A 60,948-nucleotide genomic window follows, 5' to 3' on the forward strand; every position below is an offset into this window, starting at 1 on the left:
AACAATGTTATTTATGAGTTGTCCAATGTTTACAAAAAGAACATTGAAATGTCATTGATCTAATTGCATGTGGCTTAACTTTGGACGATACATAACATTGGAGATGAAAAAGTTTTCATGTCATTGGCTTGGTGGTTGTAACAATGTTGTTGAGCGGTCTTAGTGAAATCCCTTAGCTCTATGTCCAGTCAAATTTTTCATCTAGATATTAAATATCCTTTTTGTTGGCAGGAAGGGTGTTGAGAAAAAGAGAAAGCAAACTCTTTCTCGCCTTCCTGATGGTTCTGGTTGGGGCGACCACATCCAACTGCTTCAAATTTATGAGCTCTGGGATCAAACTGACTATGACATCAATTGGTGTAAAGACAACAACTTGCAGGTATTTTCTATTCTCTCTGAAAGCACTTTCGAAATGCTTATGTGTAAGATGGAGAATTACTTATATCAAATGGTTAGGATATTTACAAAATATAAAAGAGAGAGGAGGAGATTACCTGCTTAATTTTGGAATGCTCTTCCTTTTCAAGTGTTGGCTGTATCTTTAAAGATATTTTTTATTATCAAACTTGCTGATTCTAGGTGCGGGGAATGATGTTTGTCAAGGATGTGAGAGCACAATTATCTGACATAATGCATAAGATAGCAAAAGGTAAGGGGGGAATGGCCTTTAATATATTTTGCTTCACTTTTTGTAGGACAGTCCTCAGAGAAAGATAACTTTCGAATCCCTGAAATAGTTTTGTTCTTCATAACAGGTAACCTCGATGTCAGATCAAGCAACAGAAGGAAAGAGGGCCAAGATTACCGAGCTTTAAGAAAAGCTCTATGTTCAGGATTTGCAAATCAGCTGGCTGAGCGCATGATGCGGCATAATGGCTATCGGACACTTGGTTTTAAGTCACAATTAGCTCAGGTAGATGATGATTTGGTGATCCAATAATTATGCTTTCTCTTGGTTTTGCAAATTTTAAAGAACTGAAGCTTCTGCTATCATTAAAGTGACTGACCTTGTAAATTAAAATGTTTAGTTTTCGAATAATTTATTCTTGAACTCAACTCATATCATGTATGTTTATGTAGGCACATCCAGCATCAGTTCTGAAATTAGATGAAGACGGAAAACTCCCGAATTATATTGTGTACCATGAGCTCATTGCTACGTCAAGGCCATTTATGCGGAATGTTTGTGCAATTGAGTCGCACTGGGTCGGGCCAATCTTGGCGAAACTTGATAAATTGGATATCATTAAGCTAAGGTACGATCTTATCATTTTACAAATATGAAACTTTGTCTCAGGACCTCGAGTCATACTCCATGAAGCCTGAGTCTTGATTGATCTTTGCAGTGGTGGAATTAAAAAAGTGTCTCATGAAAAACCTCTGGTGGAGAACTCAAACCAACCCAAAGATGGTGCTGATATTGCTCAACTTTCTGATGACCGTGATGCTAAAATAGCAGCAGCCCGTGAACGGTTTCTCGCTCGACAAGCCCATCGATAACTATGAAAAAAACAAGTCGGGGAATTTGAGAAGCCCTTTATGGTGCCAAGTTTGGAGTTTAAATAGAGTTGGACGTTATGTACATTGTACACTGAATTTTTTTATTTTTTTATTTTATCAATGGGATCGGATATATATGATCTGTGACGTCATGATTTTGGTTGTTCTGGTTGTTCGTGTCGCCAGTTAGATTATTATTAATTAAATTAGCTATAGAGAGATTTTTATTTGATGTGGCACAACTTTGAACTTCTATCATTGATTAGTTATATATTATATATCATTATTTAAACATACAAATATTATGGTTACATATCAAAAATAGTTTCATCGACAAAAAATTTAGTCAAACACGCGTCTCCCTATTGCCATATACCATGTTATCGCTTATGGTTTTACTGGAGGCGTTTTTCATGCAACGTCAGATATTTGGTCTTTATCCCCAGTCACGAAGTTCTAAGAACAGCATCTTATGCTTTCACGTCTTTCTTTTCAAAAAATTTCGAAGGTCTCAACATAAAAGATCATGGAGAATCTTCTTTCTTTTTAAAGATATTTTGGAGAGAAATTAGGGAAATGTGAGGTGATTAACCTTGATACTTTTCAGAAGAGGAATTTCAGAAGTTAAAAAGCTTTTTGGCTGAAGAAAGATGCATTCAAAGTGGAGAATAGACACAAAATGGTCTGTATACTGGAAAAGTACGTGAGCCTGACAAACACAACCTGAATATTTACATTTTGACAGGTAATTTCTGGCCTCCACGCCAATACAACCCTGCGTTTGAGGTTTCCCACGCTATTATCATTTAATTCAAGCTTTCATTGTCAGCCATCACACATTTGTTATGTAGCCTACAAAATTCAGACGCAACCTCAGTGCACTAAGAACGAGCAACGAGACCTCATTTCTCACCTTTATTTCATATCATTAAGTCCTAAAATTCCCTTCACAAACAAAGTTATGATGAGAAAACATACCCCAGTTAGCAAGCTTGTATTCAACTTATAATGCAGGCAAAACTTACCCCCGTAGCAATGTCAACATTACATTTCGTTAATGAGTTTTAAGCTGTCAGGCCGAAGAGACAGATGATTGCTCAACCACCGTTTCTAGCAAAAATGCTTCTGATATTTCATGAATTTGTAGACTTGGTTGAGAGTGAGTGAAGATCGGAAGACGAAGGCTTTGAAAGAGCTTCTGATATGTATAAATTAAAATAATGCACAATTGATTGGAAGAATGGAGCTTGAATAGTTGACATGATCAATAGTTTTGATCTTCATGGAGATGGTGTGCTTAGCTTTCAAGGATTTCATGTAACGATGCTCATGAACCAACAACCAGATGTCTATTATGTCCCCTATCTTAACATGAATAAGTTGCATGCATCTTCGAAACACATTCAAAACCTTTGACGCACAACCTACATACATACACTTATGTACATACAACCAGATATCTATTATGGCCACAATTTACTTTTATTTTTTCAAGGTAAGTGGCCATAGTTACATGTATTAAACAAGAATCGAACACAAATAGTGCAACGGATCTGAAATAGCCAAAACCACATTTGACAAAGGCATAAAAAAAATCCATTTTTCAACTGAGAATGAATTGTTATGATCCACTCGATCCCATGGTTTTAATTTTTCAAGTTGTACTATGTACCATGGGTGATGGATTTTATTGAATGAGATTCAACCAGAGAGGAAGTTTGAACTTTGCAATATATTTCACATTTTTCCTGCAATCTCCAAACCGACTCATAGAAATAGGAATCAGAAGTGCTAATCGCTAAGAAATCCATATGCAAAAGAAATACCTGCTTGTTGAAATAAAACTCTGCCTGCAAAACTCCGAGATAAGAGTACCTGTGCATCACTTGGTGCAGCAAATAGTTCCACTAATGTAAAAGTTATATCCGGTCTCTTTTTTAGAGTGCTCACATTTCGGGTAAAGAATTTCAATGGCTGCAAAATAGTTGAAAAGTAGATGCTAATCCATGAAGTATTCTGGTCATGATTCACATACTAATGGGAAGCCATATGGAGGTATGCTAGTGGGACACCATATGCATAAACATTAAATAACAAATGATAAGGAAAGCAAGGGCACTACCAGAGACAAGTACCGATAGGAATTTCAATTGCTGCAACTGGCATACATTTTTTTTATTTCGGACAGTGCTTTCAAAATAAAATGATTTGCGGTCCAGACGCTTCAATCCACTAATTGAAGTTTCAAGGGAGTCAATTAGCTGTTTGATAGATTTTCTATAAAAAATGAAAAGGTAAATTAAGATCATAACAAAGCAAACGTCAAACCTAGAAATGACGAAGAAGGGAAATGTAGAAGTCTACAGGGTAAAAGATTCGCACAGATTGCGACTTATTAAAGCCACAATGTTGCTTAGGGGCAAACAATAAAAAGCACCACAAAAGCACAAGAATTGTGACATATGAATCAATGACCAAGTCATGATGCAAATAGGCAAAATCATTTGGCATGGGCAGACAACTTTCAATTCTCAGTTTTCTCCAATAAATCAGAACCAATACTTACATTTAGAATGCAATGCTACCCGTCAAATCCTTCAGCGATGAAAGCGTAAGAATTTCCCCTCCACCTAACTCACCACCTCTTCCAAACATAATATAAGAATTAAATAACGACGAAATAAAAAAGTACAATAAAAAAACAATTACTTTAGCATTCAAACTGGATTTCAAGAAAATTGTCTGCTGTGACAAGTAAAAAATATGTTACATTAACCAGAAACTGTGTTACATGCACTAGATAGAATAACCAGAAACAGTTTCGTAACAGGAAGTGCCTTGTGGCATTCTTGGGTGAGGCATATTAAAAAACCATTCCTGAGAGCAACAGATCCAAGAAAATAACTGCACCGATTTTGATTCGGAGCAGAGGCCATAGATATGCTTATCCACCTAAATCATTGAAGTACCTGCTAAATACAGCGCAGATATTCATCACATAAACAATGCAGCACCTTCAATCCCATCCACAGCTCTCTCTCAATCATCCACCCCACATCCCAGAAACCATACAGGAGAAAGATTTTGGAACCTATTGACTAAATAAACCACCAGTGCCAAATTCTCCTTGTTGCAGCTCCTTCCTCCGTTGCTCTTCTAATGGATCAGGACTCTTCATAACTCTTCGCATACGCCTAAAAATAAATTAATTGCAATGTATTATGAATTGAAAATTGTAAAAATTTATGTTACATGTAGCTAATCTTGATGCGAAAAAGACCTGTCTTGTGCATGCTGAGCAGGAAAAGTAGGCATAAATTCCTTAGACTTGGGAAGCGGAACCTCATGGAACCACGGATGATTGAGGGCCTCTTCAGCAGTAATTCGCTGACAGTTCACACAAGTAAAATTACTTACTCGAAGTAAGGAGATAGCTTCATCTAAAAATTTGAAACAATTGGCAGATAATGGAATACCTTGTCAGGGTCATAGGTTAAAAGCTTGTTCAACAGGTCAAATCCAGCATCAGAAAGTACAGGTGACCCAGTGAAAGACGTTGCTGGAAATTTTCTGCGTAAGAGATTGTACCTGAAATGAATATGTCACTGGTTAGAAACAACAAGATGATAAGCCAAGTATCTGACACTGTCACCAATGGAGGCCAGAAAGCCAGACCAGAATCACCCAAAGCTGGAAGCCTGGGAAAACAGTGGCAAAAGGAAGAGAACATAAATTTTGAGACTAGATTTGGAATGAAATACAAATATATAATTTGACACTTACTTATGCTTCACAAAGTTCACCTTGACTCCAGGAAGTTTAGAAAACCCAGGCCAGATTGTCTCGTTCGGGGTGCCAAGGATTTTGAATATCTGCCCCATTACGCCAACCTTGTCAGACTAGATCAAACATTTAAAATGGCAAAAAAAAGCCTCAACGAAGATTTACCTTGTCAAGCTGCTCAACTTCTGTCTTCCCATTGAACAATGGTTCTTTGGACAATAGCTCGGACATAATACACCCAAGAGACCACATATCAATTGCAGTAGAATACTGTTTAGCTCCCAAAAGTAATTCTGGTGCCCTGAAAATAAATTGATGATTTAGATTTCCTTCAATGAATAAACCAAATGAATAAACCAAGAGAATGTCAGAATGCAAAATTATCATGAAGAGCTGGAAAGAATATTGACATAATAAACTTCATGACAGGACCACAAAGAAAATGGTAGGTTCATGGTCATTGTTATGTCAGCCTTAACTTTAGAAAAGTACAAGTACCAAGAAAATAATAGGTTCATGGAAATTATTGTCAACTTTGACTTCGAAAAAGCACTATAAACAGGTACAAATACAATGCCTGAAGGATATTGAAAATGGGGCAAGATAAAGATCAGATATTGATAGGATCTAAAGATAATCATCGAGAAACTAGTTATATGTCCTAGCTGTCAAACGCACCCTAAACACACTGAAACTCTGAGTTAAGCTAAAGAAGATGCCTTCATATGGTAAAGTGCAAGATTTATGTGTATAAGTTGAAACTTACCTGTACCACAGAGTAACCACCAAACTAGTATATGGTTTCAAAGGACTCCCGTATTGACGAGCCAGACCGAAGTCACATATCTTCAACTCACCGCGATTATTTAATAATAAGTTTGATGTTTTCAAATCCCTGTGAAGCACCCAATTATCATGAAGATACTTGACACCGCCTAAAAGCTGAAGCATGAGACATTTAACTTCACTTTGACTAAAAGGCTGTTTGATGGTCTCCATCAATCCCTTGAGATCATGTTCCATGTACTCCATGACCATAAATATGCTATCAAGATTGCTACCAACAACTACTTCTTTTACATCGACAATGAAGGGGTGATGAAAAGAAAGAAGAATGTTTATTTCCCGGAGAGAGGTCAAGGGAAAGCCTTCTCTCTCTTTCTCCATCTTGACCTTCTTCAAAGCAACAACTTCTCCGGTTTTCTTATCTCTGGCTCTAAAAATAACCCCATAAGTTCCTTCATCTATCTTGTTCAGTCTCTCAAAATCATCAACATTTCTGCATCCCTGAAGCATATTAAAACTCCTTTGAGGGGGGTGTGCTGGCTCTGGCGTACCACGAGAATCATGATCGCCCTCAGATTCCATGTCAGATTGGCTAACACTGGTAGCATCATAATTGCGACCATCATCCACCTCCATAAAGTCATTTTTCTCATCATTGTCATGGTTACTATCTCTGCTAGAAGACCTAACCAGTTCCTCAGACCCAAAGGACCTCCTCCTAGTTCCTTCAGAACCTTCTCTTTTCACCTCTCCAAGCTCTGGACTTTGTGATATCCGAATTCTCCTTTCAGATGACTCGAAAAAAGAATTCCTATTCAACTGCCGAACATCTCCATGATCAGAAATCTCACCTTCGTCAACAGGGGAATCAATATCATTTGCCCAACGAGAGGACTTTATAGTTCGTGTAGCAGGCACATCGTCATCGCCATCTACTGCCTCAGTTCCCTGGTTATTGAACAAGATTTCTTCAGGTTGCCGTTGATATATTCCAGCAGAGAAATCTGACAAACCAGGTAGTAATTCCATTGGGGATGCTGCTTCGGGGACATTACTCTCCTCCTCATCTTCAGTTTCAGTCCGTAAATTCACATCAAACATATGGTCAATAGCTGGCGATTGGTGCTCAGACTTTGATAAATACGGCGGCGGCGGCGGCGGCAAGTTAGCCGTCTCTGAAATATTCCTAGTTTTGATTGCCGTATCATCTCTGTCCCAAACGATTGGCGAAAACTTCCTTTTTTTATTCTGCAAAGGAGGCAACTGATTCCCATTTACCAGCTTCTTGATTTCGGTCTCTTTATTAGCTTGAATTTCTGAATCGATTGCCTCATCGGACCCATCACTTAACAGCTCCCCAGGTTCCCGATCTATGGTCTGAACCGCATATCCACATCTCCTAGGACCGCCACCACTTCCCGAGTCACTCCTACTGGATGTAGAGTGATATTCACCATTCGTCCCCTCCCTTTCTCTAATATCCTTCCGTCTGATCCTACCCCTGTTTTCAAGAATATCTCGACTCCGGACCTTACCCTTCTCAAACTCTCGACCCCCATTACCCTCATAGCCAGCTTCTGAAAATCCATTCTCTTTCCTCGATAACCCAAAATCACCCTCACGGTTTCTGAATTCATTGTCTCTGTAACCCCCATGCCTTCCAGCAGCCATAAATCTACAGGCGAGTGTCTGTCTATATAAAGCAAATGAAACCCTAACTCACGTACCCAACTCCCCTAAATTGGTTGCTCAGGTAAAAGCCCAAGCTCCAACCCTAAGCACTCAGACTCAAACAATTCCCAGGCAGCTAGATACCCTACAATTTTTTCAGATGAACACCACTAGTCTCATGAAACAGCCAATCAATATTTTTTATTATTTTTGGGTATTGAAAATTCAAACACAGATCTAATAAAGCACCTTATCCAAAAACACAACGAACGACGTGTAATAGCTGAATACCAACCCAATTTTCAAATTTCCCACAACCGATAAACAAAAATCAGGCGAACGAGATAAGAAACCCTAGAAAAGACGCAGCGTATAACCACTTCACTTCCGCCCACTTCCGTAAATGAGAATCAGAGGAGTCGAAGCGCTTACCGATTAGGCTAATCGCGAATACAACGCACGAAGGCGAGTGCTGAGGAGAAACAGCGAGGCGGCGACAGACGCTGTAGAGAGAGAAATAACAGCGAAAGAGAGCCTTCTAAAATGGAAGGAACGACTCTTTTAAATTAAAAATCCTAAAAAATCTTTGCTTTTTATATGTAATAAACGTATTGATAATTATAAATATATTCTATTTTATTAAAGTTTACGACATGACAATAATCATTTGAAAAAACGATAATTATTTTTCCCAACTTTACTTTTATATAATAATAAAATAATATTACACTTTTTTTTTTGTTTTTTTAAAATTTTAATACATATTTTTATTTTTATTTTTATTATTTCGACAATTCCAATATCAACTTAGTTCCTCCATAATTGGTTTGTCAAATTTAGTCCATCAATAATGATAAAAAAATTCATGTTAATTATGATGAATTTAATAAATATAAAACTATATTAGAAATTCATTTTCGATTATCCAATCAATAATTCGATACAAATCAGATCCTAATGTTGTTTCTCAAAGTGAGTAACTTTTCTGCTAGTTAAAGCTGGGGATTTGAAGAATCTGAGACACTGTTACATGCTTACATTTGTATAATCTCCATTTTTGAAGAGACGAGCTGTTATTTTTTCCTTTGTTTTTTCTTGTTCTTCAACTGTTCATGAATTCGTTTCTTCAAATTAGTTTTGTGTTTCTGCCCCTATGTTCATTGATTGTTTTACTGAATAAAAATAAAGACTTTCATAGTTTGATTTGATGTTCATGTCGGTAGTCGCTGTAACTGTGGATTTGAGGCTGGTTTTTTTTTTTTTTTTTGTAGGGGTTGGGGGGATTTTCCATTATTTTTCTTTAGTATCACTTGATTGTTTTTGCTCTTTTGTTCGTCATCCCAGTCAGAAAAAATTCAAGAAGAAATTCAAATGTTTTAATTGATTCTATGTAGTCTCTGCAATGGGGATTTTGAGGATCATTGGGAAGTTTCAGGGACTCCGTCATATCGAAGCAAGAAGCAATGCCATTGTTTGCGTTTCTTACCTTCAAAAAAGAGTTTTGTCAGACTGTTCTAGCAGAATCTATACTGAAGATCCAATCTTCTGGCCAGTCTTAATCGTGGGTGCCGGCCCTGTGGACCTTGTTCTCTCAGTTCTTCTTACAAAATTAGTATTCCTATGTCGATTGCACGAATTTCTTTGGTTTTATTTTCAATTCTGTTCCGAGGATTACAAAATTTGAATCTCATTTGCCATTTTCAATCAAATTAATGAGCTTTCTAAAAAGACTATTCGGCTTGTAGATAATGCCCAACAGGTTGAGAATTATTCTAACATATTTCTTCCTCTTTTACCAGCTCTACGATGTCCATGGCTCTAAATTGTTCTCTGGGTCAATTTTTTTTATCTATTTCTCATAAACGGAAAGATCGTGTTTAACTTTGGTCTAGCATGCATCAAATTTTGTTTTAAAGATGGAAATAACTATGACATTTCTTTGCCTAATGGTGTTCTTTAGAGGTAAAATGTGCGGTTCTGGAGAAAAGCAAGGTTTTCTCGAGACATCCTCAAGCTCATTTCATCAACAACATATCCATGGAGGTTTTCTCATATTTCTTTTATTTGTTTGACCTCGATGATGCAATTGTGAATTTCTTGAAACATGTCGAGGATTCCAAATGTAATGCAAAGCTTTTGTTTTGAGTAGATTGTTTATGCCAGGTGTTCCGAAAATTATATGGTCTGGCTGATGTAATTTTAAGGTCTCAACCTCCGGTGGATTCATGGAGAAAGTTCATATACTGCACTTCTTTAATTGGTCGAATTCTGGGTTCTGTTGATCATTTGCAACCGCAAGGTACAAGTTGAGTTTTTTTTTTTACAAGCCTTTATATGAAAAAACTGGAGTTTTCTAGATGAACGATTGTAAGAACATTTTGCATATGTGCAACATCTGGTTGGTTTTAGAAATTATTTTCAATTTAAAATTTTACAGATATTGTGAAATTACGGGAAGCAAAGTTATATGTTTTTTTAAGAACAAAATTATATGGTTTGAATGTCAAAGAAATGGAATATCACAAAAACCCATGACTCTAGGACATAGGAACATCCGTAAAATGATTAAAATATATTATCCATTGTCATGCCGTTTACACAGTGGATAGTTACATTTATAGTAAATACAACGAATAAATAGATTATATGTTGTTTCACTGTAGATAGTTGTATTTATAGTAAATACAACGAATAAATAGATGACACATGGCATCGTTGTTGTAACAACAATGGCAGACACTCGTTCGCATATATTCGTTTGTTAGGTTGTGAGTGCGCATTCATCATTATCTTCTTGATGGGCCAAACATTGATCATTTAATCATGGGCTTCGTTGTTGTTGGGCCTTGAATATTTGTTCCCTTAACTTCCTCCCTCATGCTCAATAGTGGAGTAGGAAAAACTCTGAGATTGGAATGTAACCTGAGAAAAAAAATTGTTGTCAATGGTTTATGGAAAATTTCCATTGTTTGATCAACAACTGGGACTTGGCGAACAAAGAGAGACTCGGATAACATTTTTTCTCGTACAAAATACAGATCAAGATCAAGATGCTTGTGTGAGCATGGAAAATTGGATTCACACTTAATGCAATGGTGCTGAGATTATCACACCATATTATGGGAGTTGTTACTGGCAGAATGTGAAGTTCAGATAATAGAGATTTAATCCAAAGGATTTCCGATGTACCATTAGCATGACTTCGTTACTCCGCCTCGGTACTAGAACGAGAAAACCACGGCATGTTTTTTAGAGCTCCAGGAAATAAGGTATTCCCAAGGAACCAGCAAAAACCAGAATTTGATCGTCGATCATCAATATCACTTCCCCAGTCAACATCACAGTAGCCAACAAGATCGAGATTAGAGGAAGGAGCGAGATGTATACCGAAGTCAAGAGTGCCTGACTGCTCGTGAGATATACGCTTGACAGCCTTCCAATGTGTATGAAGAGGTCTTTGCATGAATTGACATACTTTATTCACACTGAAGGAAATATCAGGTCTTGTAATCGTGAGATATTGAAGAGCTTCGACCGTGCTTCGATACAAGGTAATATCCTCAAAGACATAACCATCATGTGCAAATAACTTGATGCTGGTAATCATAAGAGTAGGCAAGATTTGACCTTATTCATTTTTGTTCCGGCAAAAAGATTCCTTGCGTACTTGGTTTGAGTAAGGAGCAGAGATTGGTTAGGATGTTTAAACACTTCAACGCCCAAGAAGACTGACAGATCACCATGATCTTTCAGAGAAAACCGATTATGTAACTGGATGGTCAAGTCCTGAACATGGGATTTATTATTTTATGTGAGTAAGACGTCATCCACATATATAAGAACATAGATAATAGAACTTGAATCAAATTTGAGAAAAAGAGATGTGTCTGACTTAGACTCGGAGAATCCTATTGATTTAAGAGCATGTTTGAGTTTGTCGAACCACGCACGAGGGGCGTGTTTTAATCCATATATGACTTTGTTCAATCTGTAAACAAGCTAGGATTTGTCTGACTCAATCTCAAAACCTTGAGGTTGACACATGTAAACTACCTCATTAAGACGACCATGTAAAAAACATTATTAACGTCAACTTGACTAATATTCCAGCCCTTGGAAATTGCAATGGTGAGCACAAGCCGTATAATGGTTGGCTTGACAACTGGACTGAAATACTCAGTTTAATCTAAACATAGAGTTTGAGAGTACCATTTCGCCACAAGACGTGCTTTGTACCGAGCAATAGAGCTATCGGGATTAGTCTTGAGTTTCAAAACCCACTTGCTACATATGATAGGGGTGTTGTCAGGAGCTTCAACAAGGGACCAAGTCTGATTTCGGAGAAGTTCTTGATACTAGTTATCCACGGCTTGACACCACTCCAAAGAAGCTTTTGCCTCATGAAAAGTCACGGACTCTCGAGGTATGAAACAACTTGTTACTAAAATTTTAGACTTGAAAATTCCAAACATGGATCGAGTCATCATCAGGTGGTCGTTCTTGGGAGAAGAAGCAGAGTTTGAGAATTCCAAGTTGGCAATAGTGGGAGAAGAACTAAGAGGACATGAAGAGAATTAGGATGAGAGGACAAACATATAAGAGTGTGAGTTTTGAGGTATGCTAGAAGAGGTGAGTTGTGGTAAGTAAAGTAACAAAGTACGGGTGACCTTCAGGAGGAGATTGAAAAATATCGTTGTAAGAAAACACCAACTAACCGAATTTAACATCCCTCGAGACATAAAAATGACAATTCTTGTTGTAACAAATGTAGCATTTATGTGTATCACTATATCATAAGAAAATACACAGTTAGAGCGGAATTGAAGCTTATGGTTGTTGTATGATCCGAGACATGGAAATCATAGACACCCAATATCTGGAGTGAAGAAAATTTTGGAGTTTTGTTGTAAAGAAGGGAGAGAGGGACATGTCCGTGAGCACCAGATGTCGGAAGTCTATTGATAAGATGGACAACAATTAAGAAAGCGTCTTCCCAAAAGCTTGGGGGCATAGAAGCATGGGCAAGTAAGGAAGACCAATATCAACAATATGGCGGTGTTTTCTTTCAACGACACTGTTTTGTTGAGAGATGTAAGGACAAGAGAACTTATGAATTATGCCCTGATTAGAAAGAAAACGAGAGAGAGATCAAAATTCCCATCCGGAATCAGTTTGAAAGATCTTAACATGTTTTGAAATTGAATTTCAACATATTTCTTAAATTGAAGGAACACTAAATACATTTCAGATTTGAGCATTGGGAAATAAATCCAAGTGAACTACTACCATAAACGTCAACAAAACTCACATAATATTTAAATCCATTTCTTGATACGATATGAGCTGGACCCCGAACATCCGCATATACTAGTTCAAAAATTGCCGAGGATTGAGTTAAAGAAGAAGCAAAAGGCAATTTGTGACTATTTCCAAGTTCACAGGCCATGCAAAAATCATGGATTCATTTATGTAAATGGAGACATTGCAAGAAGATAAATTGTACTTAACAATTGATAAACTTGGATGATCTAGTCTAAGGTGCCACCGATCTAGGAGACGAGGAGACACGTTGATTGATGACTGGTGTTGATCTTTGTTAGTAGAGGAAAAAGAAGAGGAGATGCATTTTGCTGAAAAGGTTGATGGAGGGAGAAGCTTTCCAAGACTAAACTCGTACAAGCCATCATGCAAACTCCCATTGAGAAGAATTTTCTGAGTTGCTAGGGCTTTCACTAAACTAGGGGTGAAATTCAAAGAAAACATGGTTATCTCGTGGAAACTTGCCAACACTTTACATGTTTTTGTTTATTTGAGGAACACAGAGAAGATTTGTTAACACAAAATTGCATGAAGAATAAGGGATAATAAATTTGGAATGACCAAGACGAGAGATAGCCAAACTTGCTCCATTTATCATTTGAAGCTTACCTAATACCACCCTCTGAATATTCAGAACCAAATGAGAGATTTCCAATTTCTTGAGTGACATGGTGTAACGCCTCTGAATTTGGGAATGACCACTCTTCCAGAGAAGAATCAGAAGTAGTGATGCTGAATGTAGTGGTGTTGAAGACAGATGTTGGATGTTGTGGAGAGGGCTTATGTTGTATATGTTGTGGCGTCCTACCACTACCCACACCCTTGGCATTGGGACATAATCTTTCTCGAAACGATAAAAAAGACTGTACACACACGCATCGTGTCTGCAGACTAAGGGAGTTGACTGATGTTAGTTAGGTGAGTTCATTTATTAGGTCATTAATTAGTTAGTTAGATTTTAATTTTTACAAAATATTTTTTAATTCATATCGTTCTCTCCCCGATTTGAGGTTTCATTTAGTCCCGTTATTTTTGTGTTTTTCACGATAAAATAATCAAAAATCATTTGAAAATTTGAAAATTTGTAGAGAAGTAAGTATATACTCGAATGCTGTATTGCTAGATTTGTTTCTGTTTAGTTGTGGTTGTTCTTTTGTTAGAATTTTTGTGAGTGGAGTTCGTATGATTATTTACAGTCGAGCAAGTAGTATGAGTTGATTACGTGGGTCGAGCAGAAGGATGAAGTGTGCTAGTGTGGGTCGAGCATTATCGTATGTGCTAGGTCCGGCCAGCTTGTTGGTGAGCACGTGTGGGTCGTCTCTCGACTCTCAGGTGGTCGATGTGCACCTGTGGGTCGATCTTGGGCTGAGGTGTGCATGGGTCGAGCTTCACACACACCTCGACCCAACCTCGACCCACATGTGGTTCGAGCTTCGATCGAGGTGTGCGTGGGTCAAGCTGCACACCTCGACCCACACACACCTCGACCCACATGTATTTTTGCATTCCATGCTTTTACACTCACGTTTTTCTAGTTTGTGTTGGATCAATTTATTTATATGGGCTTATATGTGAATAATTATGTATTGTGGGTTGTCTATTAAGTTAAGCCCAAAATAAAGTGATCAATTAATGTTTCGGGTTATTGGGCTTTAATGTATCTAATGGGCTGTGGGCCTTTAATGTGTAGAGATATAAGTGTAATTTCTGTTTTTATGATGTGCTAAAACAGAAATATCAGAAGATATTGATAAAACATTATCTATAAATACGGGTCATGGTCCCCAGATCTCGCGTTGTCACTTTCACTATTCTCTCCCCCATTAAGAAAATAGTTCTGAAGAGAAACTAAAGGATTCTCTCAAGGAAAGAGCGCGTAGATCTGGAAGATCAAGACACGTTTTAAAGAATTCAGGATTATGGCTTCAGGTACGCTTTCGCTTAAGATTTCAGTTAAATTCTTGATGATTTATCACGATGGATTCTGCGGTTTATGGGTTTTCCCCAACAAGTGGTATCAGAGTCATTCATGTTTGAATCATTGAGATTTGTTTAAAGTTTTTGGATACTACTTGGATCCAGATCTGAAAAATAAAATTTTGTTTAAATTTTTTTGATATGGCTTCAGATCTGGAAAATATATTGATATGTTTTCAAATCTGAAAATTATTTTGGTTTAGATTTGAAAATTATTTTGGTTTAGATCTGAAAATTTTTTGATATGGTTTCAGATCTGGAAAATATTTTGGTTGAAAACCAAATCTTTTAAAGTTTCAGTTTTGATAAAAAGATTTAGTTGTAAAATTTTAAAGATTTGGTATAAGATTTCGATTTTCCTTCCGGTTTTTGTTCAACAAAATATTTTAGAGGAAAATTTAAATTCGGATTAAATTTTTTTTTTTTAAAAAAAAAAGGTACGGATTCGGGTCGGGTCGTACGGACCCGGGTCGACCCGAACTGTACGGATTCGGGTCGGGTCGTACGGAACCGGGCCGGCCCGACCCATACGGAAATATTCATTAATTCAAATAATGATAAGGTTATATGTATTTTAAAATTGATTGATTGAAATAAAATGTCGCCAAAGTGACCTCTTTTATGGAAATTAATTTTATTTTGAAATACAAAAGAATTTTGGGTATATGTGATTTATATGAATATTCATCGGCCTAAAGGAAGGTTAATATTTAATATAATCACATATACTATTGTGGTGGTAAGCATGTGATAGTCGTTCGGTTTTTCATGTGAATAATAAATCGGCCCAAAGGAAGGTTGTTATTTGACATGATAATTACTATCAGTGTTTGATTGCTGCGCCAGAATATCACTTGCAAGTTAATCTTTTGTCCAAACATGAAACATTATTGGAGTGCTCGATATTCTGTTTATGGGGGTTTACATTATTTGAATTTATTGATTATTTTATTTTGATATTTGGTTGAGCATGTATATTTGGTTTTTTGTTCTCTGTTCAGATTTGACTCCTGCAAATATTCACTCCAACATAAATTCTATTCCTATGTTAAATGGCTCTAATTTTAAATCATGGCAAGAGAATTTATTGATAATTCTCGGAGTCATGGATTTGAACCTTGCGATAAGGGTTGACTCTCCTTCTACCGTTACGGATAAGAGTACCTCTGATGAAAAGAGTGAGTTTGAAAGGTAGGAGAGATCGAATCGCATGTGTATGATGATCATAAAGAGGGCCATTCCAGAAACATTCAGGGGCACAATGTCTAACGACATTGCTACGGCTAAGGCTTTCCTTCAAGACCTCGAAAAGAGGTTTGATAAAAGTGAAAAGTCTGAAATTGGTACACTTTTGGCAAGCCTAGTTTCAATGAGGTACATAGGTAAGGGCAATATCAGGGAGTACATTATGGAAATGTCTCATCTTGCTTCAAGGTTGAAAGCACTGAAACTTGACCTCTCTGAGGACTTGCTGGTGCATCTGGTTTATCTCTTCCTCCTCAGTTTAACCAGTTCAAGGTGAGCTATAACTGTCAGAAAGAGACTTGGTCTCTGAATGAGCTCATCTCGCACTGTGTCCAGGAAGAGGAAAGGTTGAAGCAAGACAAGACAGAAAGTGCTCATTATGCATCTACCTCGAAGGATAAAGGAAAGAAACGAAAGTATAAGGAAGCTGCGGATACACAGCCTCCGAAGAAACAACAGAAGAATCCTAGTGATTCTCAAAGTTCTGGTTGTTTTTTCTGTGGCAGTGATGGGCATATGAAGAAGCAGTGCAGTAATTATCACGCTTGGCGTGCTAAGAAAGGTATGCTTCTGAATATGGTTTGTTCTGAGGTTAATTTAACTTCAGTGCCTAGACACACGTGGTGGATAGATTCTGGTGCAACAACTCACATCAGTGTGTCTATGCAGGGTTGCCTGGATTGCCGAAAACCAAGTGATGCTGAAAGATTCATCTATGTTGGTGACGGCAACAAAGTTGAAGTTGAGGCAATAGGAAAATTTAGATTATTGTTAAAGACTGGAATATATTTGGATCTTTATGAAACATTTGTTGTGCCGTCTTTTAGACGGAATTTGATTTTCATTTCTGCATTGGACAAATTTGGTTATTCTTGTTCTTTTGGAAATGGAATATTCAGTTTGTTTCTCGATTCAAAATTGGTTGGTTCTGGTTCTTTATCAGGATACGATAATCTCTATTCTTTGGATGTTATTGCTTCATTTAATGAATCCCTGCAAACAAGTAGAGGCACTAAAAGAAAATTAACCAGTGAGAATTCAGCTGCGTTATGGCACAAAAGATTGGGTCATATCTCTGAAAAGAGAATAAGGAGACTCGTGTCAGACGAAATTCTCGAACCTTTAGATTACACAGATTTTAATAATTGTGTTAATTGTATAAAGGGAAAACAAACCAACAAAAGGAGATTTGAAGCCAACAGGTGTTCAGGCGTCTTAGAACTTATACATACTGATATTTGTCGACCATTCCCTTCGGCTTCTTGGAATGGTCAACAATATTTTATAACGTTTACAGACGATTTTTCAAGATATGGCTTCATTTATCTCATTCATGAAAATGCACAGTCATTGGATGTGTTCAAAAACTATAAAGTTGAAGTTGAAAATCAACTTGGCTTAAAGATTAAAAGCGTTAGATCTGACCGTGGTGGTGAATACTATGGTAGATATGATGGTTCAGGTGAACAACGTCCAGGACCTTTTGCTAGATTCCTGGAGGAATACGGTATCGTCCCACAGTACACTATGCCGGGTCCGCCCACTATGAATGGTGTTGCTGAAAGACGAAACAGAACGCTTAAGGACATGGTGAGGAGTATGATCAGTCATTCTACCTTACCAGAATCACTCTGGGGATAAACATTAAAGACCGCAGCATATATCCTTAACAGGGTTCCAACTAAGGCAGCGACCAAAACCCCTTATGAACTTTGGACGGGTAAAAAGCCCAGTCTTAAGAATCTGCACGTTTGGGAATGTCCAGCTGAGGCAAGGCCTTACAAGCCTAATGAAAAGAAACTGGACTCAAGGACGGTTAGTTATTATTTTATTGGATACTCTGAAAGATCCAGGGGGTACAAGTTTTATGATCCCACGAGTAAGTCGATTTTTGAGTCAGGAAATGCCAGGTTCTTTGAGGATGTTGAGTTTGCGGGGGGAGATAAAGTAAGAGATATTGTCTTTGAAGAGAATATGTAAATATTCCCACAGGTGTCTTGGACATTGTTCAGGATCATATTCCTCACTTTGACCAAGACACAATACAGGAATAGAATATTAGAGATCCTCTCATTCCAGATGAACAAATTCAAGCACCTCCAGAACCTATGCCATTAAGGAGATCCACTAGAGAGCGGAGAAATGCAGTGCCAGATGATTACATTGTATTTCTTCAAGAACATGAGGCAGACATTGGATTGATGGAGGATGATCCTATTAACTTCCGTCAAGCCATGGAAAGTTCCAACTCTCAAAAGTGGAATGATGCCATGAATGAAGAGATAAAGTCCATGAAGGACAATGACGTATGGGATCTTGTCCCATTGCCTAAAGGTACGAAGCCCATTGGTTGCAAATGGATATTTAAAACCAAGAGGGATTCGAAAGGCAATGTGAAAAGATATAAGGCTCGTCTTGTCGCTAAAGGCTTTACACAGAAAGAAGGCATTGATTATAAAGAGACTTTCTCTCCAGTTTCTTCGAAATACTCTTTAAGGATTATAATGGCTTTGGTGGCGCATTTCGATCTTGAGCTTCATCAGATGGATGTAAAGACTGCGTTTCTAAATGGTGACATTGATGAAACGATTTATATGGTGCAGCCAGAAAATTTTGTGTCCAAAGACACAAATAATATGGTTTGCAAATTAAAGAAATCCATCTATGGGCTTAAGCAAGCATCTCGACAATGGTATTTCAAATTTCATCAAGTGATCATCTCGTTTGGTTTTGAGATGAATTTGGTCGATGATTGTGTGTACCATAAGTTCAGTGGGAGTAAGCATATTTTTCTGGTTTTATATGTTGATGACATTCTGCTCGCTAGCAACGATATAGAGTTGTTGCATTAAACCAAGAGATTTCTAGCTAAGAATTTTGAGATGAAGGATCTTGGTGATGCATCTTTTGTACTGGGTATTCAGATACATCGGGATCGTTCTCGGGGTATTCTTGGATTATCTCATAAAGGCTATATCGAGAAAGTTCTCAAGCGATACGGGATGCAAGATTGTAAACCAACAGATACCCCTGTGGCTAAGGGAGACAAATTTAGTCTCAAACAATGCCCAAAGAATGATTTTGACGAAAAAGAAATGCAAAAGGTTCCCTATGCATCTGCAGTGGAGAGTCTGATGTATGCTCAGGTTTGTACACGTCCAGATATTGCGTACGTGACAGGAATGTTGGGACGATATTTAAGTAATCCAGGAGTGGAACATTGGAAAGCAGTCAAAAGGGTTTTACGGTACCTACAGAGAACAAAAGATTACATGCTCATATATCGGAGGTTGGATCAGCTTGAGATCATTGGGTATACTGACTCCGATTTTGCTGGATGCCAAGATAGTATGAAATCTACGTCGGGCTACATTTATCTCCTTGCTGGAGGTGCCATTTCCTGGAAGAGTGCTAAACAGTCACTTATAGCCTCTTCCACCATGACAGCTAAGTTTGTAGCGTGTTATGAGGCATCCAATCATGGAATATGGCTGCAAAATTTTGTCACGGGACTGCGCATTGTTGATGGCATTGAAAGGCCACTAAGATTACATTGTGACAATAAATCAGCAGTTATGTATTCCAATAACAACAGGAGCTCGACGAAGTCAAAACACATTGACATCAAGTTTCTGGTTGTTAAAGAAAGAATTCAGAGTGAAAAGTTGTCTATTGAGCATATCGGTACAAACTCCATGGTTGCGGATCCGCTTACTAAGGGACTACCACCCAAACAGTTTCATGAGCATACTGCTAGTATGGGTGTTATGTCAATTGAGAAAATCCAGTTTTAGTGGGAGTTTGTTATTTTAAATGCTTTTCAATTGTAGACATTTTCAGTTACAGTTATATAAATTTATTTTCTGCAGAAATAAATTTCAAGTTAAGTCACACTCTAATTATGATTTAAAGTTTGATCTCGATAAGGTTAAAGGGAGGACCAGTTGGAAATAGGCATGTTACGGTCACATTGCATGAAATTTCCATGCTACACATCTACTTCATGATCCATGTCATTCAGTTGTGTTGGCATATGTGACCATTGATGGGTGTAGTTACCTTGAGTGTAGTGAAGACTGCTTTGATCCTATGTTGATGTGATTGATGGACCGGATTGGTTATAGATACAATTCGGAATGACAACAATTTTGAGCTCATAAGGTTATTTTCACAAACATAATTATAAAGTTGCACATATAGCCCAAGTGGGAGATTGTTGGATAAATTTATTTATATGGGCTTATATGTGAATAATTATGTATTGTGGGTTGTCTATTAAGTTAAGCCCAAAATAAAGTGATCAATTAATGTTTCGGGTTATTGGGCTTTAATATATCTAATGGGCTGTGGGCCTTTAATGTGTAGAGACATAAGTGTAATTTATGTTTTTATGATAGACTAAAACAGAAATATCAGAAGATATTGATAAACATTATCTATAAATATGGGTCATGGTCCCCAGATCTCGCGTTGTCACTTTCACTATTCTCTCCCCCATTAAGAAAATAGTTCTGAAGAGAAACTAAAGGATTCTCTCAAGGAAAGAGCGCGTAGATCTGGAAGATCAAGACACGTTTTAAAGAATTCAGGATTATGGCTTCAGGTACGCTTCTGCTTAAGATTTCAGTTAAATTCTTGATGATTTATCACGATGAATTCTGCGGTTTATGGGTTTTTCCCAACAGTTTGGATGTGCAAGGGGCTGCAACTTGGGTTGCCAAGGGGCTGTATTTGATGTCAAGGATTTGCCTTGTGAGTTAGATCAGTTGCTGGACACTGCAAGGGAAGGGCCGAGAGTAAGGTTTTGAGGGGGTGGTTCGGCTCTTGTTGGATTCGGTTAGCTGGTAGGGGTTTCGACTGATTTGCTTGGACCAGTGGCACAGGGGGCTGAACCGAGCCATGGACTAGGCCCTTGTGGGTCTGAGACACGGCTTAGGGAGGCCGAGCGCTGCTGGACATGCCCCGTAGGTGATCGAGCTTGGTTTAGGGAGATTCGTTGTGCCTAGCTTGTGCGAGTGAGCCTCGAGCGTACGAGCTGTGTTCCGTGCATAGGGTTGTAGCCGTGGTTGCCTTAGGTCCAGAGGAGTCCTAGGATGGTCTAGGATAAGCTGAATAGGGGTTGGTCCAGTTAGTTTTGGGTTAGAGACGCAAATAGCGAAGATGGGACATGTAGGGGTCGAGTGGGGTTTTGGGAGAAGATGTCTAGCAGAATTTATGGGTTGGCCAAAAGGTTCAGGGGCTTGGTCTTGATGAATTTAGGACTTTTAAGTGTTCTTACGATGTGGTAAAAGGTTGGGAGAAATTTGGTTAAGTTTCGGTTTGATTCGGGTTAAAATCGAGATCCCGGTTCAAGTTTTAAAACGAATCGGTTAAGTTGTGATTTTGGCTCTAGTTTATGTCTAGGAATGCTTTTAAATATGTTTTGGGATATTTTTAAGAGTTTTGTAAGTTTCGGATCAAAATAATAAGTTTTGAATTTATTCGGGATTTAATCGTCGCAGGAAACGTTAATTAAAGAATTAATTGAAATGCCTATATTTAAGCTTAATAAAATTATGAAAAAGTATATTTAATCTCAAATAATTATTAGAAGTCTAAGTTTTTAATTTGGGAATTTTATGCTAAGGTTTGGTTTAATTCGGGATTAAAACGCAATAATATGTTATAATTAAATATTAATTTAAAAGTCGTCGATTTAAGCCAAACAAAAATATGAGAAAATTCATGTAGGCTTAAATAATTATTTGGGACATGTTATAGTTAATGGAATTAAGAAAATGTCAAAAACGTGAAATTTTACGTCTATGGGCAAAATGGTAATTTTTGGGTTTTCAGGGGGCAAAATGGTCATTTTGCACCTGGGATGAGTTGATGGTCCTGGCAGCGCCCTGAGCACAAATTTACTATATTTTAAATGTTTATGCATCATGATCACGATTTTAAGATTTTATAAAGATATACGTCGCAAGCTTGGATTTAAGAAAAATTGCATTTATTGATGATTTTTATAAGTGATGAAAATGATAATGTTTTGAATGATGAGAATTAGTTGTGGCTATCGAAGTATATGTAAATGTTTAAGACGTATATGTAAATGCTGATGATGATGATGATGAGGCTTAGGCACAGTGGATGGGTAATCCTATCACTGATGTCCGACAGCCGCCGGGTACCGCGGTTCTATGTATGATGGATCCATCGTAAATGATGAATGATGTACGATAGTCACCTCTAATGAACTGAATTCACCAATGATGAATGATGAACGATAAATGATAAACGATGAATGATAAATGATGAATAATGAATGATGAACGATGAACGGTGAATGATGAACGATAAATGATAAACGATGAATGATGATTAACGAATTGCTGTTTTGACACGTCATGATTTTACACGACATGTTTATGTTACATTTTAAAAGTTCATGAAAGGTATGTTAAGTATGATATTTTTCACTGCTGTGTGCTATGTATATGTATTTGTTATTAACGGTGCAGGTGTGTTGAGTCTTTAGACTCACTAGGCATGTGTGATGCAGGTGAGCTAAATGATGAGGAGACGGGAGGTGCTGAACTCTGAGTAGGCAGAACTGGTGCGATGACACGACCCGAGGACCACATGTTTTTCGCATTACGATTTATGAGATTTAGAGGAGATGAAGATTTTCATACGTTGATGATTTTAAGATTTTATTAGTTTATGTTTTCGTATGATTATGGATGAGTTTGGTTATTTTTAAATGACGCTATTTTTTTGTCAAATATTTAAGATCATTTTTTTAAATCTTATATTTTTCTGTAGAACGCATGCATGCGAAACGTTTAAATGATATTTCGAAAATGCAAGAGAGAAAAAAAATATTTTCGCATTTTTAAAACGAGTAGACGTTGCAATAATATAATATTCTTATATATGTTTTGTAGGTTATGCCAACCGTTATTCTCTTTGAGTACAACGAATAATGGGAAATTAAAGAAGATAATATATTTAAATGATGTTCATGGTTGAGTGGTAAGTGAGCAGCTATTCCTTTGGATTCTGATATTTGTTCTATGTAATATATATAAAATGAGATATACAGAATTATGAATCTAAGTGGCATAGAGAAATTGAAATTAAGTTATCTTCCTGATGTGAAGCATTGCAATATTCGTCCAATTTATATTGATGATGCTAATGATTTGAAAGCATACTTATATTTTGAATGTGCAAAAGAAAGATCCTGTACTTCATATCGAATTTGAACTCAGTGTTGTTTCTCTTGATATTGTTGAAAGTGAAAATATCATGTCACCGGATTTAAATGTGACTCATTTGGATGATGAGTATGTCGATGATGAAACAAATATGTATGATCACTATTTTGATAGAACTTTTGTCTCAAACGACCATTGTACCAATAATGATGTATTAGAAGATATAAATACTTCAACTGAAAATATGGAAGAGAATGATGTGAGAAGTATATAAAATGATGCGGAGGATATAGATGCAGTACATGTGGATGATAATGATGTCAACAACCACCATATCTGTGTAGCTCATGATACTGAGACTTATGTTCAAGCTATACATATTCATTTACCGATGGTTCAAGATTATTTATTGGTCAAAGATTTTCAAGCAAGACCGAAGTGAAGAAAGTGCTATACAAAATTGCTTTGAACTCGTCTTTTGAGTTTGAAAGTGTTAAATCTTCTCGAAATATATATTCGGTTCGTTGTGTGAATAAAGGTTGCAGCAGGAGAATTTGGACTTCAAAACACGAGAAATGAACAGATTTTGTGATTCGTACATACTGCAACACACACAATTGTGACTTGAATGGAATGTGTAAAAGGCATCGACAAGCCAGCTCATCTGTCGTTTGTGATATGTTGGTAGAGAACTTTCGAGGACAACATAAAACGCCTCAACCAAAATCTATTATGAAAATGATGAGGAATAAGGGGGTTGACATTACCTATTACAAAACCTTGAAAGGTAAACGACTTGTTCATTATATCTTCAGAGGTGATCCTGAAAGAAGTTTTGGTCTTCTACATTCATATTTGAAAATGGTCGAGAGAATGAACCTTGGTAGTATAATAGATTTAGTAGTAGATGAGCATAATATATTCAAGTATTTGTTTTTAGCATATGACGCATGTACAAGAGGATATAGATGCATGAGAAAAGTCGTATCTATTTATGGTACATGGTTGAAAGGAAAGTATGATGATACTTTACTTGTAGCTTCAGCACAAGATGAAGATTTTCATCAATATCCTTTGGTTTGGGTTGTTGTTGATGTAGAATCCATTGCTTCATGGAGTTGGTTTTTGACAAAGATTTTGGAAGTAGTGGTTGATGAGGAAGAGTTGGTGATTATCTCAGACAGACATTCGGGCATCATTGCTGCAGTTGCTGAAGTTTACAAAATGCACATCATGGTCATTGTATTTGGCACTTGTCACAAAATATGAAAACTCGTTGCAAAAAGAAGGGTTGTACCGAAATGTTTATGCGGTTAGCAAAAATTTACAAGAAAACCGACTTTGACTTGGAATACGAAAAGTTTAAGAAAATATATCCCGGTGCTGCAAAGTTTTTGGATGAAAGTGATTCATTGGATAGATGGACTCGAGCATATAGCCCAAAATCTCGGTATAACATTATGACAATGAATGGTGTTGAATCAATAAATGCAAGATTGCATGAAGAAAAACAACTTCCAATCATTGCACTGCTAAATTCTTTGCAGACATTGACTACATCTTGGTTTTCAAGATATCGAAATGCATCCGTCGCATCAATAACAAATTTCACTCCAACTATTGAGTCGATTCTGCGTGAAAGATTTAATATTTGTCGGGGATATCAAGTTTATGAGCTGGGCTGTCTTGAGTTCGATGTTCTGAGTGCTTCAAACAATGACATTGTGGATTTGGAATCGAATAGATGTATCTGTAGAGAATTTGATATTAACAAGATTCCATGTTCTCATGCAATTGCAGCAAGTTACTTTTGTGATATTATTTTTTATTCCTTGTGCTCAGAGTATTATTCTCTTGTGATATGGTCTTTAGACTATTCTGAGCCAATTTATCCCGTTCTGAATCAAAACGAGTGGCCACTTGATGATATGTTAATATTACCAACTGTGATCAAGAGAAGACATGGAAGAAAAAAACAAAACAGATTTCCATCTGTTGGAGAATTTGGTAGAAGATAGGATTGAATGATATGTAATTTATTTGAATTTAAAGACAATCAATTTGATTTTATTAATATGTAATGTATTTGTGGTGAATTTTTGACTTTGGGTTGAGGGGGTGGTGAGTGGGTCGAATGGACAAGATTGTAATGTGTGGCGTAGATTTTTAAGTTTGGGTCGAGTGGGTGGTAAATGGTTCGATGTTGGGTCGAGTGGTGGTGTTTGGGTTTGGTTTAGGGTTTTGTTCAGGGTTTATGTTTTGGGTCGAGTTGGGTCGAGTAGGTAGAGGGATTTTGAGTTTTGATCATTTTATAATATATAATTCACTTTATATATGATTAGAATGTAAATATATATAAAAATATTTATGTGTGTAAACATTTTAATATGATTTATATATATTATAATTTAAGTATGTTAGTTAAAAAATTCATAACAATAGTAAAAGAATGTATCTCTTGTTCTAACAATGTGGGTTTGAATTTATATTCGACTAAAATTCTTAACAAATTTTATAATTCCACTAAAATTCTTAACAAATTTCATAATAATATAACCTAAAAAATTCATAACAAATTTCATTACATGTTTATTTGATTGAATGTATATTGAAGCATATGAAATTAATGTTTATTGTATATCAATGAGTTGAGCATATTACTCGTGCACGAACATGGGTCGAGCCTTCATGACTCTCGACCCACTGAGGCTATTTTGGGTCGAGCCACGATATTGTGTGGCTCGATCCACACGACAGTGTGAATTGGTGATTTGGTTTCATTGTTTAAAATAGATACCTATACGACCCCATCCTCGATCTAATGAATCGAACCAATTTTCATCGTTTAAAAGAGATTGAGTAAACTGAAAAATGGATCACATAAATTAAATAAAATCAATATAAAGTACCATATAAATGTTTTAATCCAACGACCATAATTTATCCCAAATACAACAATAATAATGCCTAAATTCTTCAATATTCTCACCGTTTTATTGATAGGCATTTTCCCTAAACATGATATAAGCTGCTGACGCTAAACAGTATATTCCAAATTCACCACTGCAATGAAAAAACAAACATAAAATTTACATTGATATACATCAATAATGAAATAACAATTTTTAAAATAAAAAAATTTAACCTGGTTTTTTGAGTAGGAAAATTCTATGGCCTAACTATACTCCATCTTTCTAAAGTATCAATACCCAACATATGTGGAAGCATGAGGGACAAATGGTTAATAAGTTTAATCAATGTCTTGCCCGACCTAGCTACACCGTGTTCTGAATCCATGATTGTGATATTCTTACTGTTAGGCAAAACCTTTAACAAAACCCGATGCCCGGGAAGATGAAAAGATATCAAAATTATTTTGACTTTGTTCCATGGAATAGCCGGCCACTCACCAATTTCTGCTCTCACATAGGGCATCAAACATTCTATATTATTCTGTCCGCCCTCATCGAAAGCACTCGAAACCAGCTGATGAAAATCGACGTCTATCAATGACACCTCCTGTGATATTAAATGTGAGTACGTCCTTTGTTGTTGGAGCAACCCTCGACAACATTCTTGAATATGCTGAAAGTGATAAAGTGAAATATCTTAATTACTAACTCAACATAATAAAACAAAAAAGAAAATAAGAAAAAAACTTACTGTCTCAGTCAACCAACAAGCAGGTGTCCCCAATTCTCGAAACCACGAGCTATTGTAGGACGAACACAACCCAGATATCTTCATATTCTCCATACAAGAATTAATATCAGCACTTACTCGTGGCCACGATTTATTGGCGAACATTCTAGCTCTTTTCTCAAAATTTAGAGACATCATATCATTCATAAGAAGATGACGCAGTTCTTCGTCTGCCATATGCTCTTCCTCCACTGTGAACAATCTTAACTTATGACCCGAGGTTTTTTCAAAAGCACGAGTCAAAGACGGATCGCTCATGAATTTTATATTTGGATCCACCTCATCTACTCTCATAAATGGAATAGCTTCATATCTTTGCCTTGATGTCTCGCCTTGATATGAGATAATAATACATATAATTTTGTCATTTTTCATACTAACAATTAAAAATTATATAAATATAGATAAGTTAAAAATCATAAAAATATCTATAAAAGTTACCAAAATTGGCACTCATTGTAGACAATCTCCCAAACATATCCTTCAAACTCGAGATATCTATATACATATTTTTCAATAGATTCATGATATCGGCTTGGTCCTTTTGTATCGTCCCAACTTTATCCTCCAAACTTGTCAAACGAAGGTCATAGATATCTGCACCAGATGTATGATCTATATGCACAGATGTATGTCTCATGTCAGTCAATGGAGGAGACGGTTGATTCATGTGTGAAGGACCCTCAGATGGCCGAGAAGATTTTCGTACTTTATCTCGAGATGATCTGGAGTATGTATACGTGAATGGTCGATGAAACTGAAGATCCTCAGTCTGTACACCCACTTCTTCCTCTGCGTCGTCCAATGAATCTTGACTGCACACTACTTTAATAACCTGGCTAATCAACTCCGTAATACGATTGATTACCACATTATTAGAATCAACAAAATCGCCAGTCATATGCGCAGACACCAGCTCCTCCGTGGTGGGAATGAGGATCCCCAAAATATCCTGTATTAATCATTAACATTAAACATAAAAATTAGTTAACAATTAACAAAAAATGTATTAGATAATACAAAAGTTAAAAAAAAAACACATTTATTAGTATGATATAAAATAACAAGAATATTTCATATAATGAAAAATATTTACTTACCTGTAAATGATGAATAAATCCACTTATATAGAAGCCACCACATCCACTGAAATCTGGATCATACCATGGTGTGCTACCAATTTTTCATAGCTTCTGAACTTATTTTCAAGATTTTTTCTAAGTTTATAAAGAACTTCTTCGAAAGCTATTCTACCCAGTGATAGTTAATAAAACTATCAAAATTATTAACTAATCTAATCCATTCTAAATCGATTGTATCATTTTTATTTTTTCTTTGTATGCATAATACACCAACCACAAACAAAGGACAAGCCAATTTCAACTTCTCAATGTCTATCTCTTCCCCTGAGTCATTCTCGTACTCATCCATTCTATCTATGAAATCCTCCAAACCTATACAGTCTCTTCCACCAAAATGCTTCCACCTAAATTCATCTTTCTTCATGTATCACATGATAAAAGTTTGAACAATTTAGGCACGTTAACAAACAATACTCTAATAATGAAAACCTTAAAGGTCGTTTACGATATATCATCCAAAATTCATTACATCCAATATCATAAGTTTGTCTACTCATCAAAAATCATGACAATTGATTCGAATTGTTATAATCCTTAGCACATATAATTAAATTACCAAATTGTGTATACTGGACCAAATATTCTATTTCTTTCTTATTCAAAAATGATACAATTTGCTTACAAATCTCAATGTATCTTGATACTAATGTTAACTTACATTCAAAGAATTGATTCATTCGAGGTTTAGTGGGGAAGTAAATCTGCAAAAAAACAAAAACAAAACAAAATAAAACAAAAATGTTAAATAGTGTATGTTTATTTAAAAATTGGGTCGAGCTCTTCGTTTTGGGTCGAGGTGGGTCGAGCTCTTCCCACTTGGGTCGAGCTCGACCCACAGGTCACTCGACCCAGGCGTGAAGAGCTCTTCACGCCTGACTGTGGGTCGAGCTCTTCACAGCGTGATGAGCTCCTGGGTGTGAAGAGCTCGACCCAGGAGCTCATCACGCCTGGGTCGAGTGAAGAGCTCGACCCAGGAGCTCGATCCGAGCTACTTCGACCCAGTAAAATTCAAAATAAAAAAACGATTTCTTTCCAATATGTGATTCTCTCGTACGATTTCTTGCAGATGCATATTTCGTAGACTCATTGTTAGCCAAAAATCAAAACAATGAAGGTAAAGAGGTTTGAGAAGAAGATGTTTTGTGTGAAGATTGGGAATGAATAGAGGGTTGAGTAGGGTAGGGTGAGTTTTATTTTTAATTAAATATAAATTAAAATAAATAATTAAATACACTAATAAAAAAATTAATTTTTAAACAAGTTTTAAAAGAAGGATAAAAAAATAAATCACTTTCGCTCCATTTTTTTAATAAATACTAGTTACTTTGCACACGCTATGCTTGTGTGTACAATCTTTTTTATCATTATCGATGGACTAAAGTGAAATTTGACAAATTATGGAAGGGACTAAATTGATATTTGAATTGTTGAAATAAAAAAATAAAAATAAAAGTGTGTGTTGAAATTGAAAAAAACAAAAACAAAAAATAAAAGTGTAATATTAGTATCAGATAAGGATAAAATGGGAAGATTGTGTGTTGAAATTGAAAAAAAAAACAAAAATGTAATATTAGTATCATATAAGGATAAAATTGGAAGAAAAAGATGATGTCATGTGGGGACCCGGACGCTAATTCATTCCTTAATCGTCTTGAGGAATAATTCAAACATTTATAATAAACAGGGTCTAAATTTTTTTTAAAATACAAAGCGGAAACGTAATGTAATTCAATTCAAATTACATATTAAACATAAAAATATAAATCTTGTACTATCTACAAGAATTCAACTAGGTTCAACTATATATCAGTGCTGAATCCTAAGTTGCTTTGAAGCCCGGATCTCCACGCTATCTAGTCCAGCCTCGTTCTCTTCTTGACCCTGATCCTATCCCACCTGTTGCCATGCACACATACAAACAAGACAACAGCCGGATAACTCCGGTGAGAATTACATTCTCAGTATAAATCATGTATACATGCAATCATAAAAACAATGTAACCGCATATAACAGATATGTCTAACATGTATTCAAATCAGAATATAAATCTATATCAAGAATAAATCCTATTCTAAACATGTACCATCATCAGGAACATAATCAATATGTACCATATTCAGGAACATAATCAACATGAATCAATATAACTGTCAATTAGACTCATGACGTCACATTTAAGACTAGACTCAATCCTAGTCTAGGGATCCCGGTTTCCAAATGTGGTATTCCTATATCGAATTCCGTAATAGAAGGAACTATGTTCCTATTACTCGATATAACCAAATATGGTGTTCCTATATCGAATTCCGTAATAGAAGAATTCCAATCCTATTACTCGATATAACCAACATCCGGTGTCCTGACCTATCCTGTCATGGACTGTAGCTCTATCGCTAATATCCCATCTTGAGACATCGTGCAATGTGCCCGTGACGATCCCGCCACTGTCAGGCACTTCCGTCCCAAGATGTCTACACTATCCTGTAACATCGTGCAATGTGCCCGTGGCGATCCCACCACTATCAGGCACTTCTGTCACAAGATTACTCGTCTAATACCTGCTATCTATAATTCAAGAGAACAAGTATTATATCGATCAAATCAATGCAAATATCAATACAATAAAGTAAAGTATGTGCTTTAGGGAAACTCAAGTACATCCTACTTGAGTCGATGTCCCAATACCACATTGACTTATACCTTTATCTTCTCGGTCTGACGGAGACGAAGTCCTGAATTCAACTCTGTCCATTCTCAATCTGGTAATAACAATACCGAACAGACACAATATCAATATATAACTCAATTCAGAACATGTTCTGATCAATACTCAAATCAACATACTATCTGATCAATGTCAATCGACATACAGTACAACAATACAATCTCAGTCAATCGTAAATCTGGTCAATATCAATCTACTGAGGTTTCGACGACATAACAATACAGTCTCGATAACCCCGTAAATCCCAACATCTCAGAAATAATACCAGAACTCATAATCAATACCGGTATAACTCATAATTTCAATGATAATACAAATCTGATATCGAATCTCAGTCAAATCGACTCCAAAATTCATAACAATTACATAACAAGTCCGTTTCTTAATCTGACTTCGATTCTATGATGTCTAACATGTCAAGAACATCATATATGAATCCTATTCAATTCTGACAATGACATAATTTCAAAGCATGTCAAAACGTAGCAAAACTTACGTCAAGTTGTAGCCTACGTCGATAGGATTGCAGTACTGAAGTCAGATTATAATTCGGACGGACGGATTTCTCACAAAAGGCGTAAGGATTTTCAACACACATACAAGAACCTTTCCTCGATTCTTCTCTTCGTTTTCCGCTGGGAAAGTAAAGTATATATGTATATATATATCAAGTTGCTCGGTTAATGATACGTGTCTATTTTTTCATGAATTTCGGTCGGCGCTCGGGCGGTCGCAAGTTACCGCTCGGGCGCGGAGCCTTCTGCCCGATACATATCTTGTTAAACACTGGCGCTCGGGCGGTTAAAGATTGCCGCTCGGGCGCCAGACTTTCTGCCCAAACTCCAATCTTGCGATGCATTGGCGCTCGGGCGGTCACAAACTACCGCTCGGGCGCCGCATCCTCTGCCCAAAACATGCTCCTGTTGACCATTGGCGCTCGGACGGTTATTTTCTACCGCTCGGGCGCCAATAGTTCTGTCTAAAAATTGCACCCTTCGTATGTTTTGGCCAATCTGGTCTCGTAATAGCCCGTCTATAATTATATCAATTCATAATCAATAATCTCATATTAACAGAATCAAAATCTCGGGCATTACATGTCATCTCTAGGTAGTTATTATCATGCCCTCACACTTAATAATACAGTATAGATTTTCATCCACCTCGATTTCCTCGTTTTCCCACGTAATAAGCTACGCATTAAACAATAAAAACCAAGTTACCGAGACACCGAAACAGCAGCAACACGACGACGCTGAGTGACGGCGATGCAACCTGATCGCGTATACCCTTTCCGATGAAGAATTTGGGAAAGCTGAGTGCTTTTACCCGAACCCGTTTCACCGATTATCACGGCTACAGGGTTGTTATCCACTGTCTCCGCAATTTTCTCTTCGAACAGAAGGATCGGCAGACGCGCCTTTGATTCCATCCAGTTCCACTCTGCCAGGGTTTGTTTGAGCTGACCGAAGGGGAGGGATATTCAAGAATTGGAAAAACGGTATGAATGATAATCATCTTTTATTCAGTCATTGTATTGCAAATTTTATGTTAAATTATTTCGTTTTTTTTTTTTGGGGTTTGTTTTACGGTTAGTGAAATTTTATTTTATAAGAGAGAAAATTCGAGAAAATTCGTTGCTACATTCATGCGATTTTATTCAAATTTATAAGGTGTATGTGGATTTAATAGTAAATTCAAATATATTTGAAATAATATATTAATCTTTCAAGATTACAATGGGTGTCTTGTCCTTGTTGTCAGTGCCAATAACTATATGATATGAACAACGCAAATTGTTTGAAGTTGTGTTTGGATAGATGAGTAGGTCTTTTGTGAGACGGGTCAACCCTACCGATATTCACAATAAAAAATAATATTCTTAGCATAAAAAATAATTTTTTTCATGAATTGCCCCAATAAGATATATGTCTCACAAAATACGACTCATGAGACCGTCTCACACAAGTTTTTGTATGGATAGAAATATTCGATTGTTTTCATAAGTTTACATCGAATCCACTTATTAATAATTGATATTGATGTAACGATAATCGTTATGGACTTGAAATATATTTGAGAGATGTAATGTTTCAAATCATTTTTCAAATCTCTCCAAATACAACTTAAAAGGTTGTCTAATTGCTAAAGTGGGAGTGAGGGTGTCAGCTGCATATGTCAACATTTGATATGAGTATGTCAATGAACGAAAGAACTTGGAGAAGGCCAGAAGAGAAGCCTAGGGATGCAGAGCCATATGGTTCACCCGACATGCTAAGATGTGAGTGAACCCGAATGGTGTGCTAGTTTGGAAGAAAAAATATTCCAGCATTTTTTTGTCAGACCCTGTAAACAAACCTCGCACTCCTGAAGAGGAGATGAGTATCCATCCGGTCGAGATAACTCCTATGCGGTGGTAACGGGATGGATGGGACAAATACCAGGCGGTCATCGGTTCCATTACAACATCTCAAGAACACATGCGAAGATGTGCTCGGTTCTAAAAACCGTGATGAATCATCGATTTTAAGCGGATTTAGTACGAGGTTATGAGCAAAAAAATATTTTTAGTTTTTACTATAATTTTAATTATGTCAAGTCAATCAATAACTCGAAAGTGGTTGCAAATGATTGCTCGAAAATGGGTAGAAATCAGCTTCTGAAATTTAGAAAATGGATAGCACCTTCCTACCTGAGTTTGGATAGATTTTTAGCTTGGAATTGACAGCAATGTTGCTCAAATATGTTGTTATAGGGAAACTTGAAAATAAGGAGAGAAATGTTTTGTGTTTGATACAATTTTGATGATATTTATAGGCTAGAATGGGGAGGGCTTCTAAATGGTTTTTAGCATGTGATAATCATCTTTTAATGGCATTAACACTCATTATTTGGCTCTCACATGCTGACCAAGAAGCTGTTCAAAAAATTCAGATCTTAAAGGTCATTAGTGGCTGACAATGATGATCAAATTAGTTGTAAATTGTGCTTCAAATTTTTGAAATGAAGCTTGATGAGGTGCAGATTTGTTTGTTGCGTTTGGCTATCAATGTAAGTAATTATTGGGCTAAAAATGTGAGGTATTCTTTGGTTTAAAGGTTGCAAGTTTATTGAACTTTAAATTGATATTGTATTGGGTTGAGTCTTCACGAATATAACTAATTTTATATTTCCTTTCTAGTGTATCTATATATCACTAGATTTTTTTTTTTGAAGGACTAGAAGTATCATTAAAAATGCTGAAAGTGGAAGCTTCTTTTGACTAAAAATTTGCATGTGATCAAATACAATTGATTGGTGCCTTACTATGATGGTGGGATAGAGCCTTACCTTCCAACTTTTTCATCAAGCACAAAACAAGATGAGTTTATATCATATATGGATAGCCATTATTTTACAAATTTTATAGTGTATTTTTTGTATATTTTTATGTGTTTGTATATATGGACATTAATACATGTAAGGCTCTTGCATTTATGATGGATCTTATTATTATCATATATCTTTTATTATTGTATAAAGTAAGAGCGTCTAACTGTTACTAGTATATATATCTATTCTATTCTATTCTATATTATAATAGTTGAGAGAGTTAGAAAAACTATTTGAAAATGACATTAAAATTTCTTCTTTTTTTACCTTTCTCTTCGACACCAAAAAACTTTTTTTCCTACCATAATATTATTACATTTTTTTATTGAAATTAAGTTGATATTGCGTGTATCTCAATCGCTAGTGTGTATATATATATGTGTGTGTGTGTGTGTGTGATGACGATTATGTTAATAATATATTAGTGTTATTTAAATTAGAATGAGACGTGATTGCTTCAACCTTCTCTCTCCGCTGCATCATTATTAATTATTTCAACCCCTTTTTTATCGGTCATTTATACGAATTTAATGCAACCAATATATTGGACAGTGGGGCTCTTATAATTGATAAGAATTTTGATGAATTTTAATAATTGATAAGAATTTTGATGAGTGATATCTATCTTATAAAATAAATATAAGCATGAAAATTGAAGTGTTTTTACTGAGGAAATCAAGTCAAATTTCACTTCTTCGACAAAATTAAAATACAAGTATAAGGAAAATTTCACGTATCATAATTGAGTGAAAAAAATAAATATTGATATTAAGGAAGTCATGTTTATATTTTTTTAATTCATATTTTCATATTTTTTTGTCATAAATCGTTGTGATATGTATAATAATTTTTATTATACAAAAATTTATGTGAGACGGTCTCACATGTCAATTTTGTTAGACGAATATTTTATTTGGGTTATTCATGAAAAAATATTATTTTTTATATTAAATGTATTATTTTTTAATATAAATACGAAAATGATTGATTCACCCATCACATGAATAAATATCCTTGAAAAAAGTGATGTCCAATAAATATTTCTTGTATATCTTGATATTTATCTTGATATTCATTTTGGCATTATCATTCCTTTTTCTGGTTTAATTACTAGGATTTTATATATATGTGCGAATAAAAGAATAAGAACTTAAAGCAAACACAAAAACTCTCGTGAGACGATCTTACGGATCAATTTCGTGGGTCGAATCTCTTGTTTGGGTCATCTATGAAAAAATATTACTTTTTATGCTAAGAATATTACTTTTTATTTTGAATATTGATAGGGTTGACCCGTCTCACTCATAAAGATTCGTAAGACCGTCTCACGCAAACCTGCTTTAAAGCAAAAGTAGATAACTAAAACCTTGGGGACTTTTCTCCACGCGCGGCAAACGCATCTTCTTCTTCCTCCTCCTCTTCTGAATTTTCAAGCTTTTGGACTTTCTTCCGCTTACTTTAGCTTTCTACTCAAACAAACAAGGAATTCCATCTGCGAGAATAAACAAGATTGTAAGAAGCACAAGTCTCTTTTGTTCTTCAATCTTCTGGTAAAAGACTCACTTCTTTCTTCGTGTCTGTTTCTTGTTTCTCGTAGTTAGCTCAATGTAGTGGATTTTTCATTGATAATTATGGATGCAACTGTGATGTTCTGTGTTTTTTTTACCATTTCTGTGTTGTGGCATGTGGGATAGCTGGATGCTCGATTAGTGCTTGGTCCTCTAATGGTTTGTTTCTTTTTTGGAAGATTTTGCTGAATCGTGAAATTAAAATTGCGATTATTATACAGTGATAATATGATATGATTCTTTATTTGGGTACTTTGCAAATGCGGCTATTTTAGTTTGATTGTTTTCTCTTTGTTTTTGGTCTGCTTGATTGGTATAGTCTTTACGGTAATTTTTTGAGGATGTATCCGCTGGGCAACCCAAGTCAATATACTGGAATGCCATTATTTTTCTTTAGTATCACTTGATTGTTTTTGCTCTTTTGTTCATCATCCCAGTCAGAAAAAATTCAAGAAGAAATCAAATGTTTTAATTGATTCTATGTAGTCTCTGCAATGGGGATTTTGAGGATCATCGGGAAGTTTCAGGGACTCCATCACATCGAAGCAAGAAGCGATGCCATTGTTTGCGTTTCTTACCTTCAAAAGAGAGTTTTGTCAGACTGTTCTAGCAGAATCTATGCTGAAGATCCAATCTTCTTGCCAGTCTTAATCGTGGGTGCCGGCCCTGTGGGCCTTGTTCTCTCAATTCTTCTTACGAAATTAGGTATTCCTATGTCGATTACACGAATTTCTTTGGTTTTATTTTCAATTCTGTTCCGAGGATTACAAAATTTGAATCTCATTTGCCATTTTCAATCAAATTAATGAGCTTTTTAAAAAGACTATCTGGCATGTAGATAATGAACAATAGGTTGAGAATTATTCTAACATATTTCTTCCTCTTTTACCAGCTTTACGATGTCCATGGCTCTAAATTGTGGGTTCTCTGGGTCAAATTTTTTTATCTGTTTCTCATAACCGAAAAGATCGTGTTTAGCTTTGGTCTAGCATGCATCAAATTTTGTTTTAAAGATGGAAATAACTGTGACATTTCTTTGCCTAATGGTGTTCTTTAGGGGTAAAATGTGCGGTTCTGGAGAAAAGCAAGGTTTTCTCGAGACATCCTCAAGCTCATTTCATCAACAACAGATCCATGGAGGTTTTCTCATATTTCTTTTGTTTGTTTGACCTCGATGATGCAATTGTGAATTTCTTGAAACATGTCGAGGATTCCAGTAATGCAAAGCTTTTGTTTTGAGTAGATCGTTTATGCCAGGTGTTCCGGAAATTAAATGGTCTGGCTGATGTAATTTTAAGGTCTCAACCTCCGGTGGATTCATGGAGAAAGTTCATATACTGCACTTCTTTAACGGGTCGAATACTGGGTTCTGTTGATCATTTGCAACCACAAGGTACAAGTTGAGTTTTTTTTACAAGCCTTTATATGAAAAAACTGGAGTTTTCTAGATGAACAATTGTAAGAACATTTTGTATATGTGCAACATGTGGTTGGTTTTAGACATTATTTTCAATTTAAAATTTTACAGATATGGGAAGCAAAATTATATGTTTCTTTAAGAACAAAATTATATGTTTTGAATGTCAAAGAAATGGGATATCACAAAAACCCATGACTCTAGGACATAGGGACTTCCGTAAAATGATTAAAATATATTATCCATTGCCATGCTGTTTACACTGTTTACACTGTGGATAGTTGTATTTATAGTAAATACAACGAATAAATAGATGACACATGGCATCGTTGTTGTAACAACAATGGCAGACACTCGTTCGCGTTTATTCGTTTGTTAGGTTGTGAGTGCGCATTCATCATTATCTTTTTGATGGGCCAAACATTGATCATTTAATCATGGGTTTCGTTGTTGTTGGGCCTTGAATATTTGTTCCCTTAACTTCCTCCATCATGCTCAACAGTGGATTAGGAAAAACTCTGAGATTGGAATGTAACCTGAGAAAAAAAAACAGTGGTCAATGATTTAATGAAAATGTCCACTGTTTGATCAACAGCCGGGACTTGGCGAACAAAGAGAGACTCAGATAACATTTTTTCTCGTACAAAATGCAGATCAAGATCAAAATGCTTTGTGCGAGCATGGAGAATTGGATTCACACTTAATGCAATGGTGCTGAGATTATCACACCATATTATGGGAGTTGTTACTGGCAGAATGTGAAGTTCAGATAATAGGAATTTAATCCAAAGGATTTCCGTTGTACCATTAGTAAGACTTCGTTACTCCGCCTCGGTACTAGAACGAGAAAACCACGGCATGTTTTTTAGAGCTCCAAGAAATAGGGTATTCCCAAGGAACCAGCAAAAACCAGAAATTGATCGTCGATCATCAATATCACTTCGCCAGTCAACATCACGGTAGCCAACAAGATTGAGATTAGTGGAAGAAACGAGATGTATACCGAAGTCAAGAGTGTCCGATTGCCCGTGAGATATACGCTTGACAGCCTTCCAATGTGTATGAAGAGATCTTTGCATGAATTGACATACTTTATTCACACTGAAGGAAATATCAGGTCTTGTAATCGTGAGATATTGAAAAGCTCCGACCGTGCTTCGATACAAGGTAACATCCTCGAAGACATAACCATCATGTGCAAATAACTTGATGCTGGTAATCATAGGAGTAGGCAAGATTTGGCCTTATCCATTTTTGTTCTGGCAAAAGATTCCGTGCGTACTTGGTTTGAGTAAGGAGCAGAGATTGGTTAGGATGTTTAAACACTTCGACGCCCAAGAAGACTGACAGAGCACCAAGATCTTTAAGAGAAAACCGATTAAGTAACTGAATGATCAAGTCCTGAACATGGGATTTATCCTTTTCTGGGATTAAGACGTCATCCACATAAATAAGAACATAGATAATAGAACTTGAATTAAATTTGACAAAAAGAGATGTGTCTGCTTTAGACTCGGAAAATCCTATTGATTTAAAAGCATGTTTGAGTTTGTCGAACCACGCACGAGGGGCGTGTTTTAATCCATAAATGACTTTGTTCAATCTGCAAACAAGCTAGGATTTGTCTGACTCAATCTCAAAACCTTGAGGTTGACACATGTAAACTACCTCATTAAGACGACCATGTAAACATTATTAACATCAACTTGACTAATATTCCAGCCCTTGGAAATTGCAATGGTGAGCACAAGTCGTATAATGGTTGGCTTGACAACTGGACTAAAAGTCTCAGTATAATCTAAACACATAGTTTGAGAGTACCATTTCGCCACAAGACGTGCTTTGTACCGAGCAATAGAGCTATCGGGATTAGTCTTGAGTTTAAAAACCCACTTGCTACCTATGATAGGGGTGTTGTCAGGAGCTTCAACAAGGGACCAAGTCTGATTTCAGAGAAGTTCTTGATACTAGTTATCCACGGGTTGACGCCACTAAGAAGCTTTTGCCTCATGAAAAGTCACGGACTCTCAAGGTATGAAACAACTTGTTACAAAATTTTAGACTTGAAAATTCCAAACTTGGATCGAGTCATCATCGAGTGGTCGTTCTTGGAAGAAGAAGCAGAGTTTGAGAATTCCAAATGAGGGGATGGAGAGTTGGTAATAAGGGGAGAAAAACTAAGAGGACATGAAGAGAATTAGGATGAGAGGACAAACAGATAAGAGTGTGAGTTTTGAGGTATGCTAGAAGAGGTGATTTGTGGTAAGTAAAGTAACAAAGTGTTCGAAGAAGACGGGTGACCTTCAGGAGGAGATTGAAACATATCGTTGTAAGAAACACCAGCTAACCGAATTTAATATTCCTAGAGACATAAATACGACAATCCTTGTTGTAACAAATGTAGCATTTATGTGTATCACTATATCATAAGGAAAGACACAGTTAGAGCGGAATTGAAGCTTATGGTTGTTGTATGATCCGAGACATGGAAATCATAGACACCCAATATCTGGAGTGAAGAAAAATCTGGAGTTTTGTTGTAAAGAAGCGAGAGAGGACATGTCCGTGAGTACCACATGTCGGAAGTCTATTGATAAGATCTTAACATGTTTCTGAAATTGAATTTCAACATATTTCTTAAATTGAAGGAACACTGAATACATTTCAGATTTGAGCTTTGGGAAATAAATCCAAGTGAACTACTACCATAAGCGTCAACAAAACTCACATAATATTTAAATCCATTTCTTGATACGGTATGAGCTGGACCCCGAACATCCGCATATAGTAGTTCAAAAATTGCCGAGATTGAGTTAAAGAAGAAGCAAAAGGCAATTTGTGACTATTTCCAAGTTCACAGGCCATGCAAAAAATCATGGATTCATTTATGTAAATGGAGACATTGCAAGAAGATAAATTGTACTTAACAATTGATAAACTTGGATGATCTAGTCTAAGGTGCCACCGATCTAGGAGACGAGGAGACGCGTTGATTGATGACTGGTGTTGATCTTTGTTAGTAGAGGAAGAAGAAGAGGGGATGCATTTTGCTGAAAAGGTTGACGGAGGGAGAAGCTTTCCAAGACTAAACTCGTACAAGCCATCATGCAAACTCCATTTGAGAAGAATTTTCTGAGTTGCTAGGTCCTTCACTAAACTGGGGGTGAAATTCAAAGAAAACACGGTTATCTCGTGCAAACTTGCCAACACTTAACATGTTTTTGTTTATTTGAGGAACACAGAGAAGATTTGTTAACACAAAGTTGCGTGAAGAATAAGGGATAATAAATTTGGAATGACCAAGACGAGAGATAGCCAAACCTACTCCATTAATCATTTGAAGCTTACCTAATACCACACTCCGAATATTCAGAACCAAATGAGAGATTTCCAATTTCTTGAGTGACATGGTGTAACGCCTCTGAATTTGGGAACGACCACTCTTCCAGAGAAGAATCAGAAGTAGTGATGCTGAATGCAGTGGTGTTGAAGACAGATGTTGGATGTTGTGGAGAGGGCTTATGTTGTAGATATTGTGGTGTCCTGCCACTACCCACACCCTTGGCATTGGGACATAAGCTTTCTCGAAACGATAGTAGCATATCTGTTCTATGTGACCAGTAACACCACAGATTTGACACACAAGACGAGCGTTGTTCGGTTGCCAATCTCGTCCCCCTCGCATATTTCTGCAACGGCCTCATCCTCATTGATACGACCCTTTGGATGGTTGAAAGTTCTTCAGAGAAGTTTAAGTTGAAGCATGAACAACAGGAGTAAGACTGCTGCCATTGAGATTATAGGTCTCAATGCTGCCTTCATGCGATAGGAGTAATGCACTGACATCACGCGAGGTGGTTGATGTGAACCACCACCGAGTCATACTCGATGCCTACACCTCCAAGGACATATAAAATCTGGCCTTCTTCATTAATGGGTGCCCACAACAGCAAGTGTATCTATATAGTTTTTCATATTGCTAAGGTAGTCTTTCATGGTCATGCTACCTTTCTTGAGTGTTTGTAATTGGAATTCGTAGTGCATTACTCGTGCTTTTGATCTTGAAGCGAACAGACAAGTGACTCTTCCCCGAAGTTGGGTTGAAGTTTCACACCCCACCATTCGGCCCTGTACTCCTTCTACCATAGAAGCTAGAAGAAACGGGAAAAATAGTTGATCTTGCCGACACCAAGAGATATAATGGAGATTGATTATTTCTACCCCGCCGTCGGTGGAAACAAAATGAGAAGGGATTGGTGGATTGTCAAGGATGAAAATTTCAAGCCCCGAGCCTCGGATGCTAGCCAGAACTTGTAATTTCCACAGCAGGTAGTTATCATCGGTTAATTTCACCAAGGTAATCTGATTTGTTGGGTTAATGATAAGAAGATTGGGATTAGGAACACCGTTGATAGCTGTTGAGGATTCGGAATTGGCCTCCGCCATTTCTGGCTCTCGATATCAAGCTAAAAAAAGAACTTTTGTAAAATGATTAAAATATATTCACTGCCATGTTGTTTACACTGGATAGTTGCATTTATAGCAAATACAACGAATAAATAGATGACATATGGCATTGTTGTTGTAACAAATATGGCAGACACTCATTCACATATAGTCGTTTGTTAGGCTGTGAGTGCGCATTCATGATTATTTTCTTGATGGGACAGACATTGATCATTTAATCACGGGCTTCATTGTTGTTGGGTCTTGAATCTTTGTTCCCTTAACTCTGTAGGACACATGATGTGAATTTGATCCCTCACTCAATTTTCCTTGTTTATTTTCTTTCCTCCATCTCGAATTTTCTGTAACTTCTGAACTTTGTTGGTTCTTGCTATCTCTTTGCTTCATAGAATTCCTTTTGGTAAATCGAACATAGCCAAAAACGCCATAAGATATGTCTATCAGTAGCCTTTTGAGTTTGTCTAAACGTTGTTCAATATGCAGATTTTGACAGGACTGTCAGTCCAGTTTCTGTTGCTCACTTTTCCCAGTATAAACTCACAAAGTTACTAACTGAGCAGCTTGAGGACATTGGTTTTCATATTCTAAGTGAAGGGTCAATGATGCCTGATGAATGCAAGACTGCAGAGCATGAGATATTGTTGGGGCATGAGTGCACAGCTATCAATGCCACCAACCACTGTGTCAACGTGACAGCGTCTGTGATCAGGGAAGGAAAACCCGTAGAGAAAAATTTCCAATGTAATTTCCTTGTTGGCACGGATGGTGCTGGAAGTACGGTGAGAAAACTCATGGGAGTAGGCATGAATGGTGAGAAGGATTTGCAGAATCTTGTCAGCATACATTTTAGGAGTCAGGACCTTGGGCAATTTTTGATAAACGAAAGACCAGGCATGTTGTTTTTTGTTTTCAATCCTGAAGCCATAGGTGTTATCGTCGCTCATGATTTGCTGCAAGGGGAATTTGTGCTGCAGGTGGCGTAAGTTCCAACATGAGTTGGGAGCTGTATATTGATTCTTTTAATTCTACGATGCTGTTTTTTCTGCTTACACTTAGAGTTTCCGGCATTATCGATGTTGCAGGTACCTTTTTACCCACCTCAGCAAAAATTTGAAGATTTCTACTCCAAGGTACTTTATTTATCAACTGTCGTTGTTAAGTTCCTTGGGTTGACACTTCAAGTACGCTTGTTAATTCTTTTTCTAGTCACTCATTGTTATTCACTTATTCTTATTTAAAAAATTTACTGTTTTCAGATGTGTGAAAGATTAATATATAAGTTGGCCGGCCGAGAGCTTGCAGATGTAAGGGTGTTGGATGTAAAGCCATGGGTGATGCATGCTGAAGTTGCTGAGAAATTCTTAGCTTGCAACAACCATGTGATACTTGCAGGTGATGCAGCTCATCGCTTCCCACCTGCTGGTGGTTTTGGTGAGTATTCTTTTTGCATTTTAGGAGTGTCATTATGTTAAATTGTAACTTTATGTTAATTTCGAAGAACTAAAAATCGTCAACGAAAGTTTTCAGGTATGAATACTGGCATACAGGATGTTCATAATCTTGCATGGAAGTTGGCTTATGTACTCAAGGGAATCACACCACCATCATTTCTTTCCACTTATGAAACTGAACGTAGGCAGGTATGACTCGAATGGTTTGGATTACACTGGCGTCTCACTTCAAGATTTGATTTTTTATGGCTGCTATATCATGGGAATTCCTAAAATGTCAGATTGCTACCTATAATACAGCATTAAGTGTCGAAAACTTTAAAGCAGCAATGGCTGTTCCTGCTGCTCTTGGTCTTGATCCTAGTATTGCTAATTCAGGTATATCAGTGTAGTTGAAGTTTTTCGCTTGTATTGTTGCATAACTCAATTATTTTTCGTTTATTTGCAGTGCATCGAACCTTAAATGACACCTTAAGTTCCATCTTGCCTTCTGATCTACAAAGAACAGTTTTGGATGGAATTTTTAGTTTAGGCCGTTTGCAGCTTTCAGATTCTCTTCTGAATGACTTTAATCCGCTTGGATCATCACGGCTTTCTAAACTAAGACTGATATTCGAAGAAGGAAAAAGCCTTCAACTTCAGTTCCCATCCGAGGACCTTGGTTTCAGGTCAACTTACATGTTTCATAGGCCTTTAAGAATTCTGAATTTTCCTCCAATGAAATTCTCTCCTATAATATTCATTTTCCCATACCTTTTATCTGGCGTTTCTTGATGAATCATTCTTACTTGAAATCATTAATTTTAGGTATGCTAAAGGTGCACTGATACCCGACAATGATAGTTTAACAAGGGCACCAGAACCACCAACAGGACGTAGGAGGGACTATGTTCCGTCTACTGATCCTGGATCGAGACTGCCTCATATGAAGATTAAACTACTTTCTGAACTACTATCTAAGGATGTTTTCTCTACCCTTGACCTTGTATCTGTCTACAATCTTGAGTTTCTTCTTATTATAGCGCCAATCAAGGAGTCCTACAATCTTGCAAAAGCTGCATTTAAGGTATCTGAGGAGCTCAAAATTCCACTTAAAGTGTGCATTATGTGGCAAGAAAAAGACACGGGAGAAAATGGCAGTAGCGAAGCAGCACTTTTACCTTGGACAAATTTTATTGACGTGGTCGAAGTTAAGAGTTCCCAAACATCAGAATCGTGGTGGGATTTCTGTCAAATGACTAAAAGTGGAGCCATTTTAGTGAGGCCAGATGAACACGTTGCTTGGAGGGCAAAGTCGAGAACCAAGAATGATTCTTTTTTGGAGCTCAAAACAATTTTTTGTTCTGTTATCGGATTAGATTCCAGCAGCATTTAATGCCATTTATATTCCAAGATTTATAGGAATAAGCACAACATAGTAACATGCTCAAATTAGTCTATCTAATGATGCAAATTCTACCTATTCACTCGTACAAATTTCTTAACGTTGATATTTACATTTCACAAAACAGGTAAAATCAACAAATTTAACCATTAAACTGATCTTCTTCTTGTATGACAGTGGAGGGTGGTGATGTTTCAGAAAATGACATCTCTTGACTAAGTAGTTGCCGACTTCAAAATTTGGATTTGAGAATCGGTATCCTGATCTATGGAGTATTTCATCAATGAAATGGCGACGGGTAAGATTTCGATGCCTAGCCAGTTTAGCCAAAGATCAAATGGATTATAGTTGCTGTGACAAGTCCCAACAGCGCACCAGCAACAACCTGATGTGCAAAAGAATCCCAGTACTCAAGACACAGTTTACAAAGACGTTATATTCCGAAAACAATAATGGAGGCTTATCCAGAAATTTTCTTGGAAAAAAAATGACAATGTATTTACTGTTTGTCACCTCGTTCCCTTGTTGAGGCCGCCGCTACCAATACTAGTTATAGATTGAAATTTAATCCTGTAAGCATAAAAGCATTAAACTGAACCTGAAAAGGAGTATGGCCAAGAAGTTCGCGGAGAGGTCTGCTCACAGCAAGAGGATGCTCAGCTGGAAGTTCACATACTATCTGATTCAGAACCTGAAATTTCCATTCAAACCATAAAAACAGTATATTTGTCACTTATCCAATTGCCACACTATATTCAGTCCTATCGATTTCTAGAAATACAAACAGACCTCAGCTTGCCGTCCAGCATGTAATCTGACACCAGTCGCATCATACATTACCTGTCAAGTTGACAAAGGAATTAGATATCAGTAGATCCAATGGGGGGCGCGGGCGCACGAGCACAAGTCCTCCCTCGTTTGAAATCTTGGTTTCATCATGGTTTCTTCCAAGACAGGGGGTTTTAAAAATAAGGGAAAAAATGGAATGAGATCATACCACACAAGCCAAGATTAATGCAATTGCAAATGGTGATCCTAGAAAGCCATCTTGTAAACCAACAGCCACTGCAAGAGCAGTCACTGTCGCTGAATGGGATGATGGCATACCGCCAGATCCAACGAGTTGCTTTATGTCCCAACGGTTTTCCTTATACCTGAAAGATTATCATGTTCAACGGTTTCAAGAATCTCATCAATATATTGCATAATAAACCTGTATTTATTTGATTTTTGCAGCATCGAATATCAACGGGATGCTGTCATTTTTCTTAAATGTTGTCGTGCACGAGTGTGAAGATATCAAGGAGTAATTAATAGTCAAATTCTGAATTTGTTCGACTTCTTTTCTTCATACAAGAAACCAGATCAAAACAATTACAGATCATGATTCCAAGATTTCTTGAATCAAACGAAAACCATGATAATCAGAGAGCCTACATAAGGATCAGAGTTACAGAAAAATACAATCCCTAGGTTTCTTTTGAATCAAACAGTACACCGACACTCAAGAGACAAAACACGCTATCTAACGAATGAAAGCTTTACCATAGTAACACGAACTTGGATCCCTGGGCAATGACAAATGCGAGAAAAGCAGAAATTAACCCGTAGTTCGTGAAAACGGACGACGGATCATTCGCGGATGGCGCTGCTGTCACCGAAGATGTCCCCGTTGAATCTTGCATCAACCCAACGGTCGAAGCTCCCACTTCATCCATCACCAATTCTCCCCTTGTCTTTTCTTCTCACAATCCGTGAAATCCACTAGTTTACACCGTAATTTTTTTCTGGGTTTCGATTATAATCTCTTTCTTTTCACTCTTCGATTATCGTCTCATGCACGTATCTGTTAGAGCGAGAAGCAAAAAGTGAGCGTACGTGATTCAACTAACAATTTGTCAGCTAAATGATTTCGTTTTCAAGTGAATATGCCATTTATATTTGAGCACGGTGCCTCGAATATACTCTTCTCCCTATGGGATCTTGACGTTTTTCCGATTTAATTTAATAATGGGTCGACTCTTGGATTATCTACTACATTTATACACATTATTATTTCGATATAAAAATAATATATTTTATTTGAATTATTATTTATTAATTAATTACACAAGATATGTATCACGTTAATATATATATCTTTTTTTTTCATATTTTTCGTAACAATAACTAATAAAAAAATGATATTTTTTGAATGACCTTTCAGTTCAAATTCCGAGTTTGCACAGCCCAGGATATATGAGTTACGAGAACAGCCGTCTGATGGAAAACTAGCGTTTTAACCTCCACGCAATTGTTTTGGGCTTCAATCCTTAAACAAGAGGGTTCATCAGAGAATGATTCATTGAGTCGAAACCCTTTATGGGTGATAATCGGTAGATAAAAAAAAAAACAAACAAACATTGGTCCAAGAGGAGGAGATCATGGGACACGGGTTCGTATTATAGACAGGATTTGGATTTGCATCCTGATGAGGTGCTTAATTTCTAGGGGCACCAACCATTCGGACGAAGAGTCGGGGTCGAAGAACTAGGAATGATATTTTAGACACAAAAAAATCATTAATTGGATCGGACCGCTAGAACGTATAATGGTTCTTGGAATAGTTTACAAAAGATTATCACAAAATCGACATGAGATACAAAATCAAGGAATTTTTGTTTTTTCATTTTTCTTAAGTGAAATTGTATTATTGATCAGTTCAGATCATTTATTTACACAGCGTTGAAATTAAATCAAAGCAACTTGCAACCAAAGGATCTTCCCATTATCATAATTCCACTCTCTTAGATCTTACCTGCTAGAAAAGGCATTCGTTAACTCCTCTAATCATCAGATGGAACAAGGAAATAAAATGGCTCTCCTAAGATATCCACTGGATGGTTTTGGAGGACATTACAGCAGGCTGGTTTTCATAATGTCTCTAAGGTTTACTGAAACCATGACGTGATGTCCTGGCCCTCGTCGAATTGAAGGAAAAGAATAAAGGCCTTCGCAAGTATATGAAATCAACCCTTTCAGCAACTTGATGTAATCATTTCCGTATACTGAAAACAGATGGGCAGTACTTACTAGCCGGACTCGATGTGTAGTATCTCACTTGTGAGGACTTGTGGTGGAAAGCATGATGTATACACTAAGGTGAGTCAGCCAGACATTCCAAAACTGCATAGATTTGCTCGGTTCTAGGATGAGATTTATCGACACAATAAAAATGATGAACTTGGTTTTTAACCTCTATCCAACTGCAACCAGGCGCCTCCTTGTAAGTATACTCCCGAGGCATCTTTTTCCCTTCCTGCACCTCATCCCGTTCTTCCATTTCCAGACACAAGTTAGCCAAGATTGCACCATGACCAAAATTCTTGGGATTGATCTCAATCAAATTTTTAACTGCATAGTCAGCGAAGTCCGCACATCTATGAATCTTACAGCCATTAAGCATCGCACCCCAGACAACCTCATCAGGTGGAATCCTCATACCCTCCACCACTTGCACAGCCTCTTTTATTCGACCTGCTCGACAAAGAAGATCGATCAAGCACCCATAATGCTCAATTTGAGGCTCAATTCCGTACTCATGAATCATCATATCATAATAATATAGCCCCTCAACAACCAATCCGCCATGACTACAAGCATTTAACAACCCAATAAAAGTTACTCCATCAGGCTTTACTTCATCTGTCCTCTGCAGCATCTCTTCAAAAATGCTAATCGATTCCCCAATTTGCCCGTGTAGCCAACAACAATTTATCAAAGAATTCCAAGACATCAAATTTGTTTCTTTGGTATTATTAAAGACCATTCTAGCCTTCCCATAATTCCCACATTTTCCATACATATCAATCAAACCATTTGTGACAAATAAATCCAAACTCAGCCCATTCCGACACACATATCCATGAATGCACTTCCCCAAATGCAGCAACCCCGCTTTCCCAGAAGCTGACAGCACAGACACTACTGTAACTTGATTAGGCCTGTTCCTTCCAGCCAATCCCTCCTCAACTATCATCCTCCTGAAAAATTCAATAGCCTCTGAAAACAACCCGTTCTGCACGCACCCTGAAATTATACTATTCCAAAATGGCGTATCTCTAATACCTTCGGGCATCTCATCAAACAGCAAAACCGCATTACCCACCAGTCCCACTCTTGTATATCCCGAAAGCATTGCAGTCCACGACATCACATTCCTATCCGACATTTCATCGAACACCTTCCTCGCAGCACCAATATCAACACAGTACCTCGAGTAGGCATCCAAAATCGCCGTTTGCACAGCCGGGGTTTCACCATAACCCGATTTAACCACCTGGGCTTGCACCAACTCCGTCCCATGCCTCTTCAAAACAGCAGGATACGACTTCAAAATAATGGAGAACACGAAATCGTTAGGCTTTGACCTGTTTTCACGTAGCATGCGACGGTAAAGGAGCACTGCGGATGCATGATCCGATAACGGTGCGTATGCCGTGATCATGGCGGCATATAGGTAAATATTAGGGGAGTTGAATTTATCGAACAAGAGGCGAGCATACCCAAGATTGTAGAGATGAAGCGTGCAGAAGCGGATGAGTTTGAATGCGTAGAAATGGGTTTGGCCATGGCCGAGAACGATGAGATGAGCTTGTAGCTGTTTGAGGTGATTGAGGTTACTGCAATTATCGAGGATTGACAGTACATGCCTGTTGAGGGAGGAAAGCATGTGAAGACCATGCGGACAGCACCCAAAGTAACTGCGTGTCAAGGTTCGTGTATTTATAAAGTAAACGTGAAAATTGCTTTTTCGGCGTTCAAACTTTGGTATACTTTTTGTTCCCTTGAGATGTATTATTTAAATTTTAAATTATAAATAATGTAATATTATATATTATATTATAAATCAATTTTATTTTATTTATCTTGCTAAATTTATTCATTTCAATTGAATTTTGAAATGACTTCTCCTTTTAGCATCATATATGAGTTGAATCCTTCCAAGATGTAATGTTCGTTTAAATTTATATTTGTTCGTTGTTATAAACTACCTACATAAGAAAACAACGAGAACAATGTGACATTAAGTTTGAAATATGTCTTTCATGATCGAGAAATTCTTCTATTTGTACAAAATTTTAATTATTACGCATTACTAATGTGATAATTTTCTTCTATATTACAATTCACGAATACATGATAGTATAAAATGTCCCGTAATTGAAATGATTAAACCAATTCTAAATAAAGTAACCATCTTATTAGAAGACAACTTATAAAATTTATTGACATTGTTTTGGAATACACATATTAAATGTTGATAAAAAATAACTTTTCTAATTTATACATAATTTACTTATGATCACATGTTTCATTTTCTTTGCGGAATAATAGGCTGTTGTGTATATTATGAAGAGATTTTGTAAATAAAATCACAATCTATTTGGATAAAGATATTGATGAAACAATTATTGTTATCATTCAAATGCGTTAAACACATGTCATGTCACAAAATTGTTTGTGAATATGGGTTTAGACGAAATTACTGAATTTTTAAAAAATTATTTCTCATTAATTTTATTGAATGTGATTTAAAAATATTTTTTTATCACATGTTAAAAAATTATAATATATAGCTTCTCGAAAATTAAAGAATTAAATATGTATTAAGGTTGGTGGTCGACATCAATACACTAAACACGATAAACATCATTTCATTGCCTTGAGCTAACACAATCTAAAATTTTGATATATGATAGTGATTATTAGCCAAAAAAATTAATTAACATGCGTTGTATTTAAGAAAGTTTTTAAAAAATTAACGAAAAAATAATTTTTATTTTTTTAAATTTAAATATCTATTCATTTTTCACTAATTTTTAATAATATCATCCCGTGCATCGCACAGGTTAAATACTAGTATTTTTAAAACTGGAGTTTATAGAATTCCTTTGGATATTAAAAGTCAAAATCAAAATTTAATAAAATTATTGTATTTTTATGATTTATATTTTTGCACGTTATATGCATTTATATATTTTAATTTAATTTTTTTGTAGAATTAGAATCGAATGAGGATGAAATTAACAGTCACGTGTAGGTGGAAATTGAGAAACTTTGCTAAGCTGTGGAAAGAATTTAAGTGGATTTCAATCAATGTCATTTTCAATTGATCAATATTTTCACTATTTGCAAAATAGCTTAATACATGATGAGATGTGGTTTGATAAAAAAAGCTATGTTGAGAGAACATCAGAATCTCCTAAATAATTTGAACGATCAACAATGCCAAGTACATAATACGTTTATAACTGATGTTGATTCGAATACAGGATATATTTTCTTTGTATATGGAGGTATTGCAAAAACACTTATTAGAAAAACTCTGTCTGTTGGCTTGAGATCAAATGAAGAAACTGTTTTGAACGTGACATCCATTGGTATAACATCTCTTCTTCATTGCTCATTCTTGCTTTTTAATTCCATTTAATCCTAAAGATGAATCAACATGCAATATCGTACTTTTGGAGACATTGCAAAATTTTGAAAGTGAGGAAAAACCTGAGACTGCGGAATTTGAGTTCTGATCAAGAATATGCTGAAACGAAATAATTTTCGGATTGGATTGCTAATTTAGGAGATGGAAAAAATTGGAGAAGCAAATGATGGTTATGCAACAATAGATATTCTTTATGAACTTTCAATGATCATATTGCAACAATTGTTGAGAGCAACATATCTGTTGTTTGGAAATATTGTCAGTGATGCAACATATTTTCAGCAAAAAGCTATATTGACCTCGACACTTAATGTCGTTCAGTCCGTTAATGAATACATGATTTATATGAAACATTCAGAGAGAAGATTGTATCTAAATTCTTATACAACTTGTCATTCAAATAAAAATATTTATTTATTGCATGACATGCATACCCCTAAGTTCTTAGACACAATCAGGTGTTCTGGAACACCAAATCACGAGTTAAACTTGATGGTAGGAACTCCGGTTATGTTGCTGCAGAACATATATCATTATATTGGACTATGCAATGAAACTAGGTTAATTTTGATTCTAACTAGAACTAATGTGGGTCATCAAGTTATAATCCAAGATTGTCATCGACTTCTTCTGATCCAAAATTTTCTTTCAAATTCCAACTAAGATAGTTTCCTTTGATTGTATCATATGCAATGGCAATCAACAAAAGTCAGGGCCAATCTATATCTTATGCAGGACTTCTTCTGAAACAACTAGTTTTTAGTCATGGTCAGTTTTATGTCGTTGTATCCAGAGTTACAAATTCTAAATATCTAAAAAATTTGATATATGCTAGTGATAGCAGCAAAAAAATTCAACGACAAATGTTGTATTTAAAGAAATTTTTCATAGTATGTGAAAAAATTTGTTTCTTAATTGTATGATTTATAATCTTTTTTTTTGCATTTTAAAAATCTATACAATTTTAGTAATTAATTTTTAATAATATCATCACGTGCATCGCACGAGTTAGATACTAATATTTTTAAAACCGAAGTTTAATAATTTTATATAGATTTTATATTTTATTAAATAATATTTAGTGAATTAAGAATATTTCGTTAAAATTTAGTTGATTGTTAATTATTTAATTCTTTAGACTTTATATCGAAAGTTTTTTAAAATTTTTATTATCTAAGTTTTGGTGATCGACAAGTTGTTTTATATTCAAACACTCTTTAATTTTAATTTCAAGTTTTCAGACCGCTAAATCGTTTCAAACTTTGTTCCACCTTAGATCTAGCTACAATACGGCATTGCCCTCCAAGTGCGAACCAAATGGAACACAAATTGGCTAGACGAAGTTTTCAACCTCGAAGAAACTTTGTTTTTTATAATGTGATTCCTTCGTTTCTTCGACCACTTGTAAACTATGATTTGTTGATTGTTTAATGATACTGATTAATTCAAAACAAAAACAAAAACAAAAATAAAAAAATGAGTTGTTGCACAGCCTCTTTGTGACCACTAGGTGCCAACATCTCCGTCATCCCGACCGACACCTGCCCCTCTTGCGGTGGGGTGTGCGACATATGCGCCACTTCGAAACCTAAGACACTATTGTGTATCCTCTATCATGATCAGCCTATTAATATATCAGAAATTCTGAAGAATAAACAAATTTACCACCTCCATTGTAATTAAAGGTAAGAGTGTCCCAAGATCTAAATCGTTTGAGAAGTAAATTTCTCGTGAGATAGTTTCACGAATCTTTATCTGTGAGACGGATCAACTCTACCGATATTCACAATAAAAAACAATATTCTTAGTATAAAAAGTAATACTTTTTCATGGATGACCGAAATAAGATATCTGTCTCACAAAATACGACCCGTGAGACCGTCAAGTTTTTGTCTTGTTTGAGTTAGAGTTCACTAACTGTATCAAAAAAGAATACAATGACAAATAACTAACAAAAACACTTTGCAACGAATACGCTTTAAATTCCGTATCATTTTGGTTCGATGGCTCGTTTATTATCACAACAGTTATAAATGTATTTTTTAAAATTAAAATAATAGAGTAGTTAGATAAAAATACTCTCTTTTGTTAATGAAATAGAAATTGAAAAGATAAAATAGACACTTTATCCAAAGTAGACATAAAAATATCTTGCACCTAATGTATTTATGTAAGAACCCAGATTCGATGACTGTTCTCACTGTATCAAGACGAGTCTTTCCAGTGTGCTTATGTCCTCACTCACACGCATTTTAGAAAACTTTCCAAGGGATCACTCATCTCAAAATTGCCCCAAGTCAAGCACGCTTAACTTTGGAGTTCTTATGTGATGAGCTACCGAAAAGAAGATGTACCTTCATGATATGAGTAGTACAAATCAAATCTTTTAAGCCCTTTTCAACTGTACAGTCCATTACATTGAACAGTCTCGGAATCCCTCTCATTCCGGTGTGGGATCGGTTCATTCATGTTCCCTCCACCTAGAAGCCTGTCAGGAGCCGCTCATTGTCCGTGCAACCTCATGGCACCGACGATCACCCGCCCCCCTCTTCGGCCCCGGGCCTCACAATTTAAGCCTTTAATTAAATTATTAGTTTGTATACAAAATGTACGGGACTATTTTTTCATGCCTCTCGAATTTTGTCTTCTCCTCTCTGAACTATTTGTCCACGTTAGGATTTTCCCATTATTATTGTATTTTTCCAAATATATTATTACACGTACTTTTCTTTCTTTCTTAAAATTGACGGGTATAATATCAGCAATTTGATAATCCAATAGAAAGTGACAAATGTATTTTTAGTTGCATCATCATTTATCACCAAAAATTACAAATAACCATCTGAATGCAATTTCCTTGAGCATCAGAAGAAAAGAATTTACCACAAAACCAAATAGTAACAGACAAGGAAATTGCAATTCCTCTATTATGATCAGCCTATTAATAGAATCAGAACTTTACAAGAATAATCAAATCTCTAAGTGGGAAGTATATATATTTTTCTTACAAAACAATTAGAACCAACAAAAAGCTTGCAAATAATAGTAGAAACACATTGCAATGCCACAAATGCAGGAGATTCCTCCTACATGATTCTGCAATTACACTTGGACTCCAACTTCGGAGGCTTAAAGCTGTCGCACTTGTATGGAGATTTATCGTGTGGACTGAACTTCTCTTCATTTTCAGCATCTATGGAAGTGGGTTTTGGGCTGGTTTCCAACTTCTGTCGAGTTTTCTGGGATCTGGAATTACGTTTGCAGGTGTTTCTTGACCTGATATCCCGTCTGTCTGAATTGGATTTGGAAGCAAATGTAACCGCTGGTTGCAGAACTTCTTCCACTCGCGGTGTTTCTTTATCTATTGCTATGTTTGCAGCTTCATACGCGAGATTGTGGACAATGGAGCTGCAGAAGAGGATTGCATCTGTTGCTTCTTCTAGAGTCAGGCTTCGGGACTTTCTTCTGCCGGATTCTTCTACCATAACAGTTGATTCTTCTACGATTAGAATGAAAGTTTTAAGATTAATTAGAGAATATCATTTGAAAAGGTCAAGCCTACCACTGCAGAATAAGATTAGGACACAATAACAAGACAAGATCATCAAATATGGGTAAGAATAAGGAATACAAATCTCGAGCATAAGAAAAAGATAAGAGAACCAGGAACACAAACATTCGGAATCCTGATGCACATACCAGGGGCACCACGGGATGAATCTGAAATATCAAATTCTTCAAAAGTTGCTGTAACGTCATTTTGTGCCACTGAATCAGAGGGCTCCAGTAACTCATCTGTGTGGGAATTAATGGAATCTGCATCAGAATGAGAAGCATTCTCCAATTCCATTTCTGATTTAGTATCCAAAGAGCTTGGATGGTGAGCTTCTTCAACATCCATTACCACAGGACACGAACTTTGCATCTCATCTTCCCCATGACCAAAGGGCTGCGAATGTGCAGACAGCGTATCTGCATCCATTGAATTATTAGAATCAGAAGTTGAAACTGGCAAAGCTGAAATATCTTCGGAGTGGACATTCATGAGATGGTCAGTTAATTCAGCAGCAGGTTTAAAGATATTGCTTTCAGAATCCATATATTCAGAAGCCAGAGATTGTTCACTTGGATCTACACATTTCGCGGCCCCTATACTAACTTCATGGCAACTTGGCGCGGCACTTTGGACCAGGAAGCAATGACTTGAAGCACCAGACAAAGATGAAGCAGATCGTTTGTGCTTTGTAGGCATATCAAGCATCCAATTTTCTCCATCTGATTTTCGGCCACTTGATTGCCTTTGAATCCGAGTTTCTATTTTACTTGAATAGCCCAAATCAACAGAAGATGATACAGATGCACCGCTATGTCCAATGGAGCTTCTTATGCTATTCATAGAGTCCCTCATATAAGAGAAATCATCATAGCAGGTGGCACTCGCAGTAAAACTCCTGCTTTGGACAATGGGTCCTCTGCTGCTACTCGATTTCTTCAGCAGCAAAGAAATGCCTGCTCCTTCGGAAACTTCCACCCTTGAATTTAAATTGGACTCACCGTGCTGCAACTGCTGGTGGCCAAAGTCAGCATACAGATGATGAATAATCTCCTGATCAGTGGCAGAAGTCGGTACCCCTTCCTCAACCCGAAGTGCTGCAGACTGGTCCAAAATCTCAAGCGAATTATGACTTGTATTTATTTCCAAATTTGTACACTCAGCACAAAGTTGTAAGGATCCTTCCCTCATAACTTCATTCATAACTTCATCTGAAGGAAACTTGAGGCCACATTTCGAGCATATTGCCATATCTGGTGGGCCATCACCATTTGAATAATCATACATAGCTGCGGCTTTGTCAAGTTGGCTATTTCTGTCTGTAACAACCAACTGAGAATTTGCAATGGAGGGGCCATCGATTTCGCCATGCTTACTAAGAGTGGATTCTTCCATGATCTTGCTCCCAAAATCTTCATTCAAACCATCAGCTTGATCCATTGAAAATACTTCATCCTGCAAATTAAGATATTGTACTTTCACACTTTCACAGGTCAAATCTTCCTGGCTTAGCTCAATTTCTCTTGTATGAAGTGCTCCATTTGTTCCTTGGTCAGAACTGGCATTGCTGCTAGTTGTGATTGAAGAATTTCGGGATGTCAGAGAATGATGATGCACACTTGCAAAAGTTGAACTGGGAACACTGGACAAGAGGGGTCTAAACATATTCTGAGGGCCTTTCTTATCCTGCATACATTTACAGGAAAAAAAAGTCACCATGTGAAATCGCTTATAAAAGATACAGTAGTAAATCATGCTTCAGGAAAGGATGTGGCTGTATCATATTTGACTAATTGGGAAACCATCATAAAGACCAAGACGTGGTCCACAGTCTAGAATAGACAATATTTTATCAATCCCATGTTAACTCCACCTTTTATTACAACCGTTCTACTCCACCCATCCCAAAATTAGTTGAAGTATCCTTCAACTTGTAATTCCATCATGCATCAGCCATTACCACTACTTCTTCCTCAGTGTACAAATGCAAACACCTATTTCCTTGTTTGATGATGATTACGAAGAAACTCATCAAGTCATGTTTTGAATTTTGATGGTGACAATCATTTTCAATTTGGTATACGCATCTATTGACACGTGGTATGAAGATTTTGTCAATACATATACAAGACAAGACAAGATAAGAAGACATTTTCCAAAGCAACGATAGAGCCATGATTAAATAACAAAAAAAAAAAACTAAAACTAAAACTAGTATGAAAACAAGAAGATAGTAAATCGAACAAATACCATCCAGAAAATCTGGGAAATCAGGTAAGTAGTGCCAAAAAAACATCAGCATTCTAGGATTAACCATAATGTCACACTTCCGCGATGCAAGGTACAGATGGATGCAACCGCATTTATAAAAAGATTGTACACATGCAAAAATAGACACACGCATACAAGATATATTCAGAAAAGGAAAGTCGTTAAATTTTCTATTAAGTGACGTGGCCGGTCACCCAACATAGCAGAAGTCATTGTTGAACTACAATTTGACACTCACAAGCAGAAGAAACAAATATCAAACGACTGGAATAACAAGATAGTATGATCCATATACCAAGAAACCGATGGGAAAATTAATACATAAAGTTGCCTAACCATTTGTCTGAGCGCCAAGTCGAAGGATCTTTTCGGAGCCGAGCTTGACAAAAATTTAGATGGTTTCTTGGAATATCCAACAGCCCTCATATTTGGGAGAGTCCCTATGCTTCTTGGAGCTGAACGGTCTGAGCTGCTGATAGGAAAGGATTGTGGTGAGTCAGCATCATCATCACCAGATGATGCAATTGAAGCTTTACTATGGACACTAAATGGATCCCTATCATGACTGTGTGACGAACTGACACTTCTAGAAGCGGTTGGAGACATGGATTGTCTTCCAGATCTGGAGCTATTCCTCGATGCCGGAGAAGATCCTCGTACATATGATGCTGGTCTGTCAGCCAGTGAGGTACGAAGATTCGGTGGGGCCTCTAAAGAAAAGCCTGGGATGTTAGATTGCCATGCGTGTATTTTTGGTGAAGCAGAGTTCCCCCGACTTGTCTTGATGGGGGAGGCACCTCTAACTCCTGAAGGGACAACAGAGATGACTGAACCAGTGCTCATCCTCCTCGGGCTAGGTGTACTAGACAGCAGAGCAGGTTTGGATTTACTCGGTGAGGGCGACAGCCTTCTTGCAGCAGACAGCTGTCGCAAAGTAGGCGGTGGGCTTGAGTGAGTAGCAGAAAGTGGCCTACTTCTTGATTGCAATGAATTATTTCTCGACCGAGGAGATGGGCTCAAGCGTTGAGGACTTGCACTACCTCTACTATTTCTGTAACACTTCTCTGTCTGAAGTAAAACACATTTACAAACAATTTCAGACGAACATGCAAAACAAAGAGTCATATCTTAATCAAGTCTTCTTGCAAGATCTTACTGTGGATGATACCGGGATTGGAACGGGTTGACTCCTTGACCTTCCCCTTGGTGCAAGATTAATTGGCGGCACATCATCATCCAAAGAAGTAAATAGAGGAGTTTCAGGAGGCGTTATCAACCTGAAACATATCACAAATGACACAGTAAGGAACATGAGGAGAATGAAATGTCGCCAGTTACCATTTTATGCAACAGAGCGATATAAAACAAAGTAAATAAATTTGTAAGGAAGCAATATCTTATAGGTTTTAATTTTGCCCGAACTTCAATATCAGAACTTCTAAGTTTCAATAACTTGGATAGAAAAAAAGTTAATGCGTAAACTGGATTGTAGCAAAAATCTAACCATACCCTGAAACCACATCAATGTAGGTGCTTTTGGCTCTTTTTTTATACCAACAAAACAAAGATTTGAAATACATAATATTTCAAACGAATAAAAGAAAAAAAAGAGTCAAGAACAAAAAAGAAAGAACCAAACCAATCATAGTCATTTTTATCTCCCTCTGTATTGAGCAGGTCACTGCTCTCACCCCTAGCAGGAACGGAGATTCCAAGCTTATAATCTGGGAAGTACCTAAATTTTGTAGCTGCCAAATGCCATAAACGAAAAAGGAAAAACAGAGAGCAACATTTGTCAGCAAGACTGAGCAAATAAATTAAAAAAGAAAAACACAAGGCGCATTATTCGCTAAATACCAAAGCCATAAATGCAGATAATCTGAAAGCAGATCAAGGGTGCGAGAACTCACAGAATATGTTATCAAAGTCGTCATTCGACTGAAGCAAGAAATTCTCTTTTTCTTTGCTCCGCAACTCGTTAAACAGAGCAAGATCATCGTCATCTCGATAGTGAATCCCGCTCTCCAGACTACGCCCTCTCTTGTGATTCTCTACCCTCATTTCCCTTCCAGGGAAAACCCTCACCGCAGGTGATGAAGGCATTAATTTCGAACCCCCAGCCTTAATTCAGCCTATAGTTTACCAGTCAAACCCTTCAAGAAAAAGACAAAAATCCTAACTCAAACAGCAAATCATAGAGATCGCACAATTTGATCCAGCATCTCCGTAAAGAAAATGCATTCCAACACTTATCCTCTACCACACTTAAGAATCAAATTCCACTTCACATCCAATATATCGAAGAAAAATGTTTTCTTTTGACCCATTAGCACCAATATCATGTAACTCTATATTTCTTTTATCGCTCAACAACACTCACTTCAAATAACACATAAAACTACCAAAATCTACTAAAAAATCCAAGACCCAATTCAGAATACACTTCACTCCAGACCCACTATAGCTTACAACCAAAGCAAACACTTAACACAGGCAGCAAAATTCAGCAGCTCCAAATAGTAAAAACAAGCACAAAAATGGCATTCCACAGTACCCAGTTCAAGCCTCACAGCTTTACTGCAAAACCCTCAAGTCCTCTTAACATTACACGCCCCACAAAGTAGTCTGGATCTGAAGGGAGGTGAGCAGATCAAGAGAAATCCAAGATCAGGTTAAACCGTGGAAAGAAAACCTAGAAAAGACGGATGAAAATATGAATAAAGGGCCTAATTATTGTTCACGTGAGAGGTAGATTGCAAGGAGAGAAAGCGAAATGTGCAGCAGGAAGTAGCACCACCGCAGCAGCAGCGGCAAAGCAAAAAAGAAAAAAAAATGGCAAATGAAATTCATAACAATAAAAAAAAACAAAATGTTATGAAGCGATTAACGATAATAATCATGGAATTTACGTTGCAAACAGTGATCATCTGGCATTGTTTTTCGTTTTATTTTACTAAGTTTCGTTACTGTCTCTCTCACAGACTCTCCGGGTCAGCTTTGATTCTCCCATTTTCTTTTGTTTCTTTTTTCAGCTTTTCCTTCTCTTTGCTCCTTCCTCTCATTTATTTCTTCACATTTTTTTCTTTTGTTTTCCACTTCTCTTTAATTTTACTCCTTTTTTAAATGAACAATAAAAAGAAGAGGGTAGTGTCATAATATGACATAAATGAGTGGTTTGGGACATAATTCATGGTTTTTTTGTGGATGATATAATGTTGTTATTGTTGATCTTATATAGTAAATACGAGTTCATTCGACTCGATTTTAATTTATTTAACATGATTATTAAATATAATGTATGTATTGAATTATTTTCAACACAAAAATTCATTTGAGACGATGTCACGAGTCAATTTTGTTAAAAAAATATTTTATTTGAGTCATCCATAAAAAAATATTATATTTTTATTGTAAATATAGACAACGTTAACACGTTTCACGAATAAAGATTTATAAGACCGTCTGGTACGATTGGTTTTACATTTACATAAAAAGAAAAGAAGTAAAACAATAAAACTGGGAATCCATCCATCTACATGATTGATCTCATTGTTGGGGCATTTAGCAATAATTATTATGTTCTAATTAAGAGAGAATGGATGACAAAAAAGGAAACTATTAATTGGATTACAAAATGTGTCTAGTTTTGGTAAAGATGGTAAATATTTCCGTTTGCTTCTGTTTGTAGTGAACAACATTGTCAAAATTTTGAAGGTATTGCTGTCCTGAGAGTATATTGCAATTATTCCTTCATGTTAGGAAATTCGGTTGAGTGTTCCAATACTTTTTTTATATTAGTTATTTTACGCACGCGATATTTTTTCATTGTGAAAATTACCCATATCAACCCACAAAGACCATGATCTTGAACAATAAATAAATAAATAAATAAATATATATATTATATAAAGAAAAATTAAAATAACATTTG

General features: G+C 36.5%; 7 protein-coding genes across 19 annotated transcripts in view; 2 read left to right on the plus strand and 5 right to left on the minus strand.

Moving 5' to 3' along the window:
- The window catches only part of LOC142524571 (putative pre-mRNA-splicing factor ATP-dependent RNA helicase DEAH4), an 11,627-nt gene extending 9,903 nt beyond the window's left edge, over positions 1-1,724 (plus strand). Inside the window, exons 11-15 of the mRNA XM_075628612.1 lie at positions 232-379; positions 580-649; positions 756-913; positions 1,081-1,256; positions 1,347-1,724. Of these exons, the coding sequence (XP_075484727.1) occupies positions 232-379; positions 580-649; positions 756-913; positions 1,081-1,256; positions 1,347-1,500 (706 nt within the window). The 3' untranslated portion in view covers positions 1,501-1,724. The remainder of the gene's footprint in view (positions 1-231; positions 380-579; positions 650-755; positions 914-1,080; positions 1,257-1,346) is intronic.
- Positions 1,725-2,133: 409 nt separating this feature from the next.
- On the minus strand, positions 2,134-8,302 carry LOC142524517 (cyclin-dependent kinase G-2-like). Of its 5 annotated transcripts, none has more exons than XR_012814910.1 (9): positions 6,050-8,301; positions 5,449-5,584; positions 5,284-5,372; positions 4,977-5,088; positions 4,781-4,887; positions 4,470-4,694; positions 4,067-4,144; positions 2,526-3,474; positions 2,134-2,445 (listed from the first exon to the last, which is right to left on the minus strand). XR_012814910.1 is itself a non-coding variant. In XM_075628543.1 (6 exons), exons 1-6 carry the CDS (start codon positions 7,738-7,740, stop codon positions 4,592-4,594), a joined length of 2,238 nt encoding a protein of 745 aa, XP_075484658.1. In that variant the 5' UTR covers positions 7,741-8,301; the 3' UTR covers positions 4,195-4,591. The 5 variants fall into 5 exon arrangements, 1 of the variants encoding a protein (XP_075484658.1); XR_012814911.1 differs by adding an exon at positions 3,623-3,777 and having other exon boundaries at positions 2,134-3,474; XR_012814909.1 differs by having other exon boundaries at positions 2,134-3,474.
- Positions 8,303-30,161: 21,859 nt separating this feature from the next.
- On the minus strand, positions 30,162-32,485 carry LOC142524659 (putative pre-mRNA-splicing factor ATP-dependent RNA helicase DEAH4). The gene is made up of 3 exons (XM_075628712.1): positions 32,277-32,485; positions 31,029-31,087; positions 30,162-30,223 (listed from the first exon to the last, which is right to left on the minus strand). Exons 1-3 carry the CDS (start codon positions 32,483-32,485, stop codon positions 30,177-30,179), a joined length of 315 nt encoding a protein of 104 aa, XP_075484827.1. The 3' UTR covers positions 30,162-30,176.
- LOC142524657 (uncharacterized) lies at positions 32,278-44,767 on the plus strand. 5 transcript variants are annotated; one of them, XM_075628706.1, is made up of 11 exons: positions 32,278-32,554; positions 36,480-36,698; positions 37,051-37,133; positions 37,251-37,386; positions 42,361-42,851; positions 42,960-43,007; positions 43,134-43,308; positions 43,405-43,517; positions 43,610-43,706; positions 43,777-43,996; positions 44,136-44,767. In XM_075628706.1, the coding sequence occupies exons 2-11, from the start codon at positions 36,488-36,490 to the stop codon at positions 44,701-44,703; spliced, it is 2,142 nt and encodes a 713-aa protein (XP_075484821.1). In that variant the 5' UTR covers positions 32,278-32,554; positions 36,480-36,487; the 3' UTR covers positions 44,704-44,767. The 5 variants fall into 5 exon arrangements, with proteins under 5 accessions (XP_075484821.1, XP_075484822.1, XP_075484820.1 ...); XM_075628707.1 differs by lacking the exon at positions 32,278-32,554 and adding an exon at positions 35,786-35,975; XM_075628705.1 differs by lacking the exon at positions 32,278-32,554 and having other exon boundaries at positions 35,993-36,698.
- Positions 44,768-44,934: 167 nt separating this feature from the next.
- LOC142524658 (uncharacterized) lies at positions 44,935-46,709 on the minus strand. Its single transcript, XM_075628711.1, has 5 exons — positions 46,258-46,709; positions 45,710-45,866; positions 45,502-45,552; positions 45,311-45,403; positions 44,935-45,097 (listed from the first exon to the last, which is right to left on the minus strand). The coding sequence occupies exons 1-5, from the start codon at positions 46,428-46,430 to the stop codon at positions 45,035-45,037; spliced, it is 537 nt and encodes a 178-aa protein (XP_075484826.1). The 5' UTR covers positions 46,431-46,709; the 3' UTR covers positions 44,935-45,034.
- Positions 46,710-47,365: 656 nt separating this feature from the next.
- Positions 47,366-49,478, minus strand: LOC142525220 (pentatricopeptide repeat-containing protein At1g33350). The gene has a single exon (XM_075629421.1). The coding sequence runs from the start codon at positions 49,421-49,423 to the stop codon at positions 47,849-47,851; it is 1,575 nt and encodes a 524-aa protein (XP_075485536.1). The 5' UTR covers positions 49,424-49,478; the 3' UTR covers positions 47,366-47,848.
- A 4,613-nt stretch (positions 49,479-54,091) lies between these two features.
- On the minus strand, positions 54,092-60,111 carry LOC142523678 (uncharacterized). Of its 5 annotated transcripts, XM_075627402.1 has the most exons (8): positions 59,927-60,108; positions 59,572-59,648; positions 58,928-59,170; positions 58,657-58,765; positions 58,174-58,294; positions 57,354-58,085; positions 54,893-56,432; positions 54,092-54,692 (listed from the first exon to the last, which is right to left on the minus strand). In XM_075627402.1, exons 3-8 carry the CDS (start codon positions 59,118-59,120, stop codon positions 54,280-54,282), a joined length of 3,108 nt encoding a protein of 1,035 aa, XP_075483517.1. In that variant the 5' UTR covers positions 59,121-59,170; positions 59,572-59,648; positions 59,927-60,108; the 3' UTR covers positions 54,092-54,279. The 5 variants fall into 5 exon arrangements, with proteins under 5 accessions (XP_075483517.1, XP_075483518.1, XP_075483516.1 ...); XM_075627403.1 differs by lacking the exon at positions 59,572-59,648; XM_075627401.1 differs by having other exon boundaries at positions 58,928-59,709.
- Between the last annotated feature and the right edge of the window lie 837 nt (positions 60,112-60,948).

Source organism: Primulina tabacum, chromosome 14, assembly GCF_025594145.1.
Source record: "Primulina tabacum isolate GXHZ01 chromosome 14, ASM2559414v2, whole genome shotgun sequence".
Classification (NCBI taxonomy): Eukaryota; Viridiplantae; Streptophyta; class Magnoliopsida; order Lamiales; family Gesneriaceae; genus Primulina; species Primulina tabacum.

Excerpts from the sequence above, each read along its gene's own strand:
- LOC142524517 (XM_075628543.1), bottom strand. The coding sequence starts at position 7,740 with ATGGCTGCTGGAAGGCATGGGGGTTACAGAGACAATGAATTCAGAAAC. Across the intron at positions 5,585-6,049 it reads GTGGTTACTCTGTGGTACAG|GGCACCAGAATTACTTTTGG; the intron begins GTAAGTTTCAAC and ends ATTTATTTTCAG. Across the intron at positions 4,695-4,780 it reads GCTCAGCATGCACAAGACAG|GCGTATGCGAAGAGTTATGA; the intron begins GTCTTTTTCGCA and ends ATTTATTTTTAG.
- LOC142524659 (XM_075628712.1), bottom strand. The coding sequence starts at position 32,485 with ATGGAATCAAAGGCGCGTCTGCCGATCCTTCTGTTCGAAGAGAAAATT. Across the intron at positions 31,088-32,276 it reads GCTGCTGTTTCGGTGTCTCG|ATTGAGAATGGACAGAGTTG; the intron begins GTAACTTGGTTT and ends TGTTATTACCAG. Across the intron at positions 30,224-31,028 it reads GTCAGACCGAGAAGATAAAG|GTGGGATAGGATCAGGGTCA; the intron begins GTATAAGTCAAT and ends GCATGGCAACAG.
- LOC142524657 (XM_075628706.1), top strand. The coding sequence starts at position 36,488 with ATGGGGATTTTGAGGATCATCGGGAAGTTTCAGGGACTCCATCACATC. Across the intron at positions 36,699-37,050 it reads AATTCTTCTTACGAAATTAG|GGGTAAAATGTGCGGTTCTG; the intron begins GTATTCCTATGT and ends GGTGTTCTTTAG. Across the intron at positions 37,387-42,360 it reads TGATCATTTGCAACCACAAG|ATTTTGACAGGACTGTCAGT; the intron begins GTACAAGTTGAG and ends TTCAATATGCAG.
- LOC142524658 (XM_075628711.1), bottom strand. The coding sequence starts at position 46,430 with ATGGATGAAGTGGGAGCTTCGACCGTTGGGTTGATGCAAGATTCAACG. Across the intron at positions 45,867-46,257 it reads TCCAAGTTCGTGTTACTATG|GTATAAGGAAAACCGTTGGG; the intron begins GTAAAGCTTTCA and ends ATAATCTTTCAG. Across the intron at positions 45,404-45,501 it reads ATGCTGGACGGCAAGCTGAG|GTTCTGAATCAGATAGTATG; the intron begins GTCTGTTTGTAT and ends TGGAAATTTCAG.
- LOC142525220 (XM_075629421.1), bottom strand. The coding sequence starts at position 49,423 with ATGCTTTCCTCCCTCAACAGGCATGTACTGTCAATCCTCGATAATTGC.
- LOC142523678 (XM_075627403.1), bottom strand. The coding sequence starts at position 59,120 with ATGCCTTCATCACCTGCGGTGAGGGTTTTCCCTGGAAGGGAAATGAGG. Across the intron at positions 58,086-58,173 it reads CAATCCCGGTATCATCCACA|ACAGAGAAGTGTTACAGAAA; the intron begins GTAAGATCTTGC and ends GTTTTACTTCAG. Across the intron at positions 54,693-54,892 it reads TTCATCCCGTGGTGCCCCTG|AAGAATCAACTGTTATGGTA; the intron begins GTATGTGCATCA and ends TTCTAATCGTAG.